Genomic DNA, 72089 nt, shown 5'->3' on the forward strand with positions numbered 1-72089 from the left:
GGATAGCATTTAATGTTACGTGACGTAAGGAGAGATAATAATGACAAAAGAAGTGATTAGCACAGTTACCTAAGTAGGCGTCCCCTCAACTGCACGCACGCTTGTCCAGAAATAGTGAACACGTGTTTACCATCTGGATAGCCAGTTACAGCTGTTTTACTTTTAAAGAGATTCTGAGTCAACTTAGACAATGAAACGTTAGTAATAACAGAATCACTACTTCTAATTGATTACAATCAGAACTTCTTATAAAAGATTAATCCAATCTCATTTCAGAAGATACTCATACATAAGATCTTCTCATCTTCTCATTCTGGGCATAAGTCCATACTGATATTCTTCAGAATGAACTTAAACCTATCTTCAGCAAGGGGTTTTGTAAAGATATCAGCCCATTGATGGTCTGTATCCACAAAGTTTAAAGATATAACACCCTTCTGAACATAGTCCCTTATGAAATGATGTTTAATCTCAATATGTTTAGCTTTTGAATGTAAGATAGGATTCTTAGATAAACATATAGCAGAAGTATTATCACAGAAAATAGGAATGTTACTCTCATATATCTGATAATCTTCCAGCTGACTTCTCATCCAGAGCATTTGTGTGCTACAACCAGCAGCAGCAACATATTCTGCTTCTGTTGTTGAGAGGGCAATAGTAGCTTGCTTCTTGCTGTACCATGAGATCAGATGACTTCCAAGAAATTGATAACTTCCGGAAGTGCTATTCCTTTCAATTCTATCCCCAGCATAGTCAGCATCACAGAATCCTACTAAGTTGTATTCTTTGGATCTTCTGTAAACTAAACCAACATTAGTAGTACCTTTCAGATACCTCAGAATTCTCTTAACCGCAGTTAAATGAGATTCTCTCGGATCTGATTGGAATCTAGCACACAAACAAACACTAAAGAGAGTGTCAGGTCTAGAAGCAGTTAGGTATAGAAGAGATCCAATCATACCTCTGTACAACTTTTGATCTACCTTCTTACTTACCTCATCCTTACCTAGGACACATGTTGGATGCATAGGAGTTTTGGCTTCCTTACTTTCAGAAAGATTAAACTTCTTCAGAAGTTCTTTCACATACTTCGTTTGATGAACATAGGTTCCATCAGAAGTTTGGTTGATTTGAATCCCAAGGAAATACTTGAGTTCTCCCATCATGCTCATTTCAAATTCAGCCTGCATAGACTCAGCAAACTCCTTTCCAAGTGTAGCATTAGATGTTCCAAAGATGATATCATCAACATATATTTGACATATTAAAATATCCTTTTTAAAGGTTTTACAAAAAAGAGTAGTGTCCACTTTTCCTCTAGTGAAACCATTTTTCAGAAGGAAAGAACTTAAACGTTCATACTAAGCTCTAGGAGCTTGCTTCAATCCGTATAATGATTTCTTTAATTTAAAAACATGATTTGGATACTTGGAGTCTTCAAAACCAGGAGGTTGATGGACATAAACTTCTTCATCTATATAACCATTTAAGAAGGCACTCTTGACATCCATCTGATAAAGAGTGATGTTATGTTGAGTGGCAAAAGAAATTAATAGACGAATAGATTCTAACCTGGCCACTGGTGCAAAGGTTTCTGTGTAGTCAATCCCTTCTTGCTGACTATAACCTTGAGCAACCAGTCTGGCTTTGTTTCTTACCACTTCTCCCTTCTCGCTTAGCTTGTTTCTGAATACCCACTTAGTGCCGATGATGTTAAATCCTTTTGGTCTAGGAACCAAGTCCCATACATCATTCCTTGTAAACTGATTGAGTTCTTCTTGCATGGCAATTATCCAGTATGGATCTTCTAGAGCTTGATCAACAGAAGTTGGCTCGATCAAAGAAACAAGACCTAATTGACAGTCTGCATTGTTCTTAAGGAATGCTCTTGTTCTGATGGGATCGTCTTTCTTCCCAAGGATCACATCTTCTGAATGAGCTGATGCAAGTCTGGGTGATCTTCTGACTGTTGGCTCTTCAGAAATCCTGAGATTCTCTAAAGATGCAGCAACTTGATCTTCTGATCCATTGCTTCTGAGACTTTCAGCTTCTGCAGCTTTGCTTCTTGGTTCTACTGCTTCTGATATATCAATATCAAAATCTGCAAAATTCTCAAACTGCTTTGGTTTTTCAAGACCAAGCTTATCATCAAACCTGATATTGATTGATTTTTCTACAATCAATGTTTCAGTATTGTATACTCTGTAGCCTTTAGAGCGTTCAGAATATCCAAGAAGGAAACACTTTTGTGCTTTAGAATCAAACTTACCAAGATGATCTTTAGTATTCAGAATAAAACATACACATCCAAAAGGATGGAAATATGAAATGTTGGGCTTTCTGTTCTTCCACAATTCATAAGGAGTCTTGTTTAGAATAGGTCTGATAGAGATTCTATTCTGAATATAACACGCAGTGTTTATTGCTTCTGCCCAGAAATGCTTAGCCATATTGGTTTCATTGATCATGGTTCTGGCCATTTCTTGTAGAGTCCTATTCTTTCGCTCTACAACTCCATTTTGCTGTGGAGTTCTAGGACAAGAGAAATCATGGGCAATACCATTTTCTTTGAAGAACTCCTCAAAGAATTTGTTCTCAAATTCACCACCATGATCACTTCTAACCTTTATGATTTTGCACTCTTTCTCATATTGGGTCTGAGTGCAGAATTCAAAGAACACTGAATGAGACTCATCCTTGTGTTTTAAGAACTTTACCCATGTCCAGCGGCTATAATCATCTACGATGACTAATCCGTATTTCTTCCCTTTGACAGATGCTGTTTTGACTGGGCCAAACAGATCAATGTGCAAGAGTTCTAACGGCCTTGAGGTAGACACAACATTCTTAGACTTGAATGCAGGTTTGGAGAACTTGCCCTTCTGACATGCTTCACAAAGAGCATCTGATTTGTATTTCAGATTTGGGAGTCCTCTGACCAGATTTAGTTTGTTAATCTGAGAAATCTTTCTCAAACTAGCATGTCCTAATCTTCTGTGCCAGACCCATTGCTCCTCAGAAACAGACATAAGGCAAGTCACCTTCTGCTTCTCAAGATCTGAAAGATCAATCTTATAAATGTTGTTCTTCCTCTTGCCTGTAAATAGGATTGAGCCATCCTTCTGACTTACAGCCTTGCAAGACTTTTGATTGAAGATTATATCATAACCATTGTCACTTAATTGACTTATGGACAATAATTTATGAGTTAATCCTTCTACAAGAAGTACATTAGTTATGGAAGGAGAGTTACCAAGACTTATGGTTCCAGAGCCAATGATTTTGTCCTTCTGATCTCCTCCAAACTTGACTTCTCCACCTGGTTTAAGCACCAGGTCTTGGAATGTAGACCTTCTTCCCGTCATGTGTCGCGAGCACCCAGAGTCCAGGTACCATGACATTTTGCTTTTTGTCCTCTTTGCCGCCAAGGATATCTGCAACAGAAATTATCTTCTCCTTAGGTACCCACAATTTCTTGGGGCCTTTCTTGTTAGTTCTCCTCAAGTTCTGATTGAACTTGGGTTTAGCAAAATATTTAACAGGAGGAACAATATTCTTTAGGTTTGTCATCATGATATTTCTTAGGATGTGTCACATGCTTCTTGGTGTGAACAGTGTTAAAACTCTGTGCATGTGAAGTGAGCCTAATATCATGTGCATGGCCATATTTGAACTGATCATGCAATGGCTTGTATGTGATCTTCAGATCATCAATAGGTTCAAATTTATGTGAGGTATCACCCTCATAGCCAAAACCAAACCTTCTGTTTCCAGAAACACCATATATCATAGAAGCAAGATGACTTCTGCCAATACTTCTAGATAAGAACTTTCTGAAGCTCGAGTCATATTCTTTCAGAATATGATTCATGCTAGGAATGGATTTTTCTGTTTCAGAAGGAGATCCACTATCTTTGGATAGATTTAAAACTTTTTCCTTCAGTTCAGAATTTTCCAATTCCAGCTTCTTAGTTTCAAATTCAAACTGCTTTTTCAGCTTTTTGTATTTGATACTAAGATGAGCCTTGAGTTCCAGAAGTTCTGTTAAACTGGAAACTAACTCTTCTCTAGATAGTTCAGAAAATACCTCTTCAGAATCTGATTCTGATGTAGATTCTGATCCATCATCTTTTGTAGCCATCAGCGCGAAGTTGGCTTGCTCTCCTTCAGAGTCTGATTCTGATTCTGATTCAGAATCATCCCATGTTGCCATAAGACCTTTCTTCTTATGAAACTTCTTCTTGGGATTCTCCTTCTGAAGTTTTGGACACTCGTTCTTGTAATGTACAGGCTCATTGCACTCATAGCAGACAACCCTCTTCTTGTCAGATCTTCTGTCACCAGAAGATTCTCCTCGTTCAAATCTTTTTGAACTTCTGAAGCCTCTGAACTTTCTTTGCTTGCTCTTCCAGAGTTGGTTTACCCTTCTGGAGATCATGGACAGTTCATCTTCTTCTTCAGATTCTGATTCTTCAGGATCTTCTTCTCTAGCCGGAAAAGCGTTAGTACATTTTTTAACATTTGATTTTAACGCAATAGACTTACCTTTCTTCTGAGGCTCGTTTGCATTCAGCTCTATTTCATGGCTTCTCAAGGCACTGATAAGCTCTTCCAACGAAACTTCATTCAGATTCTTGGCAATCTTGAATGCAGTCACCATTGGACCCCATCTTCTGGGTAAGCTTCTAATAATCTTCTTTACATGATCAGCCTTGGTGTAGCCTTTATCTAGAACTCTTAATCCAGCAGTTAGCGTTTGAAATCTTGAGAACATTTTCTCAATGTTTTCATCATCCTCCATCTTGAAGGCTTCATATCTCTGGATTAGAGCAAGAGCTTTAGTCTCCTTGACTTGAGCATTTCCCTCATGGGTCATTTTCAATGACTCATATATATCATAGGCAGTTTCCCTGTTAGATATCTTCTCATACTCAGCATGAGAGATAGCATTCAGCAAAACAGTCCTACATTTATGATGATTCTTGAAAAGCTTCTTCTGATCATCATCCATTTCTTGCCTTGTAAGCCTTACGCCACTAGCTTTCACTGGATGTTTGTAACCATCCATCAGAAGATCCCATAGTTCACCATCTAGACCAAGAAAGTAACTTTCCAGTTTATCTTTCCAGTATTCAAAGTTTTCACCATCAAATACTGGTGGTCTAGTATAACCATTGTTACCATTGTATTGCTCAGCAGAGCCAGATGTAGATGCAGGTGGATCTGTTGGAATTTCACCAGGCATCTTTTACTGAAGCATTTTTCTCTTCCTGAATCTTTTCTAAACACGGTTAAGTGCTTGCACCTTAGAACCGGCGCTCTGATACCAATTGAAGGATAGAAAAACACTTAGAAAGGGGGGGGGGGGGTTGAATAAGTGTAGTTTAAAAACTTGAATGATAAAAACAATTTGCACAGTTATTTTTATCCTGGTTCGTTGTTAACTAAACTACTCCAGTCCACCCCCACGGAGTGATTTACCTCACCTGAGGATTTAATCCACTAATCGCAACAGATTACAATGGTTTTCCACTTAGCCCACGACTAAGTCTTCTAGAGTATCCTGATCACAACCTGATCACTCTAGGAACAAATGCTTAGACACAAGCTAAGACTTTCTTAGAGTATCCTGACCACCACGTGATCACTCTAATTACAACTGCTTAGACACAAGCTAAGACTTCCTAGAGTATCCTGATCAACACTTGATCACTCTAGTTACTTACAAATTAATGTAATCAAATAAGAGTTTTACAATGCTTCTGAAAAGCTATAATCACAACAGTGATATTTCTCTTAAAGTTTAAGCTTAATCTCACTAATATATTACAACAGCAATGTAGTGAGCTTTGATGAAGATGAAGTTTCTGAGCTTTGAGTTGAACAGCGTTTCAGCAAGTTTTTCAGAATAAGTTCGTTCAGAATCGGTAACCTTGCTTCTCATCAGAACTTCATATTTATAGGCACTTGAGAAGATGACCGTTGGGAGCATTTAATGCTTTGCGTATTCCGTACAGCATTGCATTTAATGTTTCACGCTTTTGTCAACTACCTCGAGCCTTGTTCACGCTGTGTCTACTGACGTTGCCTTTAATAGCTTCTAACGTTCCTTTTGTCAGTCAGCGTAGCCTGCCACCTGTACTTTCTTCTGATCTGATGTTTGTGTATACAACGTTTGAATATCATTAGAGTCAAACAGCTTGGTGCATAGCATCTTCTTGTCTTCTGACCTTGAAGTGCTTCTGAGCGTGATACCATGAGAACTTCAGTGCTTCTGCTTCTGAACTCAAGTTCTTCTGATGCTTCCATAGACCCATGTTCTGATTCTGCCTTGACCATCTTCTGATGTCTTGCCAGACCATGTTCTGATGTTGCATGCTGAACCTTCTGAGTCAAAGCTTCTGAGCGCTGATTTGTGCATACTCTTTATATATTTCCTGAAAGGGAAATTGCAATGTATTAGAGTACCACATTATCTCACACAAAATTCATATCCTTGTTATCATCAAAACTAAGAATATTGATTAGAACAAATCTTGTTCTAACACTTATGATAGGCTGAATTCTTCGACAGATGAATGTAGTTTTGACTATCACATTTAATAGCTATAGCTTAACCTTGAAGTTGCATTTCTTTAGCAAACCTGTCAAGCCACAATTCTTCTTTAACAGCTTCAGTAAGGGCAATATAGTCAGTTTCAGTGGTTCATAAGGCTACAACCTTCTGAAACATTTCTTTCCAAGTGATTTTTGTATCATGCATAGTTAAAACATATCCAGAAAGAGATTTTATGGTATCCATACATCCTGCATAGACAGAGTTAACAAATCATTCGACTTCAGCTTTGTCATTTTCTCTAACTCATCCATAAAGCAGGACCTTACTCATGGATCCTTTTATGTATCTCACAATCCACTTCAGAGCTTGCTAGTGTGCCTTCCCAGGATTGGTCATATACCTGCTTACAAGGATCACTCTGTAGGCTATGTTTGGCCTCGTACAAACCATAACATACATCAAAGAACCTATTATACTAACAAATGAAATTCTTTTCATATATGCTTTTTCACCTTCAATACTCAGACTTCGAGTCTCACATAACTTTAATTGAGCATTTATTAATGTTACGATATAATTTGAATTCGACATACCAAGTTTGTTGAGAACCTTCCTCAGGTATGTCTCTTGAGATAAGCATAATATCAGTTGCTTTCTATCTCTTTGGATGTCAATCCCAAGAATCCTGGTAGTATCTCCCAGATCCTTCATTTGGAACTCCTTACTTAGTTTAACCTTCACCTTCATTACATCACCGACACTATCGCTTGCTATGTGAATATTATCCATATAAAGCAACAAAATAACAAGTGAACTTCCAGGTAGAAATCTTGAGTAAACACAGGGCTTGAACTAGCTCCTAGAGAAACCTATGTGTGCCATGAACTTATCAAATCTCATATTCCACTGTCGAGGAGACAGTTTCAGGCTATACGAAGGCCTATTCAGCTTGCACGTAAAATCCTCCTTGCCTTTTTTTTGTATACCCTTCAGGTTGTTTCATTATAATTGTTTCATATAGAACACTATACAAGAAGGTGGTCTTCAAAATCCTTAGTGTAGTGGAAAGAAATACAGTAAGCAAGGGAATGGAGAAAAACATGTTTCCTTTTGGAGAAATTTTGACAACTTTCAAGCCATCTTTCACCTGGTTCATAAGTAGAGAAGAAAACAACATCGGTGGTAGGAATGAAGGATTTTGGTAATAGTTGGTTCAAACCAAGTTACGATGGCTATCAAGTTTGGCTGATAGGTACCTGCTCTTAGACCTGTTTTACAAGAGTTGAGCTTCATCCACAAAGGAGCGGGTTGGAAGCACACCAGTAAGATGTCATGGATCTCCCAATCTTCATGACATTAGGGGTGTCAGAAAGGTGTCCTAAGCCAGGAGGGTCCATAGTGTCAATTGGAAAAGGGTGCCATGGTTGAGACAAACGTTTTACATTGGTAAAACATATCCAAATATTTCTCAAAAACCTCCTTAGACGCAACTTTGTCGTCTTCAAGAGTGAGTTGAGCGAGCCTTAGACCTTCGATACATATTTCTGTGTTAGGCATAATGTTGGTTTTTAGATAAGGCTCACAAGTGGCATTAAGCCACAAATGCAAGAGCTATATGGGGCCTCCGACCTGGAGACTTATAGGATTTTTCTTTGTTTTAGGTCACAGGATGCTAACCCCAAAGATTTAAGAGGCTACACAAAACCATTTTTCCAAGGAAACATTCCTCCTCTCATTAAGCTGGGTGGCCAGAGAAACGAAGTATTTGGCCTCTTGGATGGAAAGGGAGCATAAAACATAGAGGGAAAGCCAATAAGTGAGGAAATTCGGGTGCTCATGATCTCCCACAAATTTCTCAAAGCACAATTATCTTCGATGAATGTGTTGTAAGCAGTTTTGTTGAATTCGAATACAAGTTTGGTCTTGGTGAGGGTTGAGGGCTCAAACGTTTCTCTAGTTGGTCAAAGACCAATAATAGCAGCAATATCGAAGAGTGTGAGAGGTGTCTGTTGGATAAATAAATCCAGTGTCACCCTTAGGCATTCGAACGGGCTTAATATCCCAATCCATTGCACCTAGAGAGAGCTTACAAACCTTTTCCATCCACTTGATATACGCAGGGTCATTAACTACACGAGGAGATGATATAAAAACCTTATTCTTCAAGAAGCTAAAATCGATAAGTTGGTCAAAGAAAACCAAGGGTTCATATGAGGGATAACTGGGGAAGAAATATTTCAAGATGTAAGGTTTCTTAATACGCCCGAGAAGGAAACCCATAAAAGCATAATTGGTATCTGGAATATAGTAAGGTATCCATACGTCAGAGTATTAAACTTTTTTTCTCATCCTCCATGGAAGGTTCCGGGATATTAATGGATGTGCTTTTAGGAGCCATTGTTGGTTTCTCAGATGATTTGGAAGAAAAATAAGTGGAAGATATAGCGGAAGTGGGAGTAAGAAACTCTGGTGTTTTTGCTTTCAATGAAGAAAATGGCGAAGGAGAAGAAAAGTTGAAAAAGAAATCTTTTAAATAGGTTAAAGGAGAAGAAAGCATTTTAGGGTTTCCCTCCAAAATTTGGACAAATGGCATATCCAAATCGACAAATGCATGCCAGCTTATGGGAAAAAATGAAATTAAAAGAATCTTTTGTAATTATATTTAATTTAATGGCTTATTAATCTCCATAGAAATCGGAGATAATGATTACTAATTGCACGCACGTCTGTGACATGACAACTTAGTAGAAAGTGATTATGATGACCATGACATGTACAAGCTACCCTAATAGCGTCGAGCTGTCACAAAAAAATGCCACCTTTCTTCCATATGCCACATATGATCGAAAGCAGCATTTTTGGGACCATTTATTAGCCTGTAAATTCTAGATTGCGAAAGTGAACAAAGAATACTAGATAGTCAAAAAAAGATTAGCTAATTGCGTTGAAAGATGGTAAGTATTGAGGAATACTGGCAGAAGGGGCTTTAACTTATCAGACACGTTGACCCAAAAGCGTTCGACGAATCGTGGTAAATTTTTTTGAAAGAATCTCAATAACAAATCAATAAGATTAGGATCACTCTCTCCTCTAATCATGTCTAAAATCTCGAAAAGGAGATTTCGACCAAATGGTCAGATTCGACAAGGTCACCAATTGTCTGGGACTTAGAATAATTTTATAAGTCCAAATATCACGTAAGCGAAGAAATTCTTCAACAAGTGCTACTGGAACTGTATTAGATTGCCTTGAAGGGGGTTGAGAAGTTCAAAAGTACGTTGAAAGATGGTTATCAGCATGACATTCAGTCCTTCAGCAATTGTCTCTTTGAAGACGTGGGAAAGCACGTCAGAACACAGACATTCAAGTAGTGAGAATCATGTCTGATCTTTTAGGGATTAACTTCTGTCGACAATTATCTTTAGATTAGTATAAATAGTAAATTCATACATTGTATTCGAGGTCGCAAAAATTCATACATCTCTTTATAAAACTGAAATACCCAAGGCAAAGAGCGGAATTTTTTGGGAGAAACATGTAAGAGTTTGCGTCCATTTATTTTATCGTCTTTATATTTTCTTAATTGGAACATTCTTATTTTAATGTCCTTTATTGCATATTTCATTTATCGTCTTTATCCAAACCCTTCTTTAATTAAAGCTTCTGTATTTTTCTTGTGCAAACGTGCACATTCAATTCGCGCACACACTTTCTCATACATTTAATTTACACAAATTGTTCCAATGTTTTAAGTTAATTAACAAATTTATTAAATTCGTGATTGTTTTTGCCAAAAACACCCGACCCGAAAAGAAAGACAATCCTGGCTAACATACTTAACACACACAAGACTAGTCTTAAGAGAGACATGGCATAAACCAAAAATTTATGATGATAGAAATTAAAAAGGGTTCTTAGTTCACCAAATAAACTAGATTGAAGAGTCGTGACTAAAGAACAATATCATGCTCCAGTGATTATAAGTAGATAAATCAAAATTCAAAAAGATATTAAATAGATAGACCAAAAATTAAATTTTTATAGGGAATTAAAAGACTATTTTTACATAAAACAAAAAAAATTAGAGAATATCTCAATCCACCCATGAATGTCTTAGTTATTCGGCGAAATTCCATTTTCGTCCTCTGCTTTCGTAGATGTACCTTTGAAAGCACCATTTTTTTCTCAAAAATTTAGTTTTTTTTGGAGGTGTATCTACTGAAGCATTAAAAACATAGTGAACCTTTGGAAAATTGAAATTAATTCTGTTTATGAAATCTTTCGTAGCTACATCTACAAAAGGTTTTGAAAAAAGAGTGTTCCGTAGATGTACCTAAGGAACATTCTGTAATATTTTCAAATAAACTACATTTCACTCCTAAACATCAATTTTTTTTTAACAAAAATGGAATATCAAATTTGCACTACTTTGATTAACTATAACTTTTTTCAATAAATAATGGTATTAATCACAGAGAACCAAGATACAAAGACTACATGTTACCTCTTTATACAAGATAGAGGAAAAGTGTTCCAAACATGAAAATTACAAGCTATAGAAGAACCGTTAACTACTCTAAACCATTTCCAGGAACTAAGAACGATAGTGGAGAAACACTCATCGAAATTAAAGATATTACCTTCAAAGAGAATGGCATTTCTCATCACCCACAAATTCCACATGACAGTTATCCATATAATTCCCACAGTTAATCGTTCTTCTATCGGCTTAATCTTATCAAAGTGATCCAAGTAATTCCTCAATTCCTCACTCGACAGGATCACGAAATCACCTAACCATTGTCCCACCACTTTTATCCAAATTCTGCTTGTTATCGAACAGCAACCAAAGAGAAGATTGGTATTCTCCAAATCATGAAAACAGAAAACACATCAACAGTCTATATCATCTACTATAAACGTACCTCCAACCGAAGATACTCACCTTTGAAGGAACTTTAATCTTCCACAGAAATCTTAATCTCCTTAGCTCTTGCGTTTGCTTCCCCGGACTCTCTTCTTGTTGTATAATCTCAATAACACACCTTTTAACGGAGAAACCTTTGTTTTCGTCCGACATCCAGGCAACCTCATCTCTTCCCGAATTCTTCCTGCATAGAACCGGCAGCTCTTGCTGCAGCAAATTCAACAAATCCTTGTCTTTATCATCCATATCATTCAGCCAGCATTCCCTACCCCACGTCCATTCGTCACCGTCCCAAAAACCTGCCTCAGCCACTAACAAGAGCGGGTTTTTCGCATTGGCGTACAGCTCTGGATACGCTTCCGACAGTGTTTGATTCCCCACCCACCTGTTGAACCAGAAAGACACAATAGCTCCGCTTTTAGCCCTGCACAGAAAAAAATCAGAGGCTGACAGGCACTGTGATCCAGCACAGTCATTGATCATGATTAAGTCTCGCCACCATATAGAATCACTCTTTGTTATCACTCTTGTGTCGTTGGCGAACATCTTCACCTCTGGATTATTGTACCTATGTCTTAGTAATTTTGTCCAAATCGCACCCTCCTCTGTACAAATTTTCCATTTCCACTTCATGAGAAGCGAGACGTTCATACAATCTACGTCTCTTATGCCAAAACCTTCGTCTTCTTTAGTTTTACACACAGTTTGCCATTTAACCCAACTTATTCCTCTTCCTCCTTCCACTCCTCTCCATAAGAAGTTCCTTTGAATAATCTTAATTTCCTTTAAAACCTTCTTAAGTGCTCGATAAAACGAAAGCGAATACAAAGGAATAGCGTTTAAAATCGAATTTATCAACACCATCCTTCCTCCTATTGAAAGAAATCTCCCTCTCCACTTGTCCAGTCTCCTCCTAATGTCTTTGATAACGTCTTTCCACATCATCGTCTTCCTCGGACTATCGTCCACCATAATTCCCAAGAACTTGAAAGGAGTGACTCCTACTCCACGAGACATAAACATTGAAGAAAATTGAAGATTGGCTTCACTTAGATTTGATGTTTCATTTTTGTTAAAAAAATTGAGTTTTTAAGTTAAATGTAATTGATTTAAAATATAATAGAATGTTCGTAGGTACATTTACGAAACATTCTATTTTCAAGACCTTCCATAGATATAGCTATGGAAGATTTGATGAACTGGATTAATTTCAATTTTTCAAAAATTCACTATATTTGTAAGACTTCCGGAAATACACCTTCGAAAAAAAAATATTTAAAAAAATGATATTTCCCAAAATACAGCGCACGAGGAGACTTTTAACACCGCGGCTATGTGTAAGAGACCCATGAAGAGATTTCCAAAAATTATAACAAAAGAACAAAATAGTGGGTGTGCATTATTAACTCTATCATCTAACAACAAAGAGAAAGAGAAAACAAGAAAGAAAACATGGGTGTAGGATCCTCTTCAGCACCGACCCTTGCAACCGAATTAGGACCCCCTGAAGCCAAAGTTACCGGCATTTTCAGCTACCCTATTAAGTCATGCCGTGGAATTTCTCTACCTACTGCTCCTCTCACTCCTTTTGGTACCTTATCCAGTTATCCTTCTTCTTGTACTCTTTTATTTGAATTTAATTGCAACTTTTTCACTCAACATTTTTACTTGTTAGGAATTCGGTGGGATCGACAGTGGGTGGTTGTGAACTCAAAAGGAAGAGCATGTACCATAAGAGTTGAACCAAAGTTTGCTTTAATTGATGTTGAACTTCCACCTGAGGCTTTTTCTGAAAACTGGGAACCTACTACTGATTCCTTCATGGGTATATTACATTTATCTTATGTCCCCTCAACACATGTTAATATTTGTGGCAAACTTTGTAGCACCGACACCTCTGATGTGTCAGTATCGGTGTCTGACATAGACACCGACACTTGTGATTAATTATTATCAATATCGGTATCTCGGTGTCGGTGTCATGTTTCTGGGTCTGTGTTTTGTAGGTGGCAAATGAACACTTAAAATAGAAATTACTTTTTGAAGGGAAATTGGTAAAAGTTTTGTGTACCAGATTCAATTCCTCTATTTTTTTTTTTCATTTTACAGTGGTGAAAGCACCTGGAATGGAACCTCTCAAAGTTTGTATGAAGAAACAGCATTATGAAGTAGTAGATGAAATGACAGTCTGGGAATGGACCGGCCCTGCCTGGGATGAGGGACCCGAAGCAGCGCAGTGGTTCTCCGATTATTTTGGATATCCTTGTAAACTGGCCCGCTTCAATACTGGTAACGTCTTTGAAACCTTGGATATATTTTGATACAATGTTAAAATTTTGGGTTGGGATTAACTCAGTCTTATAAAATTGGCTTGTAAAGTGAGAACTTCCTACACTTATAAACATGTGTTCAACGCATATCTGATTTAATATAGGACTCTTTAGACGGACTATATAACGGTTTTGAAAACACATGAATATATTACTAGGATTAACTTGTTGCTTTTATAGTAAGTATTGTTTAACATAGTGTGAACAAAACTCAATTTAACATATGTATAATGTATGTAATGCACAATGGTTCTATGAACCGCAGTCAATATGTGCATGGCATAAATAACCGTGATAGTTCTAGAGTAATATTGTTTCCAAATGCAGTTTCAGAAGTTAGAAATGTAGACCCTGATTATGTTGAGGGACAGCATATGACATTGTTCAGTGATGGTTACCCGTTCTTACTCGTATCTCAGGTCAGTTGCAGTTGGGAAACAAAGTCGAAATTTACTTATTAAGTTTTTAGTTCTTACTTGTCATTTGTTGCTTTCAGGATTCACTCGATGCACTAAACAAGCTTCTAGAGGAGCCGATACCTATGAATCGTTTCAGACCCAAGTATCGATTTGTTCATCTCTTCTCATCACCTGCTGTAATATATGTTATATCATAGTATATGTTAATAGTTTAGATTACATAATTGATATTTTGGTGGCACATGGTGCAGTATCCTTGTTGAAGGTTGTGAGCCATATTCTGAAGACTTGTGGAGAGATATCACAATAAACAAGTTTTCATTTCAGGGTGTCAAGCTATGTGCCCGTTGTAAGGTAAAAAGTTCTAATCTTTAGTTTCCTACCTCTTCGGGGTTGAGGTGTTGTTTGATAATCTAGTTATGCGTCCAACTTTCATGATCGATGATTCGTATATTATGGTCAGGTACCAACAATCGATCAAGAGACAGCAACACCTGGAACTGAACCATATGAAACTCTCACGAAAGTTCGCTCTGGCGAAGTTTTAAGACCAAACCTAAAAAACAAGAAAAAGGTGAGACAATACATTCATTCAGTCATCAAATTATCAATGAAAGTCCATGTGGTTTCATTGATGTCAAGTTACATGTGAAATGCTTGTGCAGATCTACTTTGGTCAGAATGTAGTTTGGAAATGGAAGGATTCTTCTGCTAAAGGGGATGGGAAAATGCTTAAACTGGGAGATCCTGTTTATGTTACCAAAACATATCCTTCTGTAGCAGAAGCAGCAGCTTAAAAGACTACACTGACACAAACGTTATCCAACATGTGTATTAGTGGCTGATAAACTTTGCTTTGAGTAGTCGTAAGTTGTAATGCATCTTTTGTACCTTGTATCCAACTAATAACATGACAAATAAGGATGATGCAAAAAATAAAAATAAAAACTTTTTTGGAGTATTGGATTAGATTTTAGTAGACTATTTTGACGACAAAGACAAAACATAAAAATTTTGAAAGATTTTGTATGATTGTATCTTATATATAAAAGTCGTTAAGTCAGAGACAAAATATATAAAATTATTAAATTATTTAGTAATTTTTGAGTTAAAATTGAGGACATATTTGTAGTTTCTTATTATTTTATTTAATTATTTACTATTATTTATTCTGTTAATTACTTTTTTATATATATAAAAGTTGTTAAGTCACTTGGCAATTTTAGATTTAAAATTGAGGATATATTTATAATTTTTTATTATTTTATTTATTTAATTATTTACTATTATTTATTCCACAAAGTAAATTTTTTTTTATTTTAATAAATATTCTCTCTTTTTTTCCATTATGAACTTATGTTTATCTCAATTTTTTAATTATGATAAAAATGTACTATAATAATCACATAATTGTAATATTTTATTGTCTTCTATATATTTTTTTAATGAATGTCATCATCATATCTTTTCGTCCAATATATAAGCTTAGATATTTTATTTTATTAAACTATATCACACGTTTTTATAATGCATGCTGTAATATTTTATTGTCTTTTTTATGCATATATTTTTAATGAATGTCATATCTTCAAATCATTTTTTTTAAATTAACCTATTATAAAAGTTGTTTTGGACTAGGTTTCTGGCTGCCCCATTGTCGGGGACGGCCCAAAACATTGATCCAATTGGTTAGGCCTGTGGGGAATACGTTTCTCACGTGCCCCTCACGCGATGATATGTCATCATCTGTCTCCCCACGTTACACGCCACTAGCAAAACGGTTTTGCCTCCCGTAATAGGAAATTCCGCCCACGCCTCCGGAAACTACGAGACAGTTGATCCAAGTTGATCCAAGATGATGAACATGAGTTACTCATCTACCTTTTTCACTGGAATCCTGGCAGTTATGCATTATCGGTCTGAATTTTCAGCTCATAATGGAGACCATTCGCCCAACTAGAGCTTCAATTTAAGGGGCTTAGGCCTCACTTTTAAGGCCTCCAAAATGTATGGGCTTAAAATTATAAAAATAAAGACAATTTTTTATACACTCATATGCATTCTTAGGGACACGCGGTAAAAATTTCAAAATATCTCTATATTTTGGATGTACACATCTGAAGACACTTTTTTTTTTTTTTTAAAAAAAAAGTGGTGGTTTTAACACCTTATTTTTTTAGAAAAAAAATGTCTTCGGATATGCACATTTGAAAATACTTTCTTTTTTTTTGTAAGAAGTGTCCTCCGAGATACACATCCAAAATAACCCAATTTTCGATGTTGAGATTATTCGGATATGCATATCCGAAAAAACTCAATATTTGTTAAAAATTAAAATCAAGGTAAATCAATACAATTAATACCATTACAATCAAGATAAAATTACAATCAAGATGAATTAATACAATTAATATCATTATAATTAAAATATATTATTAAATATATACCATTATAATCAAGATATAATAATAATAATAATATTTGTCTAATGAATATTTAAATCAACATATTATTTTTATATAAAATTAATTATAAAAAATTATTAGAAAATTAAAATTTATAATTAATTAAAAAAAATTATTGAGAAAATAAATTATTTGGGTCTTCTAAATTTATATATAATACATACTATCTTTGTAAAATTAAATTTAAAATATTGTATTTTTTAAAAATAAAATAAAATGAAAAAAATTGGATTTTGGTTATTTCGGATATGCACATCCAAAATAACCAATATCTCAAATTTCTTATTTTTAAAGATTTTTTAAGATATGCATATTCGAAAAAACCTCGGACAAATTTATTGGGTAACTTCGATATTCATATCCGAAATAATCAAAATTCCAATTTGTTTTTGATGTTTTCGGAGATGCATCTCCGAAGAGTATTTTGGAATTTCAATGGAGGTTTTCACCCCATACAGGTAGAGCTGTCAAAATGAGCTCAGCTAATCGGGCCGACCGATAAGTCCAACAATTTAGCGCAGGTCGGATCGCAAAATATCTTTAAAAACACCATCCTGTCTTTTTGGGCCAGTCCATCGGGCCAAAGTTTTTCATAGGCAAGATCTGGTCGGGCCAAGCGCACTTCGGGCTGACCCATTAAAAAAAGATTTTGGTAAATTTTGAGGGCAAGATCTGGTCGGGCCAAGTGCACTTTGGACCAACCTATTTAACAACTCTACATGCAGGTGTACAAAGAATATTTTCAAAATAAATTAGTCCCAAAATAAGTGTACACTCTAAACTAAGGGCCCTTAAAATTCAAGTAGGGCTTTGAGGCTCCCATCTTTCCCACAAAGTTTTTTTATTTTAATTTTTTTAAAAGTATTTTTTGAAAAATAATTTAATTTTGTTTATTTTCGAAAAAACAACTTTTCTTATTTTCGTAAAAATTGATATATTTATTTTCTGAAATATTGACTTTTTCTTTTTGAAATAATTGAATTTTTTCATTTTTGACAAAAATGGATTTTTTTTTTGGAAAAGTTAAATGATTTCTTTTCAAAAAAATCGACTTTTTTTTTTTAAATTTTTTGACAAAAGTCGAATTTTTTATTTTTAAAAATAAACAGACTTTTCTTATTTTCATGAAGAAAGACATTTTTAATTTTGAAAAAATTCGACTTTTCTTATTTTTTATGAAATCGACTTTTTGTTATCTTTGAAAAACTAACTTTTCTTATTTTTTATGTAATCGACTTTTTTTTTATCTTTGAAAAACTAACTTTTCTTATTTTGAAAAAATCGATTTTTTTTCATTTTTGAAAAAAAAATATTTTTGAAAAAAGTCAATTTATCTGTTTTCGAAGTCGCTTGCATAGATGCCATGTACTTAATTAATTTTGGATTTTCCTAATTAGTTGGGGAATTAATTTGAGATTTTCTCAATTAATTAATTGGAAAAATCTCAAGTTTCACTATGTTTTAACGCTTTTGTAGATCTACGGAAGTGCCGTAGATGCATCTACGAAATCTTTCGTATGTGCATCTACGGAACAAAACAACATTTAACAAAAAAGTGTTTATGAAGATGCCACCTATATTTATTTTAAGTCTATGACCTACATTTAACACCTAGGAAGAGAGATGGGCACATCATTTCTCCTTCGTCGAAAGACGCGGATGATAACACCGTCTAATATATCGGAACCCACAAAGGTCCAAAAAATACGCTGGAGAAGTTTCAGCCAATTATGGTGCCTCCCAACGCCGATTCGACCATGATGGCCCTGTTCGCGGCACTCAACCAGATGAACGCTCTTATCTACCAGCAGAATAAAATTATCGGAGCATTGGAGAAGGACCACTTTCACACTCTCCCTCGCGGAACAACGACAATACGAGGACTTTGACGTTCATGCTCTACCCCACGGAGACAACAACGGTACGAGTCCTAAAGTCCTTCGCTAGGACGACTGCGCCGCCGCCCGCCGTTGAAGAAGGCGCAACCCATAGTAACCTAAAAACGGGTCTGTTCTCCTCCCCGCAAGGATCGACACTCCCCGGGAGCCATAAAGAACAAGGTTGGACGACGATCAGACAACCATCCCTACACAAAAAAAAAGAGAGAGGGTATTTATTGTATAATTGTTAAGTTTTGTTTGGAAATGAGATGAAAAAATGAATTTATATGTGCTTGAGATTTAGCACAAAAATGGATGGAAAAAATTAGTTAGGTTTGAGTCAACAACATTTCATGATTTGAGTCAAATGACTAAGTGAAGTGAAACAAGAAAACATAAAGTTTTTGATCCATTTCTCGTGTGATTCAAATCAAGTACAAAGTTTTATTCAAATCTGAAAGCCTGTGATTCAAATCAAGTGAAAAGACTGATTCAAAGCAATTTGAACAGAGCCAAAAGTAGGGGTGGAAAACGGACATGCCCGCCCCGTTTAGGCCCTATCGCTACCACGAAAAATAGCAGAGTCACCACTGAACATATTTATCCCATCAAGGGAAAGGAATATTAGTAAACCTCAAACGAACAAGAACAAGGTCTCACAACCAGAGAAAAGGGTACGAAAATCAGTTATGCAAGGGGAGGAAATTAACACCCCTCGCGTCTATGGTACTCCATAAGATCCACTTTTGTTTGTTTCTATCCAAAGGGCGTGTCTACAATACTACTTACTTGCCAAGGGAAAATTAAATGCATGAATAAACAAATGTATTTAATAATTATTGTGCTCGCTAGAGTTTCTTGAATTCTATGTACCTTTATGGTGCAATCGAGAAGTTAGAGCACCGTAGTTTTCTTGAACATTTTATGTTACAAAAGTGGTATGACCGGTCATCGTGTATCTAACTTCAAACACAATGGTCTGACTTGTTTTAATGGTGGTGAACAGGATCATGTGAGCACCCATTTCCAGAAATCGAAGAAGAATGCTAATGCTGCCAAGACTAATGGTAGAGTGTTTGCTTTGAGTGGGACTGAAGATTCCAAGAAGGACAACTTGATTCGAGGTAACTGTTTTATTACCAGTATCGAATTGATTTCTATTGTTGATACTGGTGCTACTCATTCGTTTATTTTGCTTGATTGTGCTACTATATTGGGATTGCTATTGTCTTATATGGATGGTGGTATGGTAATAGATACTCCTGCTAGTGGTTCTGTTACTACTACCTTTGTTTGTAAGGAATGTCCTTTGACCATCTTTGATAAGAGTTTTGTGATGGACTAGTTGGAATTCAAATATATTCATATCAATTTTTATAATAAGACGTTAAGGTTCCCCAAGTTTGGTGATAACAGAGAACTTATGTTGTTGACTGCTAAGCAAGTGAGTGAATGCCTTAAAGATGAAGCCGTTGTTGTTTCTCTAAGATTGGCAGGCATTTTGGTAAAACCAACCTAACAGAAACATGTTGAATAAAATGTCCTAACATACATATTTCAACATGTCGAACAACATGTTACAACATGGTGAGTAGGACATCGTGTTTGCAGGAGCTGATTTGTCAAGTGTATCAGCCGTTTTATTGCTACAAAATATTTTGGAATATTTTGTTAGATTATGTGTTATCCAAGATCGACTCAATCAGAGATACATGTTGGTTTTCACTATTTTTATAATTGGATACAATTTATGAAAGATTGGATTGAAGACCTATTTTCCTGGAGATCAAGTAACAGACTTTGTGCAACCTCGTTGCTGCGATTTTGAAGCCCAACCCAGTTTATACTAATCCTATAAATAGACTAGTCTCAACCTAGTTTTAGGTGGAACTGATATTTGTATTTTGTTAGGGTTCTAGGAATCCTTATTTGGATGTGTTGTACGTTACATATTTGTTCATTCACAGACCTTTAGGTGTTGAATGTTTGTTCTGTGAAGCTGTTAAGCAATGAGAATTACTTTCAGTTCACATAAGCTGTTAAATATTGAAAATTGTGTGTTTTTAAAGAGTGACTTCTATGTTTTTTTAAGTGTGTTGTTTTTCACTGGTTGTGATTGAAGGGATTTGAGGAGGGCCTCATACCTAGGTGAGTCTTAGGTATAAGTCATAGAAAGGGTATTGATTAAGTGAGAAGTTGTAAACGGGGGACTTAAACTTTGAATTGATATTATCGTATATTGATTTCATCCCTGGCTTGGTAGCCACTAGAGTAGCAAGGTTGTGCCGATTTGGGTAAAAAATTCCTTGTGTCATTTTTTTCTGCACTATTTTTGATGTTGTTTACCGTCTTACGCCATAGTGTTTAGTCCACAGATATTTGTGTCGTGACATATCATTCAACATCCTATATCTGATACCAGAATTTCAGTCGTGATGTTTGCAATGTTTGCATCGTTGCAGAGTGACCGTGAAGCTGCGAGTGTTGAACTCTCGGTTGTTTATGAATTCCCTATGGTATTTCTAGATGATATAAGTGATTTTCCTCCAGAACGTGAAGTAGAGTTTTCTATAGAATTGGTGCCAGATACGAGTCCATTGTCGATGGATCCTTATAGAATGTCGACTTCCGAGTGGAATGAATCAAAGAAGCAATTGGAAGAGATGCTCGAGAAGAATTTTGTTCGACCGAGTGTTTCTCTGTGTGGTGCGCATGTATTGCTATTTAAGAATAAATATGTAACTATGAGGTTGTGTGTGGACTACAAACAATTGAATAAAGTGACTATTAAGAATAAGTATCCATTTCCAAGGATTGATGATTTGATGGATGAGTTGGTGTGTGCTAATATTTTAGTAAGATTGATTTGAGGTCGGGTTATCGTCAGATCCGAGTTAAACCAGATGATATTCCGAATATGGCTTTCGAAACGAGGTATGGTCATTACGAATATATTATTATGCCGTTTGGTGTGTCTAATGCGCCAAATGTTTTTATGGAATATATGAATCAGACTTTCCATTCATATTTGGATAAGTTTGAGGTGGTGTTCATCGATGATATTTTGATCTATTCTAAATTGAAAAGAAGAACATGCTAATCATTTGTGCGTGGTGTTGCAAGTGTTAAAAGATTAGAAGTTGTATACCAAGTGTAGCGATGAAATTGCTGAGACTAAAGCCATGGGAAAGAATTAGCGCATTTGTTTTAAACAGAGTCGTCACTGCGCTTTACTGTTTCCAAAAGGAATGGGAGAAAGAGCGAATAAAACCCACGGAAGTTTTTAAAATCAAAACTAGTAAACTTAACAAAGATTTGGGTAAGGGGATTTGTTATACAAGGAGAATGTTTTAATCATCCCTCATATCCATGGTACTCCATGGGAACCTCTTTGAAATATTATTGTTTTGTTTTTGTACTTTTGAAAATAATGTGAATTTGTTTAAAAAGAGTGTGGGGATGGGAAAAGAAGTTTTTGAAAGTGAGCTCAATAAGAAATAGCATCTTAGGCCTACATACCCCTTTTAAGAAAAGGAGAGCTTTTGTAGTTCCTCTTAAAAAGGAAAAACTAAAAGGGAGCCAAAGTGACCAAAATCTTTTTGGGTGTTAAGCTTTAACAACACTTAACAAAAAAAATTGTAAAAAAAGGGTTAGGCTTTAAAATACCTAACAAGTTTTAAAAGGCTAAGCTTTAAAATACTTAACAATTTTAAAAAAAAACATAAAAAGGGACCAAGCTTTAAAATATAAGGTCAATGGATTAAGAATAGTTTCACCGGGAATAATTCTATTCTCAATACTAAGGTTTCAAAACAAAGGAAATTGGCTAAGCTTTAACAATACTAAACCAATTAAAAGACAAGGTAAAAAAGATTTAACAATACTTTTAAACACAGGATAAAATAGGGTGGAAAAGGAGATTGAGTACCTTGACAATTTTAGTAAAAAACATTCCCATCCTTTTGGACAAAAACCAACAAAATTAAGCATTCAACAAAGGATTCCTCAAGTGTGTGTGTGTGTGTGTGTGTGTGTGTGAGATATCATGTGACACAAGGATAAACAAGTGAGTATGATGATTAATAAAAGAGGGTGGATGTATCTAAACCCTTGGGTTCAAGCTCCTGTATGAATGATGAATGATGAATATAATAAGTAAACATGGGGTTAGATAACCATAACATAACAAATGATAAGCGATTTAACAAGATAATGAAAATAACAATGAAGTACAAAACATGGATTAAATCAACAAGTATGTACAAGGTAACAAGCCTAATTAATCATGGATAAATAAATATCAACATGTTTTTGATTAAGGTTTTGGAATTAGTGTAACACCCCATATTTTCTAATTTTAATTTAATCGGAAATTAAATTATTATTTAGAATTATTTGGTATTTTGTTGAATTATTGGAGAATTATGGATTAAGGGCCATTGGGCTGGAGTGGTGAGATTAGTAGTATGGGGGTGCTAAGTGAGTAAGCCCATTACTAATTATTTTATGTTTTCATAAAATAAAGGAAATAAGGAAAATTGGGAAAAAGGAAAAAGGAACGTGAAAAGCAGAGCAGAGGAGATGAGAGATTGGAAAGCTGATACGTGAAAGAGGCACAGAAGAGGAAGAGGGCTAATCAAGATCTTTGGCTAAGGTAAGGGGGGACTCTTCCGGTTAACATCTTTTATCGTATTATAGATGATGGGACTGATTTAGATGCATTGTTTGTGTCAATTGGTTATATGTTAGGTTGGGGTTTTGGGATGATTTTGATGGGAATTGTTTGACGTGATGAATTGTATGATTATATGATTGTTATGATGATTGAATGATCCTCTTTGTGTGTTATATTTGTGTTATAACATGTATGTGGCTGATATGGTGGTATTTGAGGTTCATGACATAACTTGGTTTGGTTTTTGGGGATTTTGGGATAAATCCCGTAATGCTGTCAATCGATGTGAGATCTCTGGTTTTTGCCAGTTCGCGCCGCGAAGGTGGGTGCGCGCCGCGAAGGCGGAGTAATTTTCTCGTTCCGCGCCGCGAACCTGTGTTTGCGCCGCGAAGGCGTGTTTTCTATTCGTTACGCGCCGCGGACTGTGGGTGGCGCCGCGTGCTGTAGCGATAATTATTTTCTTTGAAAAATGTAAAGATGTGTAACTTTCAAACCGTAAGTCCGTTTTAGACGCCGTTTTGGACGTTGTTCCTTAAATTGAATGTTCTACCATATGAAACGAATAAAATAATAACAACTTGATTTTATTTTAAAAAGTATCATTTTCTTCAAATGTGGTTTATTCTGGTTTTGCATAGTTGATGAGGTGCAATGGTTGTTGTGTGCATAATTGAATATGTGCAATGATGTATGTTGTGATAATGTGGTTGCTTCTGTTAATTGTGCAAATGAGTGTTGTTCATGGTAAATATGGTTATCATGTATTTTGAGGAATGATGAGGTAAATACTCTGTCGTTGATGAGTTGCTTTGTTGTACTTGGTACACGATTGGGAGGGGTGTTATTGTTGTTGCACTGTATGATAAATGATTTACCTGTTATGATGTGGTGGTTGTAATTGGTGTTTGTTATACATATATTGTTGATGTAAAATATGTATTTTATTATGGTTGAGAAATAGCATAACTGTGTGTGGCTATTGATTATTGTGGTGGTTGATGATTATGACATTTGGTTGATTTTTGTGGGTGATGAGCATGTTATGGTTGATACATGCATTCATAATCATTATGTGGCTGATCCTTGACGATGGTGGATCAGTGGTAGCTAATTCCCATTGTGTGGAATTAGTGAGTGGGTGTTGCCGTATCCTTGACGATGGTGGATCGGTGAGATGGGTTATCCCAGATTTGGTACCACATGCATATAGTTGCATTTGCATTAGGCTACTTGTGTTATTATAACATGAATGGAAGATTGTCCAATGTTATAATATGTGATGATTGTATAATGGTTATGATTTGTTTGGATGAATTGTGGTGTTGTCTCTTGGTAATGTATTCTATTTGTTGTTGTGTGTTGATGAGTACTTCCTGACAATCTGAATATAATGAAATGGGATGAATAATGTGACTATGACGTGTTATTGTTTATGATTCGATAACATTTGTTAATTGTGAATGAGACTCACCCTTACTTTGATGATTTCAGATTGGCGAGTAGCGGCTTTTGGCTCGGTGAGGATTAGCTCATGAGTCAGTTTATTTGGTATAGCGTCGGGTCATGCTCTGATATTGTAACACTGGGGGAACGTTAGTTTAGAGTTTATGATGATACTCTATTTTGTTGTTATTGGAGTAATTTTGTGAGATATTGCATAGATGATGTTATGCTTATCTGTTGATTAATGTTCCGCTGTATAGAAACATGAATTTGTTAAATGGATGATTTTCCCCTAAGTGGAGCATGACAATTGATTTATGAAAATTTGGTATAATTGGAATTGTGGCACCCTTGTTTCATGTTTTACTCTGAGTTATTTTATTAATTTCCGCGGGGTTTAGAAGGGTGTTACAATAGTGGTATCAGAGCAGGTCGGTCCGTCCGGCCAATTGTTGAGTCAGTTGAGTTGCGCGACAGTTGTATATTGTCGGCATTTCATTCCTTGGTACGCGACATGTGAGTGAATCACTGTCGGTACTTGGTTGTTTGTTGCAGGTGTTGGATTGAAACAAGTGGGGGAGAAGTTTCACTTCTCAGTTATGTTTCAGTTGTAAGATGATTGATTCAGTAGGCTGTTGTTGGCAACAGTGCGAGCGTTGTCGGAGTTTGTTGTTTTCCGAATTGAAGGTGACTTGGAATTAAGACTTCACTGGGAATTGAGTTGGAACATCTTGAAGGAAGATGATTAGAGGTAATTGACAGTTATTGTAAGAGAAGGAAATTGGAAAGTTGCAATGTGTCAGCTCTGCTGGTGTGCTGCGAAGCTGTCAGTTGAGTAGCCTTACGACTCAGAAGAGGTTCAGCTGCAAGTTTGCGAAGAGGATTGATGTAGTAATGTTCCAGAAATTGCGCTTCGGCGATGGGAAGTGTTGCTCAAGTTATAATGATGTTTGGAAGTAAAGAGATATGATAAGGGGCTGTTTGGAATGTGATAGAGTTGAAGAGAATGAGTTTTGGAGAGAGATTTTCGTAAGCAAAACGCAGGAAAATTGCTGAATAGCTGCGGAACTTCGAAAATTCATAACTGGAGTTCTGGACATCCGATTTGAGTTCCGTTTGAAGCGTCGGAAAGCTAACGAGATGTACTTTGTTATAAAAATAGTTGCAGCAGCTGTAACATATTTAATTGTGACAGGATGACGTTGGAAAGAGGTGAAGTTACGGTTACTCTTGTTCTTATAACTAGACTTGTTTATTGGTACTGCACGGGATGTCAGTGTCAGTGTTGAATGGATCGAAGGAATACTTGGAAGGTTTTTTTGAGAAGTAATTTTAAGAATTGAATTTACCAATTGAGGAGTTTTGGATATATCGTATAGAGTGTCGCTGCATGATGTCAGTGTTGCATTTTCGGACAATGATTGGAAAATTCATATCTTGGGTTCCGAGTGTCGGATTAATGTGCCGTTTGAACCTACGAGGAGGAGGGATTGTGTTCTAATTTATGGGAGAGTTATAAATACAGTAGAGTGACCCTACGAGGAGAGGTTCTGAAGTCGTTTATAGAAGCGTGAAACTTGTGAATAAGAATGCCTACTACCGCGATTGTTTGAAACGACGTGGAGTAGAACATGTTATTGATGAATAAGTCGATGAGATGTTCGGTCACAGAGATGATTTGAATACCGATGGATTTTAGGGAAGAGTGCATTAGTAGTAAAGATGGAATAAACCTTAGAACTCTTGGAATCGTATTTGTGATGGCAAAGTAATGATAAGTATAGAAGAAGAATTTTAAAGGATTCCTGACACCTATAGAATGTGAGGAAGACTTTGTTGAGATGTCGAGTGGAATGAGAATTAGGCACGAAAGATGTCGTAAAATTTGGAGTAGGACCACGAGTTATGAATGTTGTCTTGGTCTTGCAGGTTAATTGTATGGTTTAAGATTCGAAGTGTTTTGGGATTATAAGAGCTGAAGTACCTCTTTGATCAGAAAGGACCTAATATGAGGCGGCAGAGATGATTAGAGTATTTTTCTAGGATTGTAATTTTGGTTCGAATTACCATCCTGGTAAGGAGAATGTTGTGCTACTGTGTTGCGTAGGAAGTCTTTAAATATGTCGGTGCTAATGATAAATGAGTTGGATTTAATTGGACAATTTTTGAGACCTGAGTTGATATGTGAAGGCACTCCTAATAGTGTTAGATTGGGTATGCTAGAAGATGACTAGTGGTATTCTTAACAAGATTAGAGAAGATCAGAAAGACGATGTTGAGTTGATCGATAGGTTGACTTTGAATTACCAAAGTAAAGGCGGTGAATTCAGAATCGACGAAAATGATGTAATGAGGTTGAGTGATTGGATTTGTGTAACTGATGTTTCGAGCCTCAGAAGGATATTCTATAAGGACACCGTAGTGAATTATTGGACTATGAAGATGTTAATGAGTTTGGGCGCAAACTCGGAGAATGGACACTATTATGTAGTAACGACGGTTTATGCTTAAATATGATTTCCACTAATATTGACAAATTTAGGACTTGATCACCCTAAATCTCTTGTTGGTAGTAGATGGAATCATATAGAAGAGATAAGCTTGTTTTGTTACCTTAATGGTTTAAGATGTGATGAATACTAAGCCGTGAGAATAATCACTCACTATGTTGTGTGAACTTATGAAGAAGTGAATATGAAAGGGTGTAACATGGTGGATGATGACTTAAGACGGGTAATCAGAGTCGCGCAGCGAAAGTGTGATGTGGAGTAGTGTTATGAGTACTACTCGCGGGAAGTAAGGAATTAATATGTCGGAAGCCTACATAGAGAATATGTATTGATCTATATGTTGGATTTAGAATCTAGTGGATGTAAGGATGTCGTGTCGAAGAATTATAACTCTTTTGAATAATTGTCGAGATGATGAATATGTTATTACGGTTGTTTGTAGTTAACGAGTATGTATTCGGCGAAATTAAAACGAGGAGTTGATGTTATATGACGTTGTAATAATTTTGTGTCGTTGTTAAGGGGTTATTGTAGATTCCATATATAATGAGGAATTACACTCTATGAAGGACGGAGTTGATTTGATTCTTAGTAGAGAGCGTGACTTAGTTGAGCTATTTCGTAAGCGATGGTATATTGAGGCTGATGAGTGTGTACTTGTTCTGATGGTTAGGATGTTTAAATAGAGGAAGTAAATCAGGAATTGGTTTTTGTTGGATGCGAGTAAGGATTGCTAAATGGTAGATTGGTACCATGAATGATGAAGAATGATTCTTGAAACGAATGAGTAAAGAGAGTCGGAATCGGGTAAGACTCAGAAATCTATTTGGTATAGATGATTGTGACGAGTAGTCAGAGTAGTGCGGAAAAAGCGGAATGTAACGTGTTGGATAATTACTGGTGTGATTTAAGAGGAGTCAGATAATTGGAATTCAATGGTAAAGGAATATGAGTATTGAGTTTCTTGAAGGAAGCGGTTGGTGAAAAGTGTAAGTATTACCTTATCGCTCAAATGGAAAAGCGTGTCTAAGGTTGGTACGTTCGGTAGAAGGGATCCATTACTGTATTGTTGATCAAGTGTGATCATACTATAAATTGTGTAATTGTATTACTCGTTTGTTGAGCGTATTGTATAGGTTGTACCTCAATGTTCTGTTGTCGTTAACCTTTTGGAGATAACGCGAGTGGTATACTTTTGGATAGTCAAATGCGACACAAGAACTGGGATTTGAATGTATGAAACATGTTTCCTGTTGGTTATGTCAGATGGATTTTGAGGGTTGATCGATGGTAATGTTAATTGGGAGCTGGAGAGTCAGGTGGAGGACTCTTATACGAGCCAGTTACTTGAGGTATGTTTTCGAGGACGAAAACTCTTTTAGTGGGGGAGAGTTGTAACACCCCATATTTTCTAATTTTAATTTAATCGGAAATTAAATTATTATTTAGAATTATTTGGTATTTTGTTGAATTATTGGAGAATTATGGATTAAGGGCCATTGGGCTGGAGTGGTGAGATTAGTAGTATGGGGGTGCTAAGTGAGTAAGCCCATTACTAATTATTTTATGTTTTCATAAAATAAAGGAAATAAGGAAAATTGGGAAAAAGGAAAAAGGAACGTGAAAAGCAGAGCAGAGGAGATGAGAGATTGGAAAGCTGATACGTGAAAGAGGCACAGAAGAGGAAGAGGGCTAATCAAGATCTTTGGCTAAGGTAAGGGGGGACTCTTCCGGTTAACATCTTTTATCGTATTATAGATGATGGGACTGATTTAGATGCATTGTTTGTGTCAATTGGTTATATGTTAGGTTGGGGTTTTGGGATGATTTTGATGGGAATTGTTTGACGTGATGAATTGTATGATTATATGATTGTTATGATGATTGAATGATCCTCTTTGTGTGTTATATTTGTGTTATAACATGTATGTGGCTGATATGGTGGTATTTGAGGTTCATGACATAACTTGGTTTGGTTTTTGGGGATTTTGGGATAAATCCCGTAATGCTGTCAATCGATGTGAGATCTCTGGTTTTTGCCAGTTCGCGCCGCGAAGGTGGGTGCGCGCCGCGAAGGCGGAGTAATTTTCTCGTTCCGCGCCGCGAACCTGTGTTTGCGCCGCGAAGGCGTGTTTTCTATTCGTTACGCGCCGCGGACTGTGGGTGGCGCCGCGTGCTGTAGCGATAATTATTTTCTTTGAAAAATGTAAAGATGTGTAACTTTCAAACCGTAAGTCCGTTTTAGACGCCGTTTTGGACGTTGTTCCTTAAATTGAATGTTCTACCATATGAAACGAATAAAATAATAACAACTTGATTTTATTTTAAAAAGTATCATTTTCTTCAAATGTGGTTTATTCTGGTTTTGCATAGTTGATGAGGTGCAATGGTTGTTGTGTGCATAATTGAATATGTGCAATGATGTATGTTGTGATAATGTGGTTGCTTCTGTTAATTGTGCAAATGAGTGTTGTTCATGGTAAATATGGTTATCATGTATTTTGAGGAATGATGAGGTAAATACTCTGTCGTTGATGAGTTGCTTTGTTGTACTTGGTACACGATTGGGAGGGGTGTTATTGTTGTTGCACTGTATGATAAATGATTTACCTGTTATGATGTGGTGGTTGTAATTGGTGTTTGTTATACATATATTGTTGATGTAAAATATGTATTTTATTATGGTTGAGAAATAGCATAACTGTGTGTGGCTATTGATTATTGTGGTGGTTGATGATTATGACATTTGGTTGATTTTTGTGGGTGATGAGCATGTTATGGTTGATACATGCATTCATAATCATTATGTGGCTGATCCTTGACGATGGTGGATCAGTGGTAGCTAATTCCCATTGTGTGGAATTAGTGAGTGGGTGTTGCCGTATCCTTGACGATGGTGGATCGGTGAGATGGGTTATCCCAGATTTGGTACCACATGCATATAGTTGCATTTGCATTAGGCTACTTGTGTTATTATAACATGAATGGAAGATTGTCCAATGTTATAATATGTGATGATTGTATAATGGTTATGATTTGTTTGGATGAATTGTGGTGTTGTCTCTTGGTAATGTATTCTATTTGTTGTTGTGTGTTGATGAGTACTTCCTGACAATCTGAATATAATGAAATGGGATGAATAATGTGACTATGACGTGTTATTGTTTATGATTCGATAACATTTGTTAATTGTGAATGAGACTCACCCTTACTTTGATGATTTCAGATTGGCGAGTAGCGGCTTTTGGCTCGGTGAGGATTAGCTCATGAGTCAGTTTATTTGGTATAGCGTCGGGTCATGCTCTGATATTGTAACACTGGGGGAACGTTAGTTTAGAGTTTATGATGATACTCTATTTTGTTGTTATTGGAGTAATTTTGTGAGATATTGCATAGATGATGTTATGCTTATCTGTTGATTAATGTTCCGCTGTATAGAAACATGAATTTGTTAAATGGATGATTTTCCCCTAAGTGGAGCATGACAATTGATTTATGAAAATTTGGTATAATTGGAATTGTGGCACCCTTGTTTCATGTTTTACTCTGAGTTATTTTATTAATTTCCGCGGGGTTTAGAAGGGTGTTACAATTAGGGTTTAAAGTAAACACCTAAACCTAATTTATATTAATGGTTAAATACCATATCCTAAAAGGGGATTGGTCTAAGGGTACATGGAAAAGTCAAAGACATGATATCCTAACCCTAAACAAATATTCACAACAATATATAAAGGTACTTTGAAGAAATAATCAAAATAAAATGATTTTTTGGTTGATTTTTAATACATAAAAGACATGTTTTTGATTAATTTTTAAATGATAAAATAATAAATATTTTTGGGATTTTTTAACATAATGTGAAAATACACAAAGTAAATAAAAACGCAAAAAAGAAGGGATTAAAAACATTAATTTTACTATTTTTAAATGATTTTCAAAGTTTAGTAAAAAAACTAAAGAAAATAAGTGATAAAAAAGAAGGGAATGTGGCCACAAGGGTTTGAACCCACGCCCTCACCATTGCAGCACAAAACACTAACCATCGGGCCAGGCGCTACAAGCTGATCTTAAGGCGCGTTCAGCAAGTAATATATGAAGATAAGCCCTAAGTGGAAAAATGAAAAATAATTCACAAAAAGTCTGGGGCGAGGGGGATTCGAACCCCAGACTTGTGGCATGAGACTAAGTGCGCGTTGGTAACCAATTGTGCTGAAACGGTGTAGTCATTTAGGAATACACACCACTCAACTTAAAATAAAGCAAGTTTCAAAAATTCAAATTTCTCTCCACCAACTTCATCTTCTTCGTGAAGAAGAACAACAACAACATCAATGGTGGATTTTCAAACTTTGTAAAAACTCAATCAATTTTGAAAAAGTAAAACACTAACATGCCTAGAATTTAACCACAATTTCAACCATGTAATTAACAACAACTAAAACACAATCAAACATGATAATTGTTGAGATTTAGTGATGAACCCTAAAATTTAAATTTCAAATTAAATTCTGTAAACACATAATCAAGCCCCAAAACCTTAAGGATTTCATTCCCTACATGATTCTAAACAGAATGGTATCAAGAAATGATCAAAAAAATACTCAAACAAGTATGCACGAATTCAAGAAAAATACCTCTGAAATTGGAGATCAAAATCTTACTTTGAGGTGTTTCTGGGATGCTCCAACTATTTGGAATCTTTTAGTGATTTCCAAGGAAGCTTTCTGGGCACTTAGAATGGATTGATCACCTCTCCTTCTTCAAACCCGATACCACCTACAAACACAAAAAGTTATGCCTGGAACTTGTAGTTCCAAGTGTTACAGATCCAAAACAGGTGTTTGGATAGCTTTTATATGTGATATAGAAGGTATCCAATATAAAAAATCAAGAAATGCACGAGTCAATTTCAAAATCCAAACTTTGGTTCAAAAAGGTATTTTAATGGAGTTTTGAAAAGTGATTTTCTGTTTGGGGACTTTGGTAAGTGTTTAAAGGTTTTGGATAGTTTCTATATGTGATATAGAAGCTATTTGAAAGGTTAATTTAGTAGGGAAGTGTTTGGTTTTGATTTTGACAACTTATGAGGTTGAATGAAGCTTTAATGGAGGTTGAAAGGTGTTTTTTGGTTAGAGAGGTTTTGAGGGACTATGGAAGGTATGGAAAGCTTCTAAATGATGTTTAGAAGTTGTTTGAAATCTTGGTTGACACCCAGAACTTGTGGAACTCAAAATGACTTGAAAAATGCAAAGTTAGAAAGAAGGAGAATTTCAAGTTGTATGGTCACTTGGAGAATTATGGTGTATTTGATGCAATGGCCAATGCCCTTTATTTATAGGAAAGGATTAGGGTTTGTGGAGGGAAAGAATTGAGAAGTTTGAAGCTCACATGTGATCTTGTACCATGTTGCTTCTTTGTGAAGAAATGAGAAAATTGTGGTTTCAAGGGCAAGGTACAAGTTCAAGCATGCTTGTGTGACTTTCTTCTGAACTTTGGAGGCTTGCTTGTGGTGTTCAATTTGCTTTTTCTGCAGAAGAAACAATTTAGAGGCTCAATGCATTGACTTTGTGCATAAAGCTAGCTTTTCCAAAATGGAAGTGGTGATTTTAGTTCATAAATGGCATGAAACTTGGACAATGCATAAAACACTTAGTCCATAGCTCCAAAGAGAGTGTAATCTTCTGATTATGGCCTCTTGAATAAGTTAAAATCGTTGTATTGAAGATTCCCACAGATTTGAAACAAATCTCAAACTTCTTCTTTGTGTTCTTCATGGAAATGGCTTGAATTCAAGTGTTTATGGTGTCTTCTTCACAAAATCATAACTCATTGATCAAGCCATGGATTTTCATGCTAGTGGTATCTTTGGAAAGCCCTTGCTACATACTTCAATTCATTTGTCAAAAGTTTTCTCAAGCTCTTTTTGGATCATGGAGAAAATCAAGTAAAAACACTTGAAATTTCTCTAAGTCTTTTAAACATAATCTTCAAAATTTCATATCTCTCAAAGTAATCATTTTTAATGAAAACTTTATTAGTGACAAAGTTTTTTTTGGATCAAGATCTACAACTTTCCTGTTGGGAGATTTTTGAGTTTGTAGGCAAAATTTAAAGTTCCCAAAATGAGGTCAAAATTCACTTAAGACCTTAATTTTGACTTTTGTTGACTTTTTGATTCTTGATGAATTTTCTTGATTTTTCTTGGTCAAATGTCTTCAGTAATCATTTGATGATGATTTGAATCTTCAAAAGTTCATAATTGACCATTTTTCTCAAAACTCAATGGTTGACCCACACAATTGACTTTTCCAGATGAACTGTAGTTTTATGATTTCCAAATGAATCAAGGTCTCCTCTTCAAATGAAAGATATGAATGGATTATAAGTTTGATTTGGATGCCCTGGAATCATGGTTTGAGCCTTGGAACCATGTCCTGATTAAAAGTCAACCCTCTAGTGGAACTAGGTCAAAAGCCTAATTTGGGGCTCAGGTGATCTTGAGAGTTGTTGATCTTGATCTGGGCTATTCTTGGACTTAGATATTGATGATAAAACCCTTTGAATCATAGGATAATGTTGAACTTCCTTGTGGGCCTCAAAACCCTAATTTTCCTAGTCTCTTCTTGATCAATTGTCTGTCTTGAGACACAAGCAACAAACACATTTTTTTGTATATTTGGTTAACAAATGAAATATGCATAATAATGATGATAATAATGATCCTACTATCTAGGATATGGTGGGATCTCAATGGTCAAAAATTGAGGTACAACACCAAGCTGTCAAAGTGTGAGTTTTGGTTGAAGGAAGTGAGTTTTCTTGGCCATGTGATTTCTAGTGGTGGAATTGATGTGGAACTTTCTAAGGTTGATGCTGTATTGCAATGGGAAACTTCGAAGTCTGTGACTTAGATTATAAGTTTTCTTGGTTTAGTTGGTTACTATCGAAGGTTTATTGAAGGATTTTCTAATTTGGCATTACCGTTAACTCAGTTGACTCGAAAAGGTCAAGCTTATGTATGGGATGTTGCGTGTGAAGAAAGTTTTATAGAATTAAATAAGAAGTTAACGACCACTCCGATATTAATTTTTCCTAATCTGAGTGACTCTTTTGTGGGGTATTGTGATATGGCGAAGATGGGTCTTGGAGGTGTGTTGATGAAAAATGGACAAGTGGTTGCCTATGCTTCGAGACAACTTAAAATTCATGAGAGGAATTTTCCTACGCATGACTGAGTTGGCCGCTATGGTATTTGTTTTTAAAAATTTGGAGACATTATCTTTTTGGATCTAAACTTGAAGTGTTTAGTGATCACAAAAGTTTGAAGTACTTGTTTGATCAGTAGGAATTGAACATGGGGCCGAGAAGATGACTCGAGTTGTTAAAAGACTATGATTTTGATTTGAGTTACCACCTTGGTAAAGCAAATGTGGTAGCTAATGCATTAAGTATAAAGTCCTTGCATATGTCGATGATGATGGTGCATGAGTTGGAATTAATTGAACAATTCTGAGATATGAGTTTGGTATGCGAATCAACTCCTAATAGTGGGAAATTAGGAATGTTGAAGTTGACGAGTGGAATTCTTGAAGAGATTCGAGAAGGAAATAAATTCGACTTGAAACTGGTTGAGCAACTAACTTTGATTAACCAAGATAAAAGAGGGGAATTTTGACTTGATGAAAATGGCGTGATGAGATTTGGGAATAGAGTGTGTATTCAGGTTTTCCAAAACATAAGAAGAGTATCCTTGAAGAAGTACATAGAAGTGGTTTAAATATTCATCTAGGTGCTACAAAGATGTTTCAAGACTTAAAGAGATTATTTTGGTGGCCTGATCTGAAGAAAGATGTTGCTGAGTTTGTTTATGCTTGCTTAACTTGTCAGAATTCAAATTTGGAACATCAGAAGCCTTCTGAGCTAATGCAACTATTAAATATTCTAGAATGGAAGTGGGATAGTATTTCCATGGTGTTTGTGATGAGTTTACCGAAGACAGCTAAAGGCAATGATTCTATTTGGATGATTATGGATAGGTTGACTAAGTCGACTCATTTCTTACCAAAGAAGATTAGCCATCCTATTTCTAAGTTGGATGAGATGTATATCGAGGAGATCGTAAAGTTGCACGGGATACCGTCGAGTATTGTTTCGGATAGAGATCCAAGGTTTATGTTGATGTTTAGGAAGAGTTTGCAAGATGCTTTGGGTACTACTTTGAGGTTGAGTTTGGCGTATCATCCGCAGACGGATGGTCAGAATAAAGGGACTATTCAATCATTAGAGGATTTGTTGAGGGCTTGTATGTTAGACCAATGAGGGGCTTGGGATATCCATCTTCCATTAATTGAGTTTACCTACAACAATAGTTTCATACAAGTATCAGTATGGTGTCGTATGAAGCGTTGTATGGTAGGAAGTGTGGAACTCCGTTGTGTTGGTATGAATCGGACGAGAGTGCGGTGCTCATACCTGAAATTGTGCAAGAGATGACTAAAAAGATAAGGATGATCTGAGAGAGGATGAAAACTTCTCAGATTTTTCAGAAGCGTTATTATGATAAGAGGAGGAAAGCACTTGAGTTCCAGGTGAACGATCATGTGTTTTTTAGAGTTACTCCGATAATTGGTGTAGGTGGAGCTTTGAATTCGAGGAAGCTTACCCCCCATTTCATTGATTCTTATTAGATTTCAGAGAGGATAGGTGGGGTGGCATATCGGATTGCATTGTCCTAATTGCTCGTAAATCTCCATGATGTGTTTCATGTATCTCAGTTGAGGAGGTATGTTTTGAATCCTTCACATGTGATTCAAATGGATGATAAAGAGGTGAGAGATAACCTGGATTTTTAGGCATCACTAGCGCAGTAAGGCCCTCTTAGCATGAGTTTGAGAAAAAGATGGGAGTTGAGGCAGTAAGGAGTGCGCTTAGCGCAAGAGGAGGGCCGCATAGCGCGGTATACTGGGACAAAAATTATTATTTTTGGAAAATGATTTCAGAATTAGGAAGCTTATATTTTATTCTAATTTTTTAGAATTTTCTGGAACTTAATGTGCATGTTTGGGTAGGTTTAGAATGAAATTTGTATGTAACTTGATGTTGTAAATTCTTGTGTTTATATACTCGAATTGTGATGAATGTCGTTGTATTGATTGATAACATGATTAATTGATGATTGTGTGTTGAGTTGACCAAGATGCTTGTGATGTTGTATGTTTGAATGATGACATGACTTTGATGAGTACATGAAGGATGATGACATCTTTATTAGTCGTGGTCATTGATTTTGTGAAGTTGAGCATCATGTATTCATAGCATATTTGTAGGACGATAAGTCCAGTGATGTTGTAGGACCATTGGTCCAGTGACAGTCCTTAATATCTTTGTACGAATTGAGTGAAATTTGTTGATGTGCTCCGGCTCCAAGCGGGAATCGATCCTATGGTGGGTATCTTTGGAGAATGATGACTGAGTCATCAGTGATGAATTGGTACCACATGCATGAGTTCATTGTTGTTGCATTGCATTGTTGTGACATGTTGTGAAATGATTATGTTTGATTATTCATGTGTGAATAACATAAGTGATAATTGTGATTGAATCATGAGATGATGTTGTGAATAGGTGATGATGTGCAGGTATGGGTAAGTATGTGAACATAACGAATATGTCGTATAAATATATGTGTGATTGGTTATTTATATACCACTATTATATCTATTCCTTATGTCTTATATAATAATTATGAAATACTCACCCTTTCTGTTTGAATGTTTCCTCCACGCGGGTAATGCGCAGGTAATCAGGAGTAGTCCGTTGAGGTTAGGAAATAGCTTCATGGCGCCCTTTTACCGTTTGTTTAGATTGAAGCGAGTCTTGCTTTGATACGTGACATCAGGAATGGGATAGTTATGTTTTAGAAATATTATGTTCACTTTGACTATTTGAGTTTGAATTTCATTTTTGGTGAATTACCTTTTCAAAGGATTTTGTTGTTGATGTTATGATGTTATCACTCATGAACTATGAGATTTAATTTATGTGTTATGAAGAGTCATCGTACCTGATCAAACAGATCTTCATGGTCTGCAACGAACTAGACTTCTGGTGAACTGGGCGGTGTACCTACAAGGTACTCTGATGCCAAAGTAAGAAGAGAGAGCAATCAGAGTGTAAGTACAAGGTAGGAGTGAGAATGAATGAAGTTACCTGACCATCTAGTGAAAGAGGGTATTTATAGCCTCTAGCGCTGGGCCAATATCTCTATCTTGAACCTGATGCTCAGGCCCAAAACGGAGACTGCCAGGATCATACGTGTGTAGTGGAGACCAGCATGTGGTCTCCATCCTGGGTCTACCACTCCGAAGTTTAAGGAGAGACGCGATCTTTTAGGGAGTGCATGGACTCCACTTTAATCGTAGGGTTGGGAGTTAAGGAACCCTATGAGGAGGGGGTCCTGGGTGACGAGGGTAGGTGGTGGTGCTTGCAGACAGTGTCTGCCCGAAACCTCTTAGGTCATCCAGCTCGACTTATGCCCTGCTCGAGGAACTCGTGGACTCACCAGGCTGGCTCAACACGTCATATGCCCGGCTTGGTGACGAGAAGCTACGTTGGGCCTTATCTTAGTTTAGGATGAATTTGAGCCTTTCACTGTCCTTAGGCCAGGCGTCGGCCCAGTCCAGAACAGGAGCCCCCCAAGTCGTAGCTTCCGGGAAGGTGTTTACTGTGGAAATTGGTAAACAACCGCAAGTCCTCCCAAAGCCTACAAACTAAGGGTTACTTGCAGAATCGACTAGTTGATCCTAAGACGTGTGCTAATGTAACTGAAGTTTGACTTGTTCGGTTCGACACAATACTTGACTCTGTGAGAAACAGTTTCCTACAAAGCATTTGAATAAGCGAAGTTTTCTATAAAAGATGCTAATGCTATCGACTGAAGGTTACTCGTGACCGACGTAACACTATAACATTTAGAAGAGGTACACAATGAATGTGTCTTTGGCGAATTCTATTATCTTAATAGAACTAATATCAACAACGTACACGACAACGTAAAAGGATAGTTCAAACGTAAACGAACTTAAGAAAAAGTGTTCAAAAGGAACGATTAAAAAGTAAGGAAATTGCATTGAAGTAAAAATGGTGATTCACATTCATTAACACTCTTGAAAACTCTTTGCTTCCTCGTGCTGGGAATGTGAAGTTTTTACAAGTGATTTTAGTACAAGTGAACCCCTGGAGTCCTTTGTTGGATCTCCTATTTATAATAAAATAAAGTAACTGCCTACAAGCTAAAATAACTGCAAGATAACTGTCTATAGGCTAAAAGACTTGCTACACGATCCAAGTAACTGCTCCCCACGTCTTTGCCGCTTGTTTTGTGAACTACTTTTTGGCAACCGCTGGCTTTTGAATTTCAAAATGTCCCGCTCAGGTCTTCATTTTGACGATATCCTCTAGTGCATAACAAAATCAAAACTTCTCTAAGTCCCAACTTTTAATATAGTCGACAGACGAATTTGACCAAATTCGCAGATTGCGTTGACTTTTCCTTTTTTGCCAATTTATAACTTTTTAGCTCTTCTCCATCCTCGACCCAAATTCTCTTACAAAACAATTTTTGTAAGACACAATCATTTAATTTATAGGGCTTTTTCCTTAATTACGCAACCGACATGCCTTAACAGTTATTTGCAGTAACAAAATGCCCCCCCAGAGATGCCATTTTCGAATGTCGACTTTGATGAGATAGTGGCATCTTCGAGATGTCGAACGCCTTCCTATTTGTTTCCACTTCTTTTTTCTTGGTAGCACAGCTATTCCCCCACGCTGCTGATGTCATGTCATCATGGTAACGTTTCCATGTCTTCCTCGATACACGCAACCGTCACTTACCTATTACTCTCTCTTCTGGGTGGAAAACGTGGCACTCACCTCGAACGCCACTTCGCTCCATGTGTCCGTAGATGTAGGGACATGGGCTTAAACACTGAAGAAAGAGAGACTCAAACGTTTTTCTCTTATTTTTCTTCTCCTCTGACTAGGGTTTTATCTTTATCAAACCCTTCTTCTTCTTCAACTTTCTTTTTCTGCCATTTTTCTCTCTCACTCTGTTTCAGAAAGAACAACCAGAAAAAAATATCTTCTTCTTCCAATGGAAAGTTCCACTAAGACTATCCCATCCGCTGTGAAACTCAAGCAACCTCTTATCATTGATAGCAAAGAGTACGTTCCTGAACCTCCTTTTGCTGAAGAGAGAACCAAAATATAGCAATCTCAGGTACTGATTCCTTTCTCTTTAAATGAAAAACCTCTAGTATTCTTAGGTCCTCTTCCAGAAGATCGTAAACCTGAATTCTCCGTAAAAAAACATGTTGTAACTCGGTGAACTGAATTTTATTTTTATAAGCAACAATGTTGCAGTAAGCATGAGTCGCCACCGACTTTTATTTTGTCCAATGTTACGAAAGGTAAAAAGTACAGAAAAGGACATTTTTAAAAAGAAAACGGGTTCGGGGGGTAGATTATGAAAAGGGAAGGTGTAAGCACCCTTTTCATCCGTAGTTGTCTACGGGCTCTTAATTTACTTAGCTCAATGTTTGTTTTGTTTGTTTTGAGTTGAAAAAGGTGCATAAGGACTTTAGCGTAAATGCGTAGCCTTAGTTTTTGGAAAGAGTTTTTGAAAAGATGTTTTTTATTGAGCTAGGCATATTAAGAGCCCTACCCTAAATAGTTAGTCTTTTTCTATACTTTTTAAAGTTCCTAGGATTATCCATACTAAATGGAAGTAGGAAATCCTTGTTTATATTGGACGCGTGGGTCATCGAAGGGTCATCGAGGTCGTTGAAGACAACAAGTAGAGGTACCTTTAGCAATTACGAAGGGACAATCGTCACTTTTTCGTAGGCATCAATCGAGGGTCATCGAGGGACTTAGTGACGATTTTATATCGAGGGACCTTTGCTAATGAGTACCTCTACATTTCGAGGGACACGACCTTATAATCGAAGGCAACCAAAGAGGGGCGTACCCTAAGGGTGAGTGCGTGCAAGTGTGTTGTATTCGATTATAATTTATCTTATATTTTTTAGTGAGTTAACGTTTGATTCCGTCTTACCATACATGCCCTAATTTTAACATACATCTAACACAATACGGAAATTAAAAGTGCGGGAAAGTAAAGATGCTCTTTTTAGATATTTACATTTGGACCTATATACATTCTAATATCTAAATAAAAACAATAAATAAAACATGCGCCATACACGGGATTTCGAGATGAGAGAAGAAATCGGGAGAAAATGAAAAAAAGAACTAGTGGTTAATTAAATTAAATTACTTGATTAATTCCTAAATTAAAAATTAATTATTAAATTATTTAATTAATTAATTAACCTAAATCAATTAAAGTAAATAAATTCTAAATGAATAAAAAGGGTTATATTTAAAACTATTAAAAAAAACCTAATTAACACTAGTTATTTTTAATGGTGAAAACTAATTAAATTATATAGTTAACCTAATAACTAATTAATTAATTGTTTGGAAGAAAATAATAGAAAATAGGTTGAAAACATGGAAACAAGTGAAAAATCAGAAAATAGAGAAAAAAAGTGCCCCAGCCAGAATCGAACTGGGGACTAGAAGGTTACAAAGGGATGTGCTGGCCGTTTGTGCTGTTGCTGCAACTTGTTAGTTCAACCAAACAAATAAAATAAATATAATAATCAAAGATAAATGGTTGAGTCAAAAGCATAGTCCGCGTGGGACCCTGGTGAACGCTGAGGCCAATCGCGTGAGGAGAGAGTGTAAGCCATGGTTGACCAGCCAATCAGATCACGGGAACACGCCACGCGTTTTAGTCAAAAAGTCTGCGCATACTATTCATCATCTTCCTCGCGATCACCTGCGGATTTACCCATGGAAACTACTACGATTTTTCCTGCGGATTTTGTTGCGAGTTCGTCATTCCTCATACCTGCAAATTCGAAATACAAACAAGAGACAACAAGACACAAACATATCAACCCAGATAAACTAATCTGATCCCTAGGAGTTGATTGGCGAGGTTTGTTTGGCCTAAATCCCGTGGCATCTATGAGAACGAAGGCCTCACGAATTTATGCCCTAGCCATGGTGAACTATGTTCTACGCCTTATGGCCCTGTCCCGATGGTTCATATCTGTCCTAAGCATCACCAAAAACTTATAAAAGACATTAGAATCAATTGAAATGCATTAATACATGATAAACTAAAAGTTCAAGAATGCATAAAAATTTTAAACATGGTGTTATCATGATACGTGTCATGGGATCTCAACTATGATCCATTCTCCTTCTATATTACCTGGAGGTATGTTTGGAAGGGTTGTTTGTCTTGGAATGAGGCTGCCACCAAGAAAACGAAAACACACTTTTCTTGAAATTTTTGCAACTTTTAGAATGCTCTTGGAGGCTAGGGTTTCGTAGCTTTTGGAGGCTGCATACTTGTGATTATATATGGCACGAAATTAGGGTTGAAAAAGAATGGAAAGAATCAAGAGATTTTATTGAAAAATATTTTAATTTGAATATGTATGAAAACCTTCCTTTTTCCAATTGAATCCTACTTTGATGCCCTTTTTTCACGTGTAAATGAGGCCATGGGATGTACTTGGACATTTTTACATGAATGGAAAGTTTTTGTGATTTGATTGGATTTATTTTTGATTTAATTTGATTTATACTGAATTTAAGTAAATAAATCCAAAAATAAATATAATAAAATCACAAAATAAATATCAAATGGTTTTTGGGCCTTAGGTAAGCTCAACATTTCGTGGATGATTCAAAAGTTGTGGCCCATTACTCAAAAATGCAAAGTTCTTCACTTAGGGTTTCATGATTTTCTCCAAATTTCTCCAACTTCCGACAGTCATAACTCTCTCAATGTTTATCACATGGGCATAATCTAGGACTTTTTGGAAAGCTTAAGATGTCCTTTACAAGCTACTTTGGAAGCTATTTTACATTTGGAGATTTTATCTTGATGATATGTCTTGTGCGAGAAAACTGCTTTTTTGCGAGCTTCTAGAAGGACCTGTAATGTTTTGACTCATATCTCTTATGCGGAAGCATTTCTTGACCTTGGGCCCAACATAAAAGTTGTAGAGAATTGAATTTCCTTGAGAATGAGCTTTGGTTGGGAAATTTCTGATGAACCATGTGGGAGATATGATCAGTCAAAGTTTAGTTGACTTTCTCCTTAAAAACCCTAATTTAGTAACTTGGATCTTTGTTGATTTTTGAGCTTTCCTTGATGAGTCATGATCAACTCTTGATCAAATGATGAATTTGACTTCAAAATGTTGATGTTGACAAAAAATCAGAAGTTTTGACTGTGATTTGATCATAGTTGACTTTTAACCTAGCATAGTCGACTGTTGACTTTTTGAGCCATTGATCGAGAAACCTTGTGAATCGAGGCTTGAAAATCGATATGAGGGTACCCTGGGTCCTATAAGATACCATGAAATCCATTTGAGGCCTTAGAAGTTCAGTTTCCTTGAAAAGAATCACAACCCTAATTTTGGGCCATGTCACCTAGGAGACGCCTTTATCTGGTGAAAACCTTGAATACTCTTGGGCAATTGAGGATATTTGAGTATGAGGGGACAATTTGTCTTGAACTATAGTGGGAAAATTTTGGTTTATGACACCTGCCTTTTTTCCGACCAGCCATCTTACACAACCATTTATTTCTCTCCAAAAACCTCTCTCCCTTCATTACGTAGATACGAATTTTAGGACTGCACCTCCTAGGAACTGTCCCAAATTTTGCGCTTGGATGAAACGTTTGGAAGCAGATAAACTTAAGAATTGGAAGCAATTGGGTATCCACACCCTATTGCAAATCTCATGGTGTGGTCGACCCTACTCATGGAGCATGCTGCTTGCTGCCATTCAATTTTGGGAATGTTCGACCAACACTTTTCACACGAAGTGTAGTATGATCACTGACCATTGGTAGGAGTTCAAAACACATGTGACCCCAGGAGGTGTTAGAACAAGAATTGTTATGATCAATATTCTTAGTTTTGATGATAACAATGTATATGAATTTTGTATGAGATAATATGGTACTCTAATCCTATGCAATTTCCATTTCAGGAAATATATAAAGAGTATTCATAAAATCAGCGCAAGAAGCACTGACTTAGAAGGTTCAGCATGCAACATCAGAACATGGTCTTGCAAGACATCAGAAGATGGTCAAGCAGAATCAGAACATGGTCTATTGAAGCATCAGAAGAACTTGAGATCAGAAGCAGAAGCACTGAAGTTCTCATGGTATCACGCATGAAGCACTTCAAGGTCAGAAGACAAGAAGATGCTCTGCACCAAGCTGTTGTACTCTGATAATATTCAAACGTTGTATCTACAAACATCAAATCAGAAGCAAGTACAAGATGGCAGGCTGCGCTGACTGACAAAAGGAACGTTAGAAGCTTTTAACGGCAACATCAGTAGACGCAGCAAAGGCAAGGCTCGAGGTAGTTGACAAAAGAGTGAAACATTAAATGCAATGCTGTACGGATCACACAATGCATTAAATGCTCCCAACGGTCATCTTCTCAAACGCCTATAAATAGAAGTTCTGATGAGAAGCTGAACACAACACTTTGCGCAAACATACAAAAACACTGTTCAATTCAAAAGCTCTCCAAACTTCATCTTCATCCTCCCTTTATTACTGTTGTAATATCTTAGTGAGATTAAGCTTAAACTTAAGAGAAATATCACGGTTGTGATTATAGCTTTCTAAGAAGCATTGTAATACTCTTATAAGAATTTGTTTACATTAACTTGTAAAGGTAACTAGAGAAGATCAAGTTGTGATCGGATTCTCTAGGAAGTCTTAGAAGGTATCTAAGCATTGTGTTCCTAGAGTGATCAAGGTGTGATCAGAATACTCTAGAAGACTTAGAGGTTATCTAAGTGGAAAACCATTGTGTAGCGGGGAAAATATGAGATCGAAGCCATAGGATTGACTCGACTCAATATTTCGTTTGAAATCGCCACCGCGCTTTATTTTTTCAAAGGAAAAGGGAAAAGAACGAAAAACCCAAAGTTTGTTTTTAAAACAAAAAGAGAACTCAGGTTCGGGTGTGAATTATACAAGGGGAAGGTTTAAGCACCCCTCATATCTGTGGTATTCCACAGGAACCTTTTTGAAAATCTGTGTTGTGTGTGCTAAAAAAAAAGGGTTTGTTTATTTTTAAAATAAGCCCGGCAAGACGTTAAGCCTTGTGCCTACATACCTCCTCGGTGCAATGGAGAAGTCAGAGCTAATGTAGTTCCGCTTAAAAGGGAAAAACGTTTTTTTTTAAAAACGAATAAACACTTTATTGTCGTCGGAGAGAAATACTCAGCCATTGATCTTGAGCATGAGAACAAACGAGTTCTTTGCTTCGCAAATGAAAGAAGGGCTCCAACTCGGATAAAATCGACGAGTATGCCACTAGCTCTCTCACGCGGAAAAGATCTCATTATATCAATTAATTTCAAAATCGTGGGGTATAACCACTCGTTCCGACAATTAACAGTGTCTAAACTTTTGAAGAAAAAGCCACTAAGGGCAAAAGATATTTTTAAAGAAAATGTTTTAAAAAAGAGATTGCAAACATAAGAATATTTTGGAAAAAGGGAGAATATTTTGAAAATTAAAGAAGGGGAGGAGATGAAGAGGCTATCCTAATACATAAAATAAAAGCTAAGGAAAGAACGGTCTAACCGAAGAAGAAGCCAACACTTGACATTATGAGTCAAGGTAGATTTCCCATCCTTTGGAATATCAATACTAAACCAACATTATCACTTGGGGATCCAGATGAATTTATTATCTTAGCACCACTTTGCATTAAGCACATTAAAATTCTGACGAAAATCGGGCAGAGTAACGGCTGTTTTCGGGTAAAATCCTTATACCGATGCCTTGGAATTAACCATCAAGGGCTTTCAAGGAAATACCTGCACATACAAACAGACAACAATCCAATGCCAGACAGACAGAATAACAGCAGAGTAACAATATCATAAGGGTCCAGAGGTACTAAGTCCATAAGTCCGAATCTCCAAAATGCTAGGGATAGTAACCAATAGTCCAAAAGAGAGCCTTAAGTGTTTTTTAGATTTTCGTTATTTATTAGTGTTTTAGCGTAAAAATAAAGTATGGTCCAAGTGGACAAAGAGAAAATAGCGAATATAAACGTCCAAATGGACAAAGGAAAAATAGCGGAATGTAAATATGATGAAATGATAAGATAAAGCGATAAAGCGAGAAATATAAAGAACGGTATAATAAATTGCGGAAATTAAAGTTAGTTATTAGATGTTAAAGATAACCATCTTGAAACTTGTCAAGTATGTTATCAAAGTTAGTAAGAAAGATCGATGGTGAGTGAAGGATGTTTTCGGATTTAAATTCAATGGAACTTTATTAGAAGCTTGATAAAATCATAACGACTACACGATAAATTTCCATAAGTCTTAAATCAACCGCATACAATTCTCTTCCATATTTGATCTTTTTTATTCAGGACACGAAATATTGCGCTATGTTAAACAGATCGCCAAGTGATTTATATAGAAATCACCCTACGACGAGGTCGGTCAAAACTGTATGTGCTAATGCATGCGAGAGAAATGATATGTAGATCACTCTCCGAAAGCAATACCGCACGAAAAGAAAATAGGTAACGATCTAGTCTTTACCAAGAATCCATAAGAATTCTCAAGGTGTTAAGACTTTCGTCGATCAAAAGAAAAAAGGAGAAGAAGAATAAAATCATAAAAGATAATCAACTCACACTATCATTAATATCATTCATCTAATATTATGGATTTGGTCATTTCAAACCTATCAACATCCTAGATCCAATGATATTAATGAAATAGAGGAAGAAGAATAAATGCATAAAAGATAATCAACTCACACTATCATTAATATCATTCATCTAATATTATGGATTTGGTCATTTCAAACCTATCAACATCCTAGATCCAATGATATTAATGAAGTGGAGGAAGAAGGAAGCCAAAACAAGCATAAAAAAGGCAAAAAAAAGCATTCTGCCACACTGGAAATCGATTTACCTCTGTAGGAAATCGATTTCCTGAGTGCAGAGTTCAAATTTGGCTTAAAAAACAAGGTGGAAATCGATTTCCTACAGAGGGAAATCGATTTCCTGCGCGCAGCTTTCAAAAAAACAGCATTAGTGAACATAAAACTTGATCTAGACAAACATACAAACACCTTATGATCACATATCCATTGGAGCACGAATTTTCCTCCAAATCACCATCAAATAGGACCAATATAGCATCAAAGATGCATCACATACAAGCACAAAAGAATCACATTATGGTAGATGAAAAAGGATGATGAAAATTACCAATTCTTGAACAAAACTTAGATCCACTTCAATAATCACCAACACAAATCTTGATCTCTCAACAATTGAAGAAAAAAGAATGAAATGAAAGGTGGCTTAGCTCAAAGTTTGTGAGGTTCAAGGTGTGACTCACAAACTTTATGAAAGAACAAAGAGCTTTGGTGAATTTGGTAGGGATGAGGAGAGAAATTGCAAGGGGTTTGTTGGCTCTCAAAGCTTGTGAAATGAGAGAGTAGAGGTCTCTATTTATAGAATTGGAGCAAGAGTAGTGGTAGTTTGGTCTTTTTGTGTTTGGTAATTAATTTGTGGTTAATTGGTATTTAAGTGGAATTCAAATGGTAAAAATGGTAAAATGAGGTTTAAGTGGGTTTAATGAAGGGGTTAATTTTGATGAGGTGGAAAATTGATAAAATGATCAAATAAAAAAAGGTGCCAAAATGATGTCAAGCTTCCCTCATATTTTTTGAATTTTGCACACAGGAAATCGATTTCCCATAGGGGTAAATCGATTTCCACCTTCAATTTTCTAAAAAATGTTTTCTTGCACTGTTTTGATTTTTGCCTGATCTTTTACCTGTAAAATGTAAACAAAAGAGACAAAACATATATTTTTTTGATTTTTGGTTAGTATAAACAAATAAAAGGCTATAAATGCTCGATAATTCCCCTCAGAGATAATCACAGTATCAAAGATAAAGCTTCACAATGGTGCTCTTGATTGATGATTGAATGCAATTGATGTATGATCTTAGGGTCAAAAATTGGGGTATGACACATTGTAATCTTGTGTGATTAGTGGATTAAATCCTTAGTTGAGGTAAATCACCTTGTCAAGGGTGGACTGGAGTAGTTTAGTTAACAACGAATCAGGATAAAAATCTTTGTGCAAATTGTTTTTATCTTAAGAGTTTTAAAACTACACTTATTCAAACCCCACCTTTCTAAGTGTTTTTCTATCCTTCAATTGGCATCAGAGCGCCGGTTCTAAGGTGCAAGCACTTAACCGTGTTAGAAAAGATTCAGGAAGAGAAAAACGCTAAGTCAAGATGGTTGAAACTCCTCCACCTACATCTACATCTGGCTTTGCTGAGCAATACAATGGAAATGGTAACAATGGCTACACTAGACCACCAATATTCGATGGTGAGAACTTTGAATATTGGAAAGATAAACTCGAAATTTACTTTCTTGGATTAGATGGTGACTTATGGGATCTTCTGGTGGATGGTTTCAGACATTCAGTGAAAGCTAGTGGTGTAAAGCTAACTAGACAAGAGATGAATGATGATCAAAAGAAGAATTTCAAGAATCATCATAAGTCTAGGACTGTTTTGCTGAATGCTATCTCTCATGCTGAGTATGAGAAGATATCTAACAGGGAAACTGCCTATGATATATATGAATCATTGAAAATGACTCATGAAGGAAATGCCCAAGTCAAGGAGACTAAAGCTCTTGCCTTGATCTAGAAATATGAAGCCTTCAGAATGGAGGATGATGAAAACATTGAGACAATGTTCTCAAGATTTCAAACGCTAACTGCTGGATTGAGAGTTCTTGACAAGGGATACACCAAAGCTGATCATGTCAAGAAGATCATCAGAAGCTTGCCTAGAAGATGGGGCCCAATGGTGACTGCATTCAAGATAGCAAAGAATCTGAATGAAGTCTCTTTGGAAGAGCTGATCAGCGCCATGAGGAGTCATGAAATTGAGCTTGACGCTAATGAACCTCAGAAGAAAGGTAAGTCCATTGCATTAAAATCTAATTATAAAAAATGCACTAACGCTTTTCAGGCTAAAGAAGAGGATTCTGAAGAATCAGAATCAGAAGAAGAAGACGAACTGTCCATGATTTCCAGAAGGGTTAGCCAACTCTGGAAGAGCAAACATAGGAAGTTCAAGAACTTCAAAAGTTCTAAGAAGCTTGAGAAAGGAGAATCTTCTGGAAGCAGAAGATATGACAAGAAGAAGGTCACGTGCTATGAATGCAATGGGCCAGGTCACTACAAGAATGAGTTTCCAAAGCTTCAGAAGGAGAAACCCCAAAAGAAGTTTCATAAGAAGGGTCTTATGGCAACTTGGGATGATTCGGATTCATCAGAATCAGAATCAGACTCTGAAGGCGAGAAGGCAAACATTGCACTGATGGCCACTGTTGATGATGGATCACAATCTTCATCAGAATCAGATTCTGAAGAGGTATTTTCTGAACTATCTAGAGAAGAGTTAGTTTCCAGTCTAATAGAACTTCTGGAACTCAAGGCTCATCTTAGTATCAAATACAAAAAGCTGAAAAAGCTATTTGAATCTGAAACTAAGAAGCTGGAAGTGGAAAATTCTGAACTGAAGGAAAAAGTTTTAAAATTATCCAAAGATGTTGGATCTCTTTCTGATTCGGAAAAGTCCATTCCTAGCCTGAACCATATTCTGAAGGAATATGACTTGAGCTTTAGGAAGTTCTTATCTAGAAGTATTGGCAGAAGTCATCTTGCTTCTATGATATATGCTATTTCTGGAAACAAGAGAGTCGGCATTGGCCATGAGGGTGAAACCCCATACAAACTTGAACCTGTTGATGATATGAAAATCACATACAAGCCATTGTATGATCAGTTCAAGTATGACCACTCCCATGATATTAGGCTCACATCACATGCCAAAAGCTTTCACATAACACACACTAAGAAGCATGTGACACAACCTAGAAAATATCATGTAACTCAGAATAAAGATTATCATGTTGTTCCTCCTATTACTTATATTGCTAAACCCAAGTTCAATCAGAACTCGAGGAGAACTAACAAGAAAGGACCCAAGAAAATGTGGGTACCTAAGGAAAAGATTATTCCTATTGCAGATATCCTTGGCTGCAAAGAAGACAAAGGAAAACATGTCATGGTACCTGGACTCTGGGTGCTCTCGACACATGACGGGAAGAAGGTCTATGTTCCAAGACCTGGTGCTTAAATCTGCTGGAGAAGTTAAGTTCGGAGGAGATCAGAAGGGCAAGATAATTGGCTTAGGAACCATAAAGTCTGGTAACTCTCCTTCTATAACTAATGTTCTTCTGGTAGATGGAGTAGCTCATAACTTGTTGTCCATAAGTCAATTAAGTGACAATGGTTTTGACATAATCTTTAATCAAAAGTCTTGCAAGGCTGTAAGTCAGAAGGATGGCTCAATCCTATTTACAGGCAAGAGAAAGAATAACATTTATAAGACTGATCTTCAAGATCTTAAGAATCAGAAGGTAACTTGTCTTATGTCTGTTACCGAAGAGCAATGGGTCTGGCACAGAAGATTAGGTCATGCTAGTTTGAGAAATATTTCTCAGATTAACAAGCTAAATCTGGTCAGAGGACTCCCTAATCTGAAATATAAATCAGATGCTCTTTGTGAAGCATGTCAGAAGGGTAAGTTCTCCATACCTGCATTTAAGTCTAAGAATGTTGTTTCTTCCTCTAGGCCACTAGAACTTCTGCACATTGATCTGTTTGGCCCAGTCAAAACAACATCTGTCAGAGGGAAGAAATATGGATTAGTCATTGTAGATGATTATAGCCGCTGGACATGGGTAAAGTTCTTAAAACACAAGGATGAGTCTCATTCAGTGTTCTTTGGATTCTGCACTCAGATTCAATATGAGAAAGAGTGTAAAATCATAAAGGTCAGAAGTGATCATGGTGGTGAACTTGAGAACAGATTCTTTGAGGAGTTCTTCAAAGAAAATGGTATTGCCCATGATTTCTCTTGTCCTAGAACTCCACAACAAAATGGAGTTGTAGAACAAAAGAATAGGACTCTACAAGAAATGGCAAGAACCATGATCAACGAGACCGATATGGCTAAGCATTTATGGGCAGAAGCGATAAACACTGTATGCCATATTCAAAATAGAATCTCTATAAGACCTATTCTAAATAAGAATCCTTATGAATTGTGGAAGAACAGAAAGCCCAACATTTCATATTTTCATCCTTATGGATATGTTTGTTTCATTCTGAATACTAAAGATCATCTTGGTAAGTTTGATTCTAAGGCACATAAGTGTTTCCTTCTTGGATATTCTGAACGCTCTAAAGGCTATAGAGTATACAATACTGAAACATTGGTTGTAGAAGAATCAATCAATATCAGATTTGATGATAAGCTTGGTCTTGAAAAGCCAAAGCAGTTTAAGAATTTTGCAGATATAGATATTGATATATCAGAAGCTGAAATACCAAGAAGCAAAGTTTCAAAAGCTGAAGATCTCAGAAGTATAGGATCAGAAGATCAAGTTGAGGCATCTTTAGAGAATCTCAGAATTTCTGAAGAGCCAACAGTCAGAAGATCTTCCAGACTCATCTCTGCTCATTCAGAAGATGTCATTCTTGGAAAGAAGGATGATCCTATCAGAACAAGAGCATTCCTTAAGAACAATGCAGAATGTCAGTTAGATCTTGTTTCTTTGATTGAGCCAACTTCTGTTGATCAAGCTCTAGAAGATGCGGACTGGATAATTGCCATGCAAGAAGAACTAAATCAGTTTACAAGGAATGATGTATGGGATCTTGTTCCAAGACCAAAAGGGTTTAACATCATTGGTACAAAGTGGGTCTTCAGAAACAAGCTAAGTGAAAAGGGAGAAGTGGTAAGAAACAAAGCCAGACTGGTGGCTCAGGGCTATAGTCAGCAAGAAGGTATTGACTATACAGAAACCTTTGCACCAGTGGCCAGGTTAGAATCTATTCATCTATTAATTTCTTTTGCCACTAAACATAACATCACTATATATCAGATGGATGTTAAGAGTGCCTTCTTAAATGGTTATATAGATGAAGAAGTCTATGTCCACCAACCTCCTGGTTTTGAGGACGCTAAGTCTCCAGAACATGTTTTTAAATTAAAGAAGTCATTATACGGATTGAAGCAAGCTCCTAGAGCTTGGTATGAAAGATTAAGTTCTTTCCTTCTGGATAATGGTTTCACTAGAGGAAAAGTGGGTACTACTCTCTTTTGTAAAACCTTTAAAAAGGATATTTTAATTTGTCAGATTTATGTTGATGATATTATCTTTGGAACAACTAATGCTACACTTGGGAAGGAGTTTGCTAAGTCTATGCAGGATGAGTTTGAAATGAGCATGATGGGAGAACTCAAGTACTTTCTTGGGATTCAAATCAATCAAACATCAGAAGGAACGTATGTTCACCAAACTAAGTATGTGAAAGAACTTCTGAAGAAGTTTAATCTTTCTGAAAGAAAAGAAGCAAAGACTCCTATGCACCCAACGTGTATCTTAGGTAAGGATGAGGTAAGTAAGAAGGTAGATCAGAAGTTGTACAGAGGTATGATTGGATCTCTTCTATATCTTACTGATTCTAGACCTGATATTTTATTCAGTGTTTGTCTGTGTGCAAGATTCCAATCCGATCCTAAAGAATCTCACTTAACAGTTGTTAAGAGAATTCCGAGGTATTTGAAAGGTACTACTAATGTTGGTTTAGTCTACAGAAGATCTAAAGAATACAACTTAGTAGGATATTTTGATGCTGATTACGCTGGAGATAGAATTGAAAGAAAGAGTACTTCTGTAAGTTGTCAATTTCTTGGAAGTCATCTGATCTCCTGGTACAGCAAGAAGCAAGCTACTATTGCCCTCTCTACAACAGAAGTAGAATATATTGCTGCTGCTGGATGTAGTACACACATGCTCTGGATGAAAATTCAGTTAGAAGATTACCAGATATATGAGAGTAACATTCCTATCTTCTGTGATAATACTTCTGCTATATGATTATCTAAAAATCCCATCTTACATTCCAAAGCTAAACATATTGAGATCAAACATCATTTCATTAGGGACTATTGTCATACCCCAATTTTTGACCTAATATACCACCTCATATCATCTGCATATGCATCATTTGCATCTCTAACAAATTGCATAGTTTGTGTTTGCTACTTGTGACTCAGCAGGATTAAATCAAGAAATCACTCATCAGTACGAGTAACAATCAATTAGGGTTTTATTCTCCCTTCATCTCAAAAGAATTATCTTCATAAACAATCAACATTTGGTCCTCAAAGATTCATTTCAACAAGCTCAGGGACTTTGAATCAACCAGATTAGGGTTTTGACTGAAGACAGTATACTCCTGACCTTTGCTCAGGATTTGACCTAATGACTTGGGACATGACCTCAAGACCCCAAGTACATCATTTTGACCTAATCCATTGGCTCGGGACATCTCCTACATAAGGATTGATCAACAGTGGAATTTCAAATCATTAGATTAGGGTTTTGAGCTATCAGGGACTAAAATCAGGGATCACATTTGGGAAACCCTAAAAATCCCCAGGAAGTCACTTAAAAGTTTCAATCATCTTCAAATAATCCCTATGGCAATATCCAATTGAAATTACATCTCAATTCAAGATCCACAGTCATCAATTTCATCAGGGCGACAATTAGGGTTTTTGACCCAATTCACCTGAACCATTGACTTTTTAATCAGAACATGGTGCCACAACTTAAACAATGGCTCAAGGTCCTCCAATACCTCAATATTATCCATTCATACCATTCATTTGGTAAGGATAGCCTGGTTCATTTGAAATCTCCAGAAACGCGATCCGTCTGAAAAAGTCAACTGTACAAGATCACCTTTGACTTTTTGGAATTTTGGTCAATCATGATTTTTGAAGTTTCAAATCATCAATATATGATATATGAAGTCATTTGATCAAGGAAAATCAAGAAAATCAATCAAGAATCAAAAAGTCAAAAGTTTGACTTTCCATACTTAGAAAAGTTCTAAGTGTTTTTCAATGGTTTTTTCCAAACTTTGGAAGGGAATTTCTCAAAATTTCACCTACAAACTGAAAAAAACTTCCAACATGAAAGTTGTAGATTTTGATCCAATAAACAACTTTGTCACATATGATGATTTTCCAAAAGATCAACCATTTAAGAGATATGGAGCTTCAAAGTTGGTATCTTTTGAAAATTTCACTTAAAATCTCACTTTTCTCAAAGTTCATGGATCTTTTTCACCCATTTCCTTAAAGGTCTTGAAGAAACTTCCAACTAGGGTTTTGAAGTACATAACATGATCTTTCCAAAATGTCCAAGAGCATGAAAAAATATGGAGTGTAGCCATGGTTTTGAATTTTGTCATTAGAGGTCATTATGCATGAAATTTCAAGCCATTTTCACAAAGTTCTTACACTACATGACCTATAATCCAAGTAATGATGCATAGAAGCAATAATTGAAAGATATTTTCTGATTTGAAGATCAGAATGGAAGAGGATAAGAAGCTTGAGATTTAACCATGGTTTAGTCACTTTTAACCATTTGCATTTAATGTGAAAGATTCCATTTTATCTCTTAAGCCAAATCATCATTCTTGGATCAACTTGCAAAGGCTTTGAGTTCAGAATCCTTGGCCTATAAATAGAGGTTCAAATCACTTCCAAAATCACACCAAAACCTCACAAATTATAGTTTTTCTCTTTCTTTCTTAGAATGCAAGTTTCTTAAATTTCAAGGAGGTAGAAATTCCAACCTCCAAATCCTTGAAGTTCTGGCCAAAGTGATGATTCCAACAACTTTTAAACATCATATGTGATGTGTTTGATCCACTCACACACCCCAAATCATCCCAAAACTCAGAATCATCATTTCACCTCCATGTTTGCATAAAGTGAACCTTAACATGCCAATTCTCACATCAAGCCATATCTGCCCAAACTATCACTTCTAACACCATCCATATACTTCATATGAATGATCCAAACACTCACATATGACCTGTAATCTCATAATCTTCAAATTCGATTCACACTCCAAGGCTCTGCAGATCGGGTTCCATAGCTTAGCACAGGTGAATTCAAATTGTTCCAAGCATCCAGACACCTTCCATAATCATCATTGAAGCTATCCAGATTGTTACAAAGCATTTGTAACACCTCCAGATCAAAATTCAACTCTCAGTTTGGCCGTTTTTAAGGTAAGTGCTCATGAACTTCAAACTCTATCATACATGCATCATAAATGAAAAATTGAGTTACCATCTTGTTTCTGCACCATCACTGAATAATAACCCTCAATCAATTGCATCATATCATGATCATACACGATTTCACAATGATTTGTCATATTAGGGTTCTTCATGTTCATGCAAAAATTAACCATCTTAGAACAAAAATAAATGAAATTAAAGATCACCATCATGTTCCTTGTGAAAAATCGAGCAAGATAGGCTATTCACTTGATCCAAACAATTCAGTTTTCAGAATTTTCAAATTCAAGTTAGGGTTGTGTTCTTGGCGCCAGATTTTTGAAACTGAAATTAGAAATTGATTCAAAAATATTATTGATTCGTTGCAAATGTTAAGCAGACCACGCGCGTGGTCCAGTTGGCAATGTTTTTGAATGGTAAACACAAGGGCGTGGGTTCAAGCCCTTTGGAAGACAAAACCTAATTTTTTAACACTATTTTTCTTATTTTTCTTCACAACTTCATCAATTATTTTAACCTATCAAATTAACTCATTTTTTATTCATTTTTTACACACTTCTTATTTTATATATGTATTTTATGAATATAAAAAAAAATCACAAAAAAATATTTATTTAATACATTTTTAATTAAGTTTAAAATGACATATTTTTAAGTGTTTTTAAATACTTTAAATATTGTTTTTCATTTGATTTTACAAACTTAATCATTTGTAAATATTTTGTGATCAAACCCTAATCATTTAGGTGTTAGTTAAGTATAATCTTTGTGTTTATCTTAATTAATTTGATTTCTTTCAAAATTTCAAACCGTTTCAAAACAAACGATCACAGTTTTTCAAAACGATAAACCTTTTCTTTTTTGGTTTTCTTTTCAAAAGAAACTATTGATTAAATCTTTTTGGATTGATCAATTGATTTTCAAACAATGGGCCTCTCAAATATTAGAGAGTATAAGTCCCTTTCCTTTTTCTTTGTACAGTTTTTCTTCAAAACAGAAAACTTCTTTCAAAACAAAACTTTTTTCAAACTGTTTTCAAACGACGAAACCTCGCGTTTTAATAAAACAATCAACCATGTTTTATAAAATAAAACATGGGCCTCCACATAGGTATAAGTCCAATTCCTGTACATGAAATTAGGTATTTCATTGTACACATACCTTTTTGTATATATCTTGTTCAATTTGTTTTTTTTTTTAACTTGGAACGACAAATCAAAAAATGAAGGTTTTCTTTAAATCTTCCCAAAAATACCATGGGCCTCCATGTAGGTATATGTCCCGAGCCCTTTTGTAAATACTTGTTTACATAGCTTTTGAATAAACTCAAGTGGGCCTCTCCCCGAGTATAAGTCCCGAGCCCCCGTGTATACAAATGGATCATGCTTACAGGTATATTTCCTTCATAAATTCCATTATATACACACACTTTGTCATATATATGTAATTGTTCATACTTGTTCATGTTTGTCCATGTTTGTTCATACTTGTTCATGTGTTTGTTCATGTTATATATGCTTGTTCAACTTAGTACAACACTAGGTTCCCCATAGCCTCCTATTGGGCTTCGTGCAAAGAATCTCCCTAGTTTAGGTTAGGACATAGAGTATGGTTTCCCGGTGAAATCGCTCTAAGAGCTCAGACCAACTATACCATGCCTCCCCTTGGGCTTTGTACAAACGAGTGACCCTCCCATAGCCTCCTCTTGGGCTTACAATGCAAGGACCCTCGATTGTCCCTCCCATAGCCTCCTCTTGGGCTTACAATGCAAGGACCCTCGAATAGCCTCCTCTTGGGCTTCGTACAAGGACCCACGGGCTTCTTATAAGCATCCCCAATATCCAAATCAAATACCCTAGGAGATTAGACATTTATCATCTCTATGATAGGAGTATCTCTTCTATATCATCACAAACAATCAATCAATCAATCAATCAACTTAACTTTTTTGCCACAAGGCTGGCTAATCAATCAAACCTTTTTGCCACCATACTGGTTGATTAATCAAAGTTTTTGTCACAAGGCTGACTTCATTGAAACTTTTGCCACAAGGCTGGCTGATTAATCAAAACTTTTTGTCACAAGGCTGACTTCATTGAAAGTTTTTGCCACAAGGCTGGCTAAAAAAACATCTTTATCATTCTAAGCACCATAAGTGGCACAGCCCAGGGCTTATAATGAAAAGATTTCAAACAAAATCAAACAGATGTATGTGATGATATAGATTAGATACATCGAGCATTTAGATGACATTTGTCTCTTATCCTTTGCTTCCACTAGCATAAGTGGGAACTACGATTGCTCTGACTTTCTCAACATCCCTTTGAGAATACGTAGGCACAAGGTCGTATCCTTGGAGAGCAAAACTTCTCCCTCAAACCACTCAAACCTTAGCACCCGTAGACCCCGAGCTACAGATGCTCTGATTCCCTCTAAGGGATATGTATGCAGAGGATCGCGATGATCTTTGCGAGCATAATTAAACAAACACCCTAGGTCCCACCTATCTCACAAGAACCTCTCCATAACATAGAATGAAACAAACACAACAAAGAAGCCTATAGAGTACTATAGATACGTTGGGTGCTAATACATTCCCTTCGTATAACCAACCCTCTTACCCGGAATCTCTCCCCCACTTTTAAGGTTATTGCAGCTTTTTTCCTTTTCCTACTTTGGAAACAATAAAAAGTTTGGTCGAAACAAAAGAAAAATCATTTTTTTGAGCACTCGAGCCCCAAGAAGGCATCAGGTGTCTCATTCCGAAAAAAAGATACGATTTTTCCCCGCGACAACTGTATTCAGAAGGGTGTTCTTTCTTTAAACTTTGTGGATACAGACCATCAATGGGCTGATATCTTTACAAAACCCCTTGCTGAAGATAGGTTTAAGTTCATTCTGAAAAATATCAGTATGGATTTATGCCAAGAATGAGAAGATGAGAAGTTCTGACGTATGGTTAGTTCTGAAGTGATTTCTTTTTATAAGAAGTTCTGATAATGATCAATTAGAAGTTCTGATTTTGTTATTACTAACGTCTCATTATCTAAGTTGATTCAGAAGTTCTTTTAAAGCAAAAGAGTTGTCACTAGCTTTCCAGATGTTAAACACGTGTTTACTCTATTTGGACAAGCATGCGTACAGTTGAGGAGATGCTGCCCTAGGTAACTGTGCAAATCACTTTATTTATCATAATTCTCTCTCCTAACGTCATTCTTCATTAAATGCATTTTATCATTACATTTAAACACTCAAGTGCATTTCGTTTCAAATCCTTTTACGTTTTCAAACACTTTTTCATAATCATTTCATTTTTTCTCTCTCATTCATTCACTGTCTCTTCGTTTTCATATCTCTCTCTTTTTCCCTCCTTGTTGCATAAACCCTAATTCTAACCGAATCTCTTAGAATCTCTTCATGCTTTCATCAACAAGTTCACAACATGAAATGTCTTCTGCTCATTGTGTTCATCGCAAGTTTGGTTATTGTCCATTGAAGACGTGTTCTATTCCAACTGGAGAACTTGAAGTCTTGTCTGAAACAATGGTGGATTTTGAAAGTCTTTTGCAACATGGTTTCAATGTCAAGGATACGATGTTGACTCAAGGATTGTCAAAATACTTTGAGAGACTGATTGGACCCATTTATCCTCACTTGTTGATGGATTTCTGGACGCATGCAACCGTTACTCCAACTGCTATCATCTCTTTTGTTCTAGGGCATGAAGGTGTTGTGATGTTCAGAAGAAGGAGGTTGGATAGAAGATTGAGATTCAGAAGGAGGTGGTTGGTATACTTGCCTGGGAAGAATTGTAGTACCTTTAGTACGGAAAGATTCCCTGATGCGCTGATCTTGATATTCTTTGGAGTTTACTTTGACAGGATCAAAGGTGACCCTTTGCTTCTTGGCTTCCTTGGCTTCTTCTTCTTGAGCCTTTCTCTTCAGCCTTGCTTCTTGCTTCTTCTGATCCTTCGTCTGAAGGTCAGCTAGAGAAGGAAGCACTCTTCCACGAATCCACGTAGGATCAGCAGAAGATTGAGTTCTTACAGAAGCTTCCAAATAATGCTTAACAGCCTTGTGAAGTTCTGCTTGGAACAAGGTAGCAAAGCCTTCAACCGGAATTCTTCTGGTCAGAATATCTGGGAAGATTACAGGAACAAAAGTTATCTCCTTGATAAGTTCCAATCTTAGCAGATCAATACCATTGAAGACATGACCTTGAATAACTCCAAAGAATTTAGACGTTCCAATATTCTTTAGAGAGTCCATCAAATCACTTTCTATCAGAATGTCTGAAATCATTCTGGCGAAAGGAATAGCCTTTCTTTGAAGATGAGGATACTTCTCACGTTCTTCATCTCTTGACTCTTCAATAGCCATCTTCAGATTCTGAAAAAGAATGTTGGAGATGTTGAGTTCAATTCTTCTTCCAATGCAGAAAATAGTATATTTGTGATCAGGACTAATGTAAGAGGAGGAGAACGATCTTCTTCTGTGATGGAGAGAACCCAGAATAATCTCATCCTAAACTTGATAGAACGCCCTCAATGTACCAGTTTTATGAGATTCAATACCAGTAGCGTACGATATTTGTTTTTCAACCTGTAGCCAACTAACTCTGGCATGAAGAGGACCAGTGCATCCTTCTTCATCATCCAAGTTGTACAGCTTCCTGATTAACTCCTCAGTTATCACAACTTCATGCCCTAACATGAAGGAGATGATTGCAGTTGGAGTAACCGTTTCATGAGCCCAGAAATCTTCACAAGAGCCGGATAAATTGGTCCAACCAATCTATCAAGATAGTTTGACCACCCTTGTGCCAATATCTTTGCATCGGGTTTGAAACCATGTGCTTTAAGATTCTCAAAATCCACCGAGGACTCACACAAAACTTCCATTTCTGATGAAGGAATGGAACAGGTCTTCAATGGGGCATACCTATGCTTGCTGAAAACCAGTTGAGTGGAAGTAACTTCTGCTTGGCTTGAGGAACTTGACGAAGGATTCATGATGAGATGCTAAGTTGCAGACACAAGCTAGGGTTTATGTGATGAATGCAAAAAGAGAGAGACGAATGCAGAGAGAGAGTGAAAAAGGTGAAATGAAGATGAAAAGGAGTATTTAAAAGGTTAGGTAAAAGAAAATAATAAATGCAATATGGTTTAAATGAACTAATTACAGAAAAACATGACATCAATTTGCATTTAATGAGATATGACGTTAAGAGAGATAGAGTGACAGAATGAAATGATTTGCATAGTTACCTAGGGCGGCGTCTCCTCAACTGCACGCATGCTTGTCCAAAAATAGTGAACACGTGTTCATTTTCTGGAAAGACTGGTGACAGCTGTTTTACTTTAAAAGAGATTCTGAATCAACTTAGATAATGAAACGTTAGAAATAACAGAATCAAAACTTCTAATTGATCATTATCAGAACTTCTTATAAACACATAGTCCCAACATATTTCAGAGTATAACCATACATAAGATCTTCTCATCTTCTCATTCTGGGCATAAATCCATACTGATATTCTTCAGAATGAACTTAAACCTATCTTCAGCAAGGGGTTTTGTAAAGATATCAGCCCATTGATGGTCTATATCCACAAAGTTTAAAGAGAGAACACCCTTCTGAACATAGTCCCTAATTAAATGATGTTTAATCTCAATATGTTTAGCTTTGGAATGTAAAATAGGATTTTTAGATAAACATATGGCAGAAGTATTATCACAGAAGATAGGAATGTTACTCTCATATATTTGATAATCTTCTAGCTGACTCTTCATCCAGAGCATTTGTGTGCTACAACCAGCAGCAGCAACATATTCTGCTTCTGTTGTTGAGAGGGCAATGGTAGCTTGCTTCTTGCTGTACCAGGAGATCAGATGACTTCCTAGAAATTGACAGCTTCCAGAAGTACTCTTCCTTTCAATTCTATCTCCAGCATAGTCAGCATCACAAAATCCTACTAAGTTGTACTCTTTAGATCTTTTGTAGACTAAACCAACATTAGTAGTACCTTTCAGATACCTTAGAATTCTCTTAACAGCAGTGAAGTGAGATTATCTAGGATCTGATTGGAATCTAGCGCACAAACAAACACTAAATAGAATATCAGGTCTAGAAGCAGTTAAATATAGAAGAGATCCAATCACACCTCTGTACAACTTCTGGTCTACCTTCTTACTTACCTCATCCTTACCTAGAACACACGTTGGATGCATAGGAGTTTTGGCTTCTTTGCTTTCAGAAAGATTAAACTTCTTCATAATTTCTTTCACATACTTCGTTTGATGAACATAAGTTCCATCAGAAGTTTGATTGATTTGAATCCCAAGAAAATACTTGAGTTCACCCATCATACTCATTTCAAATTCAGCCTGCATAGACTTAGCAAACTCCTTTCCAAGTGAAGCATTAGATGTTCCAAAAATAATATCATCAACATAAATTTGACAAATTAAAATGTCCTTCTTAGATGTTTTACAGAAAAGAGTCGTATCCACATGTCCTCTAGTGAAGCCATTGTCCAGAAGGAAAGAACTTAATCTCTCATACCAAGCTCTAGGAGCTTGCTTCAATCCATACAATGACTTCTTAAGTTTGAAAACATGTTCTGGAGACTTAGAGTCTTCAAAACCAGGAGGTTGGTGGACATAGACTTCCTCATCTATATAGCCATTTAAGAAGGCACTCTTAACATCCATCCGATATAGAGTGATGTTATGTTGAATGGCAAATGAAATTAATAAGCGAATAGATTCTAACCTGGCCACTGGTGCAAAGGTTTCTGTATAGTCAATTCCTTCTTGTTGACTATATCCCTGAGCCACCAGTCTGGCTTTGTTTCTTACCAATTCTCCCTTCTCACTGAGCTTGTTTCTGAAAACCCACTTTGTACCAATGATGTTGAATCCTTTTGGTCTAGGAACAAGATCCCATACATCATTCCTTGTAAACTGATTGAGTTCTTCTTGCATGGCAGTTATCCAGTCTGGATCTTCTAGAGCTTGATTAACAGAAGTTGGCTCGATCAAAGAAACAAGACCTAATTGACATTCTGTATTGTTCTTAAGGAATGCTCTGGTTCTGATAGGATCATATTTCTTCCCAAGGATCACATCTTCTGAGTGAGCTGAGGTGAGTCTAGAAGATCTTCTGACTGTTGGCTCTTCAGAAATTCTGAGATTCTCTAAAGATGCAGCAACTTGATCTTCTGATTCTTTACTTCTGAGATTTTCAGCTTTTGAAACTTTGCTTCTTGGTTCTACAGCTTCTGATATATCAATATCTATATCTGCAAATTTCTCAACCTGCTTTTGCTTTTCAAGACCAAGCTTATCATCAAATCTGATATTGATTGATTCTTCTACAACCAATGTTTCAGTGTTGTATACTCTGTAGCCTTTTGAGCGTTCAGAATATCCAAGAAGGAAACATTTTTGTGCCTTAGAATCAAACTTACCAAGATGATCTTTAGTATTCAGAATGAAACAGACACATCCAAAAGGATGAAAATATGAAATGTTGGGCTTTCTGTTCTTCCACAATTCATAAGGAGTCTTATTTAGAATAGGTCTTATAGAGATTCTATTCTGAATATAACATGCAGTGTTTATTGCTTCTGCCCAGAAGTGCTTAGCCATATTGGTTTCATTGATCATGGTTCTGGCCATTTCTTGTAGAGTCCTATTCTTTCGCTCTACAACTCCATTTTGCTGTGGAGTTCTAGGGAAAGAGAAATCATGGGCAATACCATTTTCCTTGAAGAACTCCTCAAGGAATCTGTTCTCAAATTCACCACCATGATCACTTCTGACCTTTATGATTTTGCACTCCTTCTCAGATTGAATCTGAGTGCAGAATTCAAAGAACACTGAATGAGACTCATCCTTGTGTTTTAAGAACTTTACCCATGTCTACCGGCTATAATCATCTACGATGACTAATCCATATTTCTTCCCTCTGACAGATGCTGTTTTGATTGGTCCAAACAGATCAATGTGCAGAAGTTCTAACGGCCTTGAGGAAGAGACAACATTCTTAGATTTGAATGCAGGTTTGGAGAACTTGCCCTTCTGACATGCTTCACAAAGAGCATCTGATTTGTATTTCAGATTTGGGAGTCCTCTGACCAGATTTAGTTTGTTAATCTGAGAAATGTTTCTCAAACTAGCATGTCTTAATCTTCTGTGCCAGACCCATTGCTCTTCAGAAACAGACATAAGGCAAGTCACCTTCTGCTTCTCAAGATCAGAAAGATCAATCTTATAAATGTTGTTCTTTCTCTTGCCTGTAAATAGGATTGAGCCATCCTTCTTACTTACAGCCTTGCAAGACTTTTGATTGAAGATAATGTCATAACCATTGTCACTTAATTGACTTATGGACAATAAGTTATGCGCTAATCCTTCTACAAGAAGTACATTAGTTATGGAAGGAGAGTTACCAATACTTATGATTCCAGAGCCAATAATCTCGCCCTTCCGATCTCCTCCAAACTTGACTTCTCCACCAGATTTAAGCACCATGTCTTTGAACATAGACCTTCTTTCCGTCATGTGTCGCGAGCACCCAGAGTCCAGGTACCATGACATTTTGTGCTTTGTCTTCTTTGCTGCTAAGGATTTCTGCAACAGAAATTATCTTCTCCTTAGGTACCCACAGTTTCTTGGGTCCTTTCTTGTTAGTTTTCCTCAAGTTCTGATTGAACTTGGGTTTAGCATGATAAGTAACAGGAGGAACAGCATGATATTCTTTAGGTTTGGCAGCCTGATATTTTTTAGGTTGTGTCACATGCTTCTTGGTGTGTGAAGTGTTAAAACTTTTGGCATGTGAAGTGAGCCTAATATCATGTGAGTGTCCATATTTGAACTGATCATACAATGGCTTGTATGTGATTTTCAAATCATCAACAGGTTCAAGTTTGTGTGGGGTATCACCCTCATAACCAACGCCAATCCTTTTGTTTCCAGAAACACCATATATCATAGAAGCAAGATGACTTCTGCCAATACTTCTAGATAGAAACTTTCTGAAGCTCGAGTCATATTCTTTCAAAATATGATTCAGACTTGGAATGGACTTTTCTAAATCAGAAGGAGATCCAACATTATTGGATAATTTTAAAACTTTTTCTTTTAATTCAGAATTTTCCAATTCCAGCTTCTTAGTTTCAAATTCAAATTGCTTTTTCATCTTTTTGTATTTGATACTAAGATGAGCCTTGAGTTACAGAAGTTCAGTTAAACTGGAAACTAACTCTTCTCTAGATAGTTCAGAAAATACCTCTTCAGAATCTGATTTTGATGTAGATTCTGATTCGTCATCCACTATGGCCATCAGTGCAAGGTTTGCCTGCTCGCCTTCAAAGTCTGATTCTCATTCTGATTCTGAATCATCCCATGTTGCCATAAGACCTTTCTTCTTATGAAACTTCTTCTTGGGATTCTCCTTCTGAAGTTTTGGACATTCATTCTTGAAGTGTCCAGGCTCATTGCATTCATAGCAGATGACCTTCTTTTGGTCAGATCTTCTGCCTCCAGAAGATTCTCCTCTTTCAGGCTTCTTTGAACTTCTGAAGTTCTTGAACTTCCTTTGCTTGCTCTTCCAGAGTTGGTTTACCCTTCTGGAGATCATGGACAGTTCATCTTCTTCTTCTTCTTCTTCTTCTGATTCTGATTCTTCAGAATCTTCTTCTTCAGCCTAAAAAGCGTTAGTGCATTTTTTATAATTAGACTTTAATGCAATAGACTTACCTTTCTTCTGAGGTTCATTAGCATCCAGCTCAATTTCATGACTCCTCAGAGCACTGATCAATTCTTTAAGAGAGACTTCATTCAGATTCTTGGCAATTTTGAAAGCAGTCATCATAGGACCCCATCTTCTTGGCAAGCTTCTGATGATCTTCTTGACATGATCAGCCCTTGTGTATCCCTTGTCAAGAACTTTTAATCCAGCAGTTAGCGTTTGAAATCTTGAGAACATCTTCTCAATATTTTCATTATCCTCCATCTTGAAGGCTTCATATTTCTGGATCAAGGCAAGAGCTTTAGTCTCCTTGACTTTGGCATTTCCTTCATGGGTCATTTTCAATGACTCATATATATCATAGGTAGTTTCCCTGTTAGATATCTTCTCATATTCAGCATGAGAGATAGCATTCAGCAAAACAGTCCTACACTTATGATGATTTTTGAATTGCTTCTTTTGATCATCATTCATTTCTTGTCTTTTAAGCTTTACACCAGTAGCTTTCACTGGATGTTTGTAACCATCCATCAGCAGATCCCATAAGTCACCATCTAGACCAAGGAAGTAACTTTCAAGTTTATCTTTCCAGTATTCAAAGTTTTCACCATCAAATACCGGTGGTCTAGTATAACCATTGTTACCATTTCCATTGTATTGCTCAGCAGAGCCAGATGTAGATGGATTTGTTGGGTTTTCACCAGCCATCTTGACTTAAGCGTTTTTCTCTTTCTGAATCTTTTCTAAACACGGTTAAGTGCTTGCACCTTAGAATCGGCGCTCTGATGCCAATTGAAGGATAGAAAAACACTTAGAAGGGGGGGGTTTGAATAAGTGTAGCTTTAAAACTTGTAAGATAAAAACTATTTGCACAATGATTTTTATCCTGGTTCGTTGTTAACTAAACTACTCCAGTCCACCCCCTTAGAGTGATTTACCTCACCTGAGGGTTTAATCCACTAATCACACAAGATTACAATGGTTTTCCAGTTAGACAACTTCTAAGTCTTCTAGAGTATACTGATCACAACCTGATCACTCTAGGAACAAACTGCTTAGATACCCTCTAAGACTTTCTAGAGTATACTGATCAACAACCTGATCACTCTAGTTCTTACAACTTAATGTAAACAAATTCTTTTAAGAGTTACAATGCTTCTTATAAAGCTATTATCACAACTGTGATTTTCTCTTAAGTTTAAGCTTAATCTCACTAAAATATTACAACAATAATGTAGTGAGGTTGAAGATGAAGTTTGAGAGCTTTTTGAATTTGACAGTGTTTCTGTATATTTGTGCAAGTGTTGTTTTCAGCTTCTCATCAGAACTTCTATTTATAGGCGTTTGAGAAGATGACCGTTGGGAGCATTTAATGCTTTGCGTATTACGTACAACATTGCATTTAATGTTTCACTCTTTTGTCAACTACCTCGAGCCTTGCTTTCGCTGTGTCTACTGACGTTGCCTTTAATAGCTACTAACGTTCCTTTTGTCAGTCAGCGTAGCCTGCCATCTTGTACTTACTTCTAATCTGATGTTTGTGTAAACAACGTTTGAATATCATCAGAGTCAAACAGCTTGGTGCAGAGCATCTTCTTGTCTTCTGACCTTGAAGTGCTTCTGAGCGTGATACCATGAGAACTTCAGTGCTTCTGCTTCTGATCTCAAGTCCTTCTGATGCTTCCATAGACCATGTTCTGATTCTGCTTGACCATCTTCTGATGTCTTGCCAGACCATGTTCTGATGTTGCATGCTGAACCTTCTGAGTCAGTGCTTCTTGCGTTGATTTTGTGCATAGTCTTTATATAATTCCTGAAATGGAAATTGCATAGTATTAGAGTACCACATTATCTCATACAAAATTCATATACATTGTTATCATCAAAACTAAGAATATTGATCAGAACACATCTTGTTCTAACAGTGATATTCTCAACCTTTCACGAATCATTCTTACTTTATCAGTTGTTTGTTGTACTATATCTGTTCCAAGCAAAATAATTTCTCCATCCTTATACCAACACAGAGGAGTTTGACATTTTCTCCCGTACAAAGCTTCGTAGGGTGCCATCCCTATACTTGAGCGAAAACTATTATTGTACGTAAACTCCATCAATGGTAACAGATTGTCCCAATTTCCCCTATTTTCTAAAACATATGCTCTTAGCAAATCTTCTAGAGATTGAATTGTTCTCTCTGTCAGTCCATCTGCCTGATGGTGATAAGCCGAGCTTAATCGTAAACTTGTTCCTAAGGCATGTAAGCTTTCCAAAGATGAGATGTGAATTTGGGGTCACGGTCAAAAACAATGCTTGAAGGTACTCCAGGAAGTCTTACAATTTCCCTAATGTAAATCTCAGTGAGATTTTCCACATTATGGTTTATCTCCACAGGTAAGAAATGGGATGACTTGGTCAACCTATCTACAATCACCCATATGGAATCATAGTTAAGTCGGGTTTTTGGTAATCCTACATCAAAATCCATTGAGATACTCTCTCATTTTCATTGTGGAATATCTAATGATTGAAGTATACCAGCTGGCCTTTGGTGTTCCACCTTTTCTTTTTGACATGTTAGACACGATGCAACATACTCTGCCACTTGCCTTTTCATTCTTGGCCACCAAAAATTTAACTTCAAATCTTGCTATATTTTTGTGGCTCCTGGATGAATACTCAACATGCTCTTATTTGGAACGCAACCCCTCTTATTACATCTTAGAATTCCATCAATTCCCAAATTGAATTCAGTGGGTCTTTTTTGTCCAATCAATTTTTTTCTTGTAGATATTTATCACTTTCTTGTTGATGACGGATATCTTCCATAAAATCGTTTGAAACCTTGATCTTTCCTAAACAAATCCTTCCAGTGAAAACTTTTACATCTAAATTAAGATCTCGAAACTTTTCTATTAATTCTAGTTCTTTAGCCATTGATCAGTGCATCTTGATGCACATTCTCCTATATTTTCACTTAGGAATTTCTTTAATTTATTTTGGTTATTCTTATGTTTTATTATGTTTTTATATTTTACTTCAATTTTCCCTTTAATTGATTTTCGTACTTAATTTTCAACTTAAGCAGCTTTTACGGAAACGATCATAATTGGAGTTCCAAGAATTTGATTGAGGCGTTCTAATAATCGCCGAAAAGCTAAGAGAGAAAGCTATGACTTTTGCGTTGGAGTCGAAGTCAGATTCGGAGCCTATATCTTCTAGATTTGTGTTTGAAGCTACAACAATAGTTTATTTTCAGTTTTGGGTCGTTAGTAGTGGGCCTGAATTTTGTAATTTGACCTAGTTGGGTCATAAACGGTTTTTGGTTGATTCTTTCTATGTACTTAGGGCTATCCGAAAACATTATTCATGTTTTGACACTATTCACAAAATTGGCGCCGTTGCTGGGGATTCTTGTGAATATTAATTGATTTTAGAGTCTTAGGTTTAGTGTTTGTGCGTTTAGGCCATAGGTTCCTCGCGGTTTCGGCCATAACGCCTTTTAGAGTCGAAAATCGTTTTTTTTTTGGAAAAATCCGATTCACGAAAATCCGATTCACGAAAATCGGTTTCGGCCATAACAGTAAATAGAAATTTTCATTAAAAACAGTAAATAATTCACGAAAAATTCTATTTTTAATGAATTATTTACTGTTTTCATAGAGTCGGAAAAATTCGAAAAAATTATCAAAATTCTTATTTTTCCTAATTAGATTAAATCTTGTGTTTTTAGATTTTTTCGAATAATTTTTAATCGTTTTCCTCCATTGTGTTTGTTCTTGTCTTTTAGGGACATAGTTGGCATTTTCACGATTGTTGCTGCATTGTTGTGCACTAGTTCTGGCTAGTAGGACTTCTTGTTCTAATCTGTTTGATTTTGATCCTGAAAGAGACAGAAAATCAATGGAAAATAGTTCAGAACAAAGGTGTAAGTCAAATGCAGATTTCTTCCAACAAAGCTTTAGAAACCATAATTGACGAGCTGACCGCATTAGTCAAACAATTGGCAGTAGCAAAACCTCAAACAAAAACCGTGTGTGCTATTTGTACTTCTCATGAGCATCCCACTGATACCTGTCCGATTTTGAAAGACGAGTCCATCACTGAGTTGCCCCAAGCTTATGCAGCAAATCTTTACAATCAAGGCAACAATCAGAATAGGCACAATAACATTCCTGACATGTCCACCAATAATATCACCCCAATTGGAGGAATCATCCCAATCTTCGATATGGAAATCAGCCCTCCCAACAACAATTGACAGTGCCATTACCCCAACCCCATAACATCCCTCCAGCTACTTCTGGTCTTTCTTTAGGGGAACTTGTCAAACAAATGGTTGTCAACAATCTCCAGTTCCAACAAAGGACCGATTCTAGAATTCAGACCTTGCACACACAAATTGGACAGCTTGCTACTCAAATTAATACCATGCAAGCTCAAGGATCGAACCAACTTCCTGCACAAACTGTTGTGAATCCGAAAGGCCCCGCTAATGTGAGTTCAATCTCCTTGCGATCAGTAAAGGTTATAGAACCAGCCCCTGAGCCTGAAAAAATAAAAAGTATTAACGTAACATCTGAACCTTCTCCTTCTCCATCGGCTTAACCTTTTTCTGATGTGGAACAAACTGAAAAAAATAAAGAAAAATAGTTTGTACCACATGTCCCTTTCCCGCATAGAATTCAGAAAAATAAAAGAATTAAGGAGGAAGATGATAGGAAAAATAGAAAGTGTACTATTTTGCCTCTGTAGTAATAAAGGGAAAATTCCCCGAATATCGATCTCAAGGACTGCGCGATATTATAGAGTTATTAGGAATTCAATTAAACAAAAAACCTTGGGGGTTTTGGTTTTTATAATTACGAATTAAATTTCAAATAAACTTAAAAAGGTTGATTTGGCCAAATATGAGTAACATGCTAGGGTAGGTGTGTGCATTAACATGTAGCAATTCTAAACCCTTGTTTCACTAACAAAATCAACTTATCAATTACCGGTTCTTAAGGGTATTTGCTCCTAAGTCCTTAGTGGGCAAACCTTTGAACATTCAAATCCTAATCTCAAAGTCCTTTGAAATTAGTGATCAAATCAAGTATTATTATAATCAAGAATAATCCGGTTACTATAGGGTATCCCTAGTCCTAGGTGATATCTACTATAGTATAAATGTATAAAAACCCTAACAATGGAGGTCAATCCTAATTGTCAGTCATAAATCAATCCAGTTGGTCCGACGAGGAGAGCGTTAAAAACCTTATACCATTAAATTGAACGTGAAAGAGAAATATGTTATTGAAATTCGGAATTCAAAATCAGCACAAATGTTAATCAGGGACACCCCCTAGCATTGGGGGTTTAGCTACTCATATCATCCAAAGAAATTACAAAGATATCAAATAAAGACATTACAATAGAGATGATGAACTTTGATCTTCAATGGCTTCCGCTCATGAGAGTTCTCTGTTCTTCTCCAATTGCATAGGCTTCTTCTCTGAATCCTCCAATTCTTCGTGTGGCAAAAAAGATCCCTAATTCAACTTGAAAACTCTCCTAAATAGTGCAGGCTCACTTAAGTTGGTTAGAACTTCCGAAAACACCCTTGCAGGCCAACCACTGAACAAAATAAGAAAAATCACCGAAATCAGCGTCATCACCCAACACGGGCCGTGTTGAGCAACACGGGCACCCGTGTTGGCCCTCTGTTATTTATTTTTCATCATTAAGTCCCGGGCTTAGCAACACGGGCCGTGTTGAGCAACACGGGCACCCGTGTTGCACCACTGTTTTTTCATTCTTTCCAAACTTCGTTCCAGCGCTCTTCCTGAAACGGCCCGTGTTGAGTAACACGGCCACCCGTGTCAGGCCTCCTGAATCATGCTTTCTGAACTTCCTCGAAACTCTGAGTTTTGCACTGATTTATTCCGATTTATCCATATGAGCCTGAAAACATTAAAACACACAACCAAAGCATAAAATGACGAATAATAACATAAAACACTAAATAATATAACTTAAAGATACTTAAAAACAACGGTAAATGTATGTGTGAAAACCACTGATCAGGAGACAAAGAAAAAGAAATTTTGGATGTGTTCAGAAAAGTAGCGGTTAACATTCCTCTTCTTGATGTGATTAAGCAAGTGCCAAAGTATGCAAAGTTTCTTGATGCCATGAAACACCAATTGGAGGAGCATTCTGTTTTCCATATTGATTTAATCTCTGATTTGGTTGATGACACTTGTTCGAAATTGTTTTCATTTGATTTTCCATCCTTATCTGCATTTGATGATGTTTATTCATGTTCTGATTGTACTGACATTGTCGTGTGTGTTATGTGTGCTGAGATTAATGCTGCCTTGTAGGATGATATGTTTTCTACAGGTGAAGTTGTTTCCAATGGAGGTGTTTTTGCAGCTGATGCCCTTGACATCCCGGCTGCCCCGAGCACTCCATCCATCGAGCAGCCCCCGTCCATAGAGCTAAAAGAGCTCCTTGGGAACCTGAAATATGCTTACTTGGAGGGTGATGAAAAGCTCTCTGTTATTATTTCTTCTAACCTTGATTTCGATCAAGAACACAAGCTTTTGCAGGTTTTGAAGAAACAAAAGAAAGCAATCGGATGGACATTAGCCGACCTTCCAAGTATTAGTCCATCGATGTGCATGCACAGGATTCTGCTTGAGGATGGCGCGAAAACAGTAAGGCAGCCCCAAAGGAGGCTTAATAGTTAATCCTTTGATTCTTGATGTTGTGAATAATGAGGTCACCAAACTCTTGCAAGCAGGTATTATTTATCCTATCTCTGACAGCAAATGGGTAAGCCCAGTGCAAGTGGTACCTAAGAAATCTGGACTCACCGTGGTGAAAAATGAAAATAATGAACTTGTTCCCACTAGAGTCCAGAATAGTTGGAGAGTTTGTATTGATTACAGGAGGTTGAACCAAGCTACTAGAAAGGATCACTTTCCTCTGTCGTTCATTGACAAAATGCTTGAACGACTAGCTGGAAAATCATATTATTGTTTTCTTGATGGTTTTTCAGGTTACTTTCAGATTCATATTGCACTAGAAGATCAAGAAAAGACCACTTTCACGTGCCGATTCGGTACATTTTCTTATAGGAGGATGCCTTTTGGTCTTTGCAATGCTCCTGACACTTTCCAGCGATGCATGATTAGTATTTTCTCTAATTTTATTGAAAATTTTATGGAAGTGTTTATGGATGACTTTACTGTTTATGGTTCTTCATTTGATGCATGCTTGGAAAGTTTAAATATGGTTTTAGAGAGATGCATTGAGACTAACCTTGTTTTGAATTTCGAAAAATGCCATTTTATGGTTGAGCAGGGAATTTTTCTTGGTCACATAATTTCTGAAAAAGGAATTTATGTTGACCCTGCTAAGATTGATGTGATTTCTACATTGCCTTACCCTTCTTGCGTTCGTGAGATTCGTTCTTTTCTTGGTCATGCAGGTTTTTACAGGCACTTCATTAAGGATTTCAGCAAGATAGCTCTTCCGTTGTCAAACTTGTTGAAGAATGATGTAACATTCAACTTCGATGACAGCTGCAAAAAGGCATTTGATTACTTGAAAAAACATTGACATCTGCTCCGATCATCCACCCCTCTTACTGGACCCTCCCTTTTGATCTTATGTATGATGCTTCTAA

General features: G+C 36.5%; 2 protein-coding genes across 2 annotated transcripts; both read left to right on the forward strand.

Annotated features, from left to right (window-relative positions):
* The first annotated feature begins 12833 nt into the window (after positions 1-12833).
* LOC131633810 (uncharacterized) lies at positions 12834-15199 on the forward strand. The gene is made up of 8 exons (XM_058904492.1): positions 12834-13080; positions 13165-13314; positions 13599-13778; positions 14147-14238; positions 14316-14380; positions 14490-14592; positions 14702-14812; positions 14904-15199. Exons 1-8 carry the CDS (start codon positions 12942-12944, stop codon positions 15033-15035), a joined length of 972 nt encoding a protein of 323 aa, XP_058760475.1. The 5' UTR covers positions 12834-12941; the 3' UTR covers positions 15036-15199.
* A 4324-nt stretch (positions 15200-19523) lies between these two features.
* LOC131633823 (uncharacterized) lies at positions 19524-19928 on the forward strand. Its single transcript, XM_058904504.1, has one exon. It carries the CDS (start codon positions 19524-19526, stop codon positions 19926-19928), a length of 405 nt encoding a protein of 134 aa, XP_058760487.1.
* Positions 19929-72089: the final 52161 nt, after the last annotated feature.

This window comes from Vicia villosa, unplaced genomic scaffold (assembly GCF_029867415.1).
Source record: "Vicia villosa cultivar HV-30 ecotype Madison, WI unplaced genomic scaffold, Vvil1.0 ctg.001178F_1_1, whole genome shotgun sequence".
In the NCBI taxonomy this organism is placed as follows: Eukaryota; Viridiplantae; Streptophyta; class Magnoliopsida; order Fabales; family Fabaceae; genus Vicia; species Vicia villosa.

Excerpts from the sequence above, each read along its gene's own strand:
- LOC131633810 (XM_058904492.1), top strand. The coding sequence starts at position 12,942 with ATGGGTGTAGGATCCTCTTCAGCACCGACCCTTGCAACCGAATTAGGA. Across the intron at positions 13,779-14,146 it reads ACTGGCCCGCTTCAATACTG|TTTCAGAAGTTAGAAATGTA; the intron begins GTAACGTCTTTG and ends TTCCAAATGCAG. Across the intron at positions 14,381-14,489 it reads ATGAATCGTTTCAGACCCAA|TATCCTTGTTGAAGGTTGTG; the intron begins GTATCGATTTGT and ends CACATGGTGCAG.
- LOC131633823 (XM_058904504.1), top strand. The coding sequence starts at position 19,524 with ATGACCGGTCATCGTGTATCTAACTTCAAACACAATGGTCTGACTTGT.